Source organism: Entelurus aequoreus, linkage group LG07, assembly GCF_033978785.1.
Source record: "Entelurus aequoreus isolate RoL-2023_Sb linkage group LG07, RoL_Eaeq_v1.1, whole genome shotgun sequence".
Taxonomy (NCBI): Eukaryota; Metazoa; Chordata; class Actinopteri; order Syngnathiformes; family Syngnathidae; genus Entelurus; species Entelurus aequoreus.
The window spans coordinates 1-72,089 of record NC_084737.1 but is presented as its reverse complement, the minus strand read 5'-3'; the positions used below and the strand labels follow the sequence as shown (position 1 = coordinate 72,089).

At 36.0% G+C, this 72,089-nt stretch overlaps 2 protein-coding genes across 12 annotated transcripts in view; both read right to left on the bottom strand.

Moving 5' to 3' along the window:
- LOC133653261 (zinc finger protein 217-like) overlaps window positions 1-5,794 on the bottom strand; it is an 18,855-nt gene extending 13,061 nt beyond the window's left edge. The window contains exon 1 of the mRNA XM_062052342.1: window positions 5,486-5,794. The gene's annotated coding sequence lies outside the window, so the exon portion shown is untranslated. The remainder of the gene's footprint in view (window positions 1-5,485) is intronic.
- Window positions 5,795-24,955: 19,161 nt separating this feature from the next.
- On the bottom strand, window positions 24,956-64,447 carry LOC133652904 (uncharacterized). Of its 11 annotated transcripts, none has more exons than XM_062051839.1 (14): window positions 64,347-64,447; window positions 64,184-64,265; window positions 54,078-54,379; window positions 42,670-42,819; window positions 41,979-42,032; window positions 38,414-38,443; window positions 38,118-38,294; window positions 34,888-34,950; window positions 32,748-32,789; window positions 32,569-32,622; window positions 31,185-31,223; window positions 30,856-30,978; window positions 28,770-29,000; window positions 24,956-25,517 (listed from the first exon to the last, which is right to left on the bottom strand). In XM_062051839.1, exons 1-14 carry the CDS (start codon window positions 64,383-64,385, stop codon window positions 25,446-25,448), a joined length of 1,458 nt encoding a protein of 485 aa, XP_061907823.1. In that variant the 5' UTR covers window positions 64,386-64,447; the 3' UTR covers window positions 24,956-25,445. The 11 variants fall into 11 exon arrangements, with proteins under 11 accessions (XP_061907823.1, XP_061907824.1, XP_061907818.1 ...); XM_062051840.1 differs by having other exon boundaries at window positions 38,414-38,440; XM_062051834.1 differs by having other exon boundaries at window positions 38,414-38,440; window positions 41,979-42,068; window positions 64,347-64,440.
- Between the last annotated feature and the right edge of the window lie 7,642 nt (window positions 64,448-72,089).

Here is a 72,089-nt window from a genome sequence, read left to right as displayed (position 1 = left end):
TGACAGGAGCACTGTCTGTTTTTGAGAACCTACTGCATAGATCCTCTATGTCAGTGTCTCTAACCCTAGGGTGGGGGCCCATTGTTGGGCCACCCAGATGGCCGCCAAACTATCCGTTTCTCAGGTGTGGTCTGGCATGAGTCGCAGCAATACTCAGTTGTAATACGCCTGTCCTCCACTTGTGGCAGTAATGACAACTTCAAACAGAAGAAGTCTCTTTCTTGAGCGCAAAAATTATGACTAAGGTAGTGAAGCTATATTTTCCATTTGCAATTATTGAAAGTTTATCTAAGAAACATTATTATTACAGGGCTCGAATTTAACCACGGCAACTGCGGCAAAAGCCGCGACCGCCCAGTCATTTGTCGTAAAGCCCTAAAAATGTACCAACATCCGCGGCAAAAACATGCCGTGACCGCCCTTGACATTTTACTTGTTAACGGGGGAGGGATGTAACAGTAAACGGTATAATGATAATTTGCGATAAAATTCCCGTCAAATACGTCAAATTTTTTAATTACCAAAACCCCGTCATTAATTAATGCATTATAGACAACACAAAGTCTGGTTTTCTTTCGCCTTATGGCGTGCGTTTAAGAGCGCACTGCTGTGTTTAGATGGAGACAGGTGTGGACAATATTGGAGACACTTGTCCCCATGCTAAAAGTATACAGAGTAGGAGAAAACTATTTGATGTTGCTTTCATTTTCTCAATACAGCGTTCATCAGCTGCTGTGACAGAGTTAATTAGGTGAGGAAACATGCAGCAGGTGATGTGTCGTGAACATTGTCACAACTTGTTTTTAAATTCTTTAGTTTGTTGACTGGGATGACCACTCCTTTTACTGCAAACTGTTATCAGTGTTCAAATAGCATCAGTACTAGCTCAAATGTTTTGTCTTCTCGTCGAACTGAACGAAGGCTGTGAAGATTGTGTATTCGATGTGAGAGGTGTCACTCTATTTTTGTTGGCCAAACTGTTGTACTGAACCAACATAAGAACAAATCTTGTTTATTAGACTTCATCTTCATTAGCCAAACTGCTTTGTTTTATTTTGATAAAAAGTAAACAAGGTTGTTTTAAAATTACTTGTGTTTTTTAATGTTAAAAAAGGTATTACTTCGAAAAAACATTCATGTGACACAGCATCTTGTTAATGTGTTATTGTGTATAGTTAATTCCTATATGACATATTTCTGCTCAAACTCTTAATGGATACATTGTTATGTACATAACTTAAATAAAGTTTGCATTAATAATAAATAAAAAATAGTTATATACATACATACATATAATTAAACTTAAATTAATACAGTTTACATTAGCAATAAATAAAAAAAATACAGTTACATACATACATACATACATACAGTACATACATACATATAAATGAATTAAATAAGTTTATTTCGGTCATATAATCAACCATCAACCATTTTGTGTGACCAGTTTAACAGTACAGATTAGACATATTTAATCATACACATAAATGTACATAAATTAATAAATAAAGTTTACATTAATAATAAATACAAAAAACAGTTGCATACATACATATATATAAAAACTACTAGAATATAAATATAAAAATATAAAATATTTAAAAAAAACTAGAATATAAAACATGTTTTCAATTATTTCACCTTTTTTTGTTAAGTACATAACTCCACGTGTGTTCATTCATAGTTTTGATGCCTTCAGTGACAATCTACAATTTAAATAGTCATGAAAATAAAGAAAACGCATTGAATGTCGAGGATGTTGTTGTGGCTCGTGCAGCCCTTTGAGACACTTGTGATTAAGGGCTATATAAATAAACTTTGATTGATTGATTGAATGAGAAGGTGTGTCCAAACGTTTGGCCTGTACTGTATATTGCAACACCCCTGTCATAAAGATACATATCACAATATTTAGTTTAGAATATATGTCCAGTGTGTATCTTGCCTTCTGCCCAAGCTGGGATAGGCTCCAGCTTCACCCCCCACAACCCTGAAAAGGACATGCAGTAAAAAAAGGTTGGATGGATAAATAATAGAACCATTTCAAAACAGGTTACAAAAGCTCTGGATTTAGCTGTATCATTTCTGGTATTATTATTTTGTCAAAACTATTAATTATGTACTTGCTTATTAATTTATTCATATCTACACTTATGTTAACAAGGAATAGACACGTTTTCTTATGTTGTTTGGATACTTTACGTACACATTTTTTGGGGTAAACTCGATCCAACATCAAGTAGTTAAACTTCAAATTTTCAAGATCATTAAATGATTCCAATTTTGTTCACAATTATAAAATCAAACAGGGGTGTAACAATATCTGAATGATTGCTTACTATATTGTCTTTGATTTAAATCCTTTGATTTCTGCCCTTGAAGCCCTCCTGTGTGCGGGGGCTTATTTCCCAAATTTGTAAACGATAACAAAAATGACAAAAGATTTAGTGATAATATAATATATAGACCTTGGTATGAACTTGGTATTGTTACTGTCAATATTTGTATCGATCTGCCCACCTCTGTTTACATTCAAGAGCTGTAGCTTAGCGGTTAGCCTGCCCTATTGTATCCTGCTACGGTGTGTAGTGTAGCATGTTTAGCCAATCCTCGTCCTCCTGTGGTACTTGTAAGAAAAAGGGTTTTATTTTCCGCCATGGATGCCAGGATTGCGGACTTATGGTGCTCCTTTTACCCGAGTTGTGAGCGTTCCAGTTACGCGGTCAAAAATCAAGATGGCCCACATCTATAGCAGCCTTGTTCGAATATAAACAACTTATGGAATAACTCACATCGAATAGGGCTGATTTAGTGCGACAAAAACTAATCAGAAGTGCTAATGCAGGAAATTATAGAAACGTAGATCATTGTTTATATCCAAAGCAGCCATCTTTGAAGCCAACTAGAACGCTCCGTCTTTCCGAGTGTTTTAGAACCTGTCACCAACTTGGGTCATCGCGATTTCACGACAAAAGCTCTATTGTCAACCAAATTGATATCATTGATAGTGTATATCACGGGTGTCAAACTCAAGGCCCGGGGACCAGATCTGGCCCACCAGTTCAATTTGCTGGGCAGAAATAATATGTCTTAATAAAGTACCTTATCCTTTCTTAGCAATTGTATTACAAAAATAAATGTACTGTGTCCAAGTACATATATTTACACTTTAATAATCTATAATAATCATCATACATTTCAAAACAACATGTTTTGTTCAAATAAAGATAAATACTTAAATATCTGCTTGACTTATGATTTCAATCCAACAAATTGTTCATGCCAACATTTTTAAAGTCACTTTTTTTTTTTTAACAGTAAAATACACTTTTGTACCATTATTCAATATAAAGTAATAATACACTATAAAAACACAACAACCGTAGATTTTACAGTATAAAAAACTAGCATGAATTTTCCGTTAAAAAAAAAATACTGGTACCGTTTTTCCATTACATTTATTTATTTATTTTATATGCTGTAAAAAAAACTGCAAATATTAGATTTTAACAGTACAATCTAAAGGTGTACAGCTCCACTAATGGACATTGGAGTGTTACTTTCAAAGGCAAAATTAAAGCATTGCTAGAAACATAATTTTATATGGGACTTTATTATATGTATAGTACATGTTCCAAAAAGAAAAAAGCATTAAACACCACCAGAATTAGAGATATTACAAGTCAAAGTGAGGAAGCTTAGTGTTACGCTCATGACTTAGTGTAACTAAACATTACCCTATAAGATGAAGGCAATTGCATTTTATTGATATTTGAAATGTATTCAATGTTTATAAATGAATATTTAAATATACTTTAAAATAAGATCATTAAATGAAATCTAGTTTGGTTACGCCATCATGAGCGCAACACAAGATTGTAAAAGTTTCAACTACAATTCTAAATAAGATTTCAAAAGCAAACTGAAATCAAATACACACAGCTTAAAGATTGATCAATACCTATTTAAATTTAGTAATACATAAATATGATGATTTATCAAAATATAAAAGAAATATACCTGAACAGAACGCTCATGATGGTTACACCAAAAAGTAACGCTATAAATCGCGTTTTTCCAAATTTTGGGGGCATTTTTATGCTATTTCCAAGCATCTCCTTTTCATTATCGTTGATTTTAAATGGTCAAACTAATGCATATTATATATGCATGCCCTAGTAAACAAAACAAAAAAGTCATTTATTTTGATTGTTACATTTTGAATTACATTTGTGCAGGTGGGTGCGAAAGTATGCATTACCAGAGCTGTACACAAAGATTTTGTTTTGTACAGCGTACATAAAAAAAGACAATCAAATACATAGACAACTATACACACGTTTTATATATACACATTTATATTCATACTGTATATTATTCACTGTTGAAAGCGGCCCTCTGAGGGCAACCATAACGGCGATGTGGCCCTCAATGAAAACGAGTTTGACGCCCCCTGGCGTATATCGTCTATATTGCGCAGTGGTACGCCAAATCTGTAAATATGTACTGTATACGGCGTGTCATTGTCGACGTCTTCTTGTCGATTGTAAATAATGTAAATAATTCAATGTATATACTCTGATTATCTTGTGTGATGACTGTATTATGATAATAGTATATATCTGTATCATGAATCAATTAAAGTGGACCCTGACTTAAACAAGTTGAAAAACGTATTCGGGTGTTACCATTTAGTGGTCAATTGTACGGAATATGTACTTCACTGTGCAACCTACTAATAAAAGTTTCAATCAATCAGTCTGTGCAGTGTGTGTAATGTTACAGTGGCCAAAAATATAAAATATACCTGTTATATAAAGCCTCTGCCATGTTTTTGATGAATACATGGGCCTACTATGCTACTGTTTTTTTTTGGGGGGGGGGTTCAATGTTTGAGAGCCAAGTTATTTTCCTGAGGTGGTGAAAACATTTGCGAATCACTAGTCTGGTGTATCTTTCATGATTGGAGCACCATATTTGTTGGCTACTTCCTGGGCAAACAACAATAAAGTGGCATGAAAGTCATCTATAAAGTGAAGTATTTTATTGAGTAATCCAGAGAACATGACAGTTAAACAAAAGCTAGAGGTTGGAGTACTAATACGTTTGCACTACTCGTGTAATAATACTATTAATACCACTAATAACTGCCCCTGTGATTATACTGCTGGTCAAATGTAGCTAGTTTGTTCAAAAATATCAGTATGTGACGTCACTAATTAAAGGCAAAACGTTGCGTTTATAAAAAACAGAAACTACTGTGCTCGTCCAGGTGTGCAGCAAGTGGTGTCAAAGTCTTTGTTGAAATCCAGGAAGCTGCTGGAAACAACCGTTGCAATGTTTTGTTCGGAGCAGTCCGAGCACCGCCGTTGCTTAACAAACGTCCTATTACGTCTCTATTATCACCGCAAATCAATCGTTTTGAGAGAGAAAAAAAAGCACATTCACACACACAGAAGTCAAACTTTTGAGGAGTACTCACTTCAAGGCGCCTCGGTGGTGCGTTCAGGGTCTAAACAACCACGACCTCACCGTCCACATTTTTTCTTTTTTTTTAAAGACAATACTTCCTTTTTTTGTTTGTTGGACGTGTCTGTGGTGTTGGCCTTAACGTTGACTTTGATGTCGTCCGTCCGCCATGTTAGTAGTAGAGCGAGGTCGGTTAGTTTAGTCGCTGTCCTGCCGGTGCAGCTGTTGAGTAAAGAAGAAGATGAGGCGCGTTCGCGACGACGACGACGACGACGCCGCCTCCCCCTTTCCGAGACCTCCCGTGCACGCGCGTAACTCCCTCCCCCTTGATTAAGGATGAAAGAAAATGCGAAATTTCGCTATTTTTGTGAGTTAAACGTCGGGGTGCTGAAGCGACGCCTTGTTTTTTTTTTGTTTCTGTTTTTTTTATTTTTGTTGTTGATATTAATAAACGCGTCGTTGCCACACGGTGACGTCACCATACTAATCAGCCGCACGTGTGTGCTCTTCATTGATTAACAGCCACTCAATTAAGAAGTCACACTTTGAAGCAATCATAATAAAAGCAACCTGTGTTTAAAGGTTACTTTCTTCTTCTTCTTCTTCTGGCGCCATGTGGAGGCGGGGGGAGGGGAGGACGACTACAACTTTTCACAGTTACATGAGGAGTTTTTTTTTTTTTTTTTCTTTTCAGAAGCAGGTTTGTTGAGTCAGCTTCCCCCTCCCATGTTTCAACTGGGGGGCGAATAGTCGACGTTTATGTAGATGGCGATGATGAAATGCATTGACAATGCACGGGCTTGTTTTAATGAGATAAAGAAGAGCTCCCGCCCCCCTCCCGCCGTCAGACTGCAGCCATTGATAGCATTAGTGCCGTGCATGCGTCACGTGATCAATGAGCGCATTCACTCTATCACAAGCAAAAAAAGAACAACGTGTTTATGTGGAAGCAGAGGCAAAGAACATTTTTTGGACAGTATCTGTTGCTGGAATCTTCCCATCCAGGGAGTGACTGTGAAGTTTGACAGGAAAAAAAGTCATAATAAAACATGATAAGAGAGATCAATGTAAGCTCAAATATTTCTTTTAATTTAAAAGAAATATTTGAGCTCACATTGATCTCTTTCATCATGTTTTATTATCAAATTGTGAAATAAATAACATAAAAACATATTTCAGACAATTTAGACAATAATTGCTAAATATTGCTTTTCCCTAGAGCAGGGGTCACCAACCTTTTTGAAACCAAGAGCTACTTCTTGGGTACTGATTAATGCGAAGGGCTACCAGTTTGATACACACTTAAATAAATTGCCAGAAATAGCCAATTTGCTCAATTTACCTTTAACTCTATGTTATTATTAATAATTAGTGATATTTACACTTAATTGAACGCTATAAAAGAGGAGAAAACCCGAAAAAAATGACAATTAAATTTTGAAACAGTTTATCTTCAATTTCGACTCTTTAAAATTCAACCGAAAAAAAGAAGAGAAAAACTTTAAAAAATAATTTATAGAACATCATTAGTAATTTTTCCTGATTAAGATTAATTTTAGAATTTTGATGACATGTTTTAAATAGGTTAAAATCCAATCTACACTTTGTTAGAATATATAACAAATTGGACCAAGCTATATTTCTGACAAAGACAAATCATAATTTTTTCTAAATTTTCCAGAACAAAAATTTTAAAAGAAATTCAAAAGACTTTGAAATAAGATTTAAATTTGATTGTACAGATTTTCTAGATTTTCCAGAATATTTTTTTTTAAATTTTAAGCATAAGAAGTTTGAAGAAATATTTCACAAATATTCTTTGTCGAAAAAACAGAAGCTAAAATTAAATTAAAATTTATTTATTATTCTTTACAATAAAAAAAATAAATTTACTTGAACATTGATTTAAATTGTCAGGAAAGAAGAGGAAGGAATTTAAAAGGTAAAAAGTTATATATGTGTTTAAAAATCCTAAAATCATTTTTAAGGTTGTATTTTTTCTCTAAAATTGTCTTTCTGTAAGAAGCAACGTAAAAAAAATTAATGAATTTATTTAAACAAGTGAAGACCAAGTCTTTAAAATATTTTCTTGGATTTTCAAATTCTATTTGAGTTTTGTCTCTCTTAGAATTAAAAATGTCAGGCAAAGCGAGACCAGCTTGCTAGTAAATAAATAAAATGTAAAAAATGGAGGCAGCTCACTGGTAAGTGCTGCTATTTGAGCTATTTTTAGAACAGGCCGGCGGGCTACTCATCTGGTCCTTACGGGCTACCTGGTGCCCGCGGGCACCGCGTTGGTGACCCCTGCCCTAGAGAATAAAATGACAGTAGTATATATACTCATATTATTATACACTGTTTAAACAAAAAAAACTTTAAAAAACTAAAAAAAATATATATATATATGAAAAATGAAAAACTAATTTAAATGAAATCAAATCTTTTAGAGCAATTAAACAAAAAAATCACTAACTTATTATATTAAACACAACTCCATATACATAAACAAAAATATTATCAAATAAAAATAACTCCACGTACGATTATCATTTTAAAGATAATGATTTAAAAATAAAAAGGACAAAAATGTTATATATATATCCAAAAAATTAAAAACTAATTTTAATTAAATAAAATATTTTAGAGCAATTAAATAAAAAATAATTTTCCTCGGCACTAAATTATAATACTACACAAGTCCACATATAATGTACATAAAACAAAAATGTTATCAAATTAAATGTAGACAAACTCGAACTAAACTTATGATAAAAAGAACTCCACTTATTATTATAATCATTTTAAAGATAATGATTTAAAAAAAAAAAAAAAATCAAAGCGAGTTAAAAGTTTTAACTTGCTTTGATTTTTTGATTTTTTTTATTTTTAAACTTATGATAAAAAAGAAATCCACTTATTATTATAATCATTTTAAATATAATGATTTAAAAAAAAAAAAAAAATCAAAGCAAGTTAAAAGTTTTAACTTGCTTTGATTTGTATTTTATTTTTTCCTGGAGGTTCTGCTTCGGAGGCTGCGGAACCTCTTCCTAGAGTCCAGCAGTGATAAAAGTGGATTGCATTTAATGAAAGCTTTGAAATGATTTCAATCAAAAACTTACTTTATTTTTTCTTTCATATTGTTTCCATTTTGACTGAAAAAAAAAAAAAAAATACATGTATTGAATATCTTTTAAACTGTAATATTATCTAATAATGCAACCAATGTAAATCTATCATACACTTCAAACTTTTAAAATCAATAATAATAAATTGAATTATGATTTTTAAAGCAAATTGTACACTGTAGAAATGAAAATAGATTTTGCAAAAAAAAAAAAAAATTACTGTAAAAAGCAATAGTAACATTTTTTAATTACAGTAATATGGCTGTAAAAAACAACCTACATTTTATGGTCAAATTGTGGTGATGAAGCTGCCAGTGTCTCACTGCAAAATCGAAAAATATATTTGTTAACAGTGTATGTAAAAATATATAATAATCCACATGTGTCAAACTCAAGGCCCGGGGGGCCAGATGTGGCCCGCCACTTCATTGTATTTGACCCCCAAAAGCCTGGAAATAATATGTATCAATAAAGTACTGTACCTTTTTTTACTAAATGTATTCTTTCTTTCTATTTTGGGAGAAAAAAAAAAAGTACTGTATGTAATCGCAAATTATGTTAACTTAAATATTGTCTAATTATGCTAAAATATATTATCAAACATTCAAACCATTTTTAAATGAAAAAATAATGATTTTAATGCAAATTATCCATCAAATTGTGCAATGTAAAAGTAACAATGGATTTCATGGTAAAATTGTAAAATGTATTTTTCTCTAAATGAAAAAAACTGTCCTTTTGTTTACTGTAATAAACTGTGGTGCTGTTTTGGCATTTACAGTAATAAATCGAAAAATCTACAGTTGTTGGTTTGCGGTAAAAAAAAATTTAAAAAATAAAACTGGCAGCTCAGATTCCAACATTTTACTGTAAAATTGCAGTTTTTTAATTTATTTACAGTAATCAGAATCAGAATCAGAAGAGTTTTTATTGCCATTGTTTGAGAACGGGTTCACAAACTAGGAATTTTACTTGGTGCAATCAATCAATCAATCAATGTTTACTTATATAGCCCTAAATCACAAGTGTCTCAAAGGGCTGCACAAGCCACAACGACATCCTTGGTTCAGAGCCCACATCAGGGCAAGGAAAAACTCAACCCAGTTGGATGACAATGAGAAACTTAGGAGAGGACCGCAGATGTGGGTACCCCCCGGGGGCCTTCCGCGTGTGAGCAGAGCTTTGATGAGCTGAAGGCCGTTCGTTACGACAGTAATGTGTGTTGAAGCCCTGAGCGAGAGTCCGGTCATTCAGGGCCTGGGGGGCTTTGGGCTTATAGTTCGTAAGGGCCCTTAGTCTGCAGAGTCATTAGAGCTGAACTGTTCCTGTAGACGGTTAGAGTACACATATTTAGCTTTCTCCACTTCCCTGTTGAAGTGGTACTTTGCTTCTCTATAGGTACTCCGGTCCCTGCTTCTCCACGCAGTCTCCTTCTTCTTGCGCAACTGTCGGGAGCTCGGGTGTGAACCAGGGCTTGTCGTTGTTGTAACAAGCCCTGGTGTTCATAGTAATAAGCGGCCCTTTAACTGCGATGTGAAAAGGAGTTGTAAATGTCCTAAAATATTTATTTTGATTTAATTTTATTTGAATAAAAAAGCCCCCAAAAATTTAAAACATTATTTATTTATTTAATTTTATTTTTTGTAGGTAAAAAAAACAGCAACCAGCAGAAGTTTCACAACAAAAAGGAATACTTATACCTACATAAAATATTTCTTATTTGACTTTTTTATGTTTTGCGGGTGCATAGTAATATAAATACATAATATCATGTGGAGCTCTTTTTACTATTATAACTTTATTTGATAAGGAAATGCAATATTTTGCAACACTTGTCTAAATTGTCTTGAATATTTTGATTTAATTCCAATTTTTTCACATTTTATTCACAAATTTTGCTTTAATTGCTTCTTTATCAATTCATTTTTTGTTTTGTTTTAAAATGTCTGCAAATATAAATATATGGTAGTATTTGGGGTTATTTATACTAATATACTTTTAGTCCCTTGAAAAATGCAATATTTGTGTTTGTCTACATTTAATTGATTTGAATTAATTTTATTTTTATTTTATTTTAAGTTTAAATCATACGACTACGGTGTGTAGTTCTTTTTGATATTTCAGAGGGCTTTTTGTACGTCTACATGTTGTAAAATGTGTAATTTTCTTTACTTTAATTTGAATTCGATAAAAAACACCAACGACCATATGTTTTGGGACAAAAACTAATAACACCATATAATATTTCTTACATTGCTTGCTTATTTATTATTATTTTTTTCGCTTTTAGTTAGCTTTTTTGTAGTTTTTATTGGTTGTTCTATTTTTAAAGTGAAGCTCTTTTTACTATTTGATTTTTAGTCATTAAGGAAATGCATTATTTTTGCAATGCTTATCTAAAATTTCTGAAATATTCAAATGTAATTATTTCATCTACAGATGTTGCATACATTGTTGGTGTAATTTTTTTGGTTACTTTTTGTTGTTTGGGTTGTACAAAAACAGGATACATAAGTGATTTAGTATTTCACTGTGTCGTTTTTTTTAAATTATTTGTTATTTATTTTTAATATAATGTACAGACAGTATATTTTACGTGACACCCCAAATCTTACTTTGGCTTAGGAAATTAATTTAAAAAAAAAAGAAGGTATGGTCCCCTTGTTTTCCATCACCCCAAGTTCAACAGTACTCTGCTATCTTACATACTGTCGGGATAAACAAACAAAAATACTCCTTATATGTTTTCACGGATTAACTTACTTGACACTTTTGACGTTAAAAAGTTATGACTGAAGCATCTTCCCAAAAATCAAAAACATCTTATATTATCCTCCACGAAACAGGAAGTGGTCTTCTAGTTTACAGTACATACTGTAAAAACTAACAAGAGAGAACAGAGTTCGCCATTTCTATGTTATTAATGAGATGCATATATAATATATGATACACATATATATATTTATAATATAACACACCGGTACCAGTTCCAAAATGTATATCGATACTTTTTTAAACCTTTCGATACTTTTCTAAATAAAGGGGACCACAAGAGCGAGAATCTTGGTAAATAAAAACAGGAAGTAGCTTGCTAGTTTAAATATTGTAGGGACAAACAAACACAAATATGATACTCCATTATTGTTGACAAGGTTTTAGGACTTTTTGGTAAGATTACCAACAAATAATTATTAATATTGTTTGTGTTACAAGTAAGAATTTCTGTAAATAAAACAGGAAGTAGCTTGCTATCTTAAATATTGCATTGCGAACAAACAAAAATATGATACTCCATTATTGTTGACAAGGTTTTAGGATTTTTTTGGTGAGATTACCAACAAATTTTTATCAATATTGTTTAAGAATATCCGTAAATAAAAACAGGAAGTACCTTGCTATCTTAAATATTGTTGGGAGAAACAAACAAAAATATGATACTCCATTATTGTTGACAAGGTTTTAGGATTTTTTTGGTGAGATTACCAACAAATATTTATATTGTTTGTGGTAAAAGTAAGACTCTCTGTAAACAAAAACAGGAAGTAGCTTGCTATCTTAAATATTGCATTACGAACAAAACAAAAAAATGATACTCCATTATTGTTGACAAGGTTTTAGGATTTTTTGGTGAGATTACCAACAAATATTTATTAATATTGCGTGCATTTCAAGTAAGAATCTCTGTAAATAAAAACAGGAAGTAGCTTGCTCGCTTAAATATTGTAGGGACAAACAAACAAAAATAGGATACTCCATTATTGTTGACAAGGTTTCAGGATATTTTTGGTGAGATAACCAACATTTTTTTAATAATATTGTTTGTGTTACAAGTAAGAATATCTGTAAATAAAATACAGGAAGTAGCTCGCTATCTTAAATATTGCATTACGAACAAACAAAAATATGATACGCCATTATTGTTGACAAGGTTTTAGGATTTTTTTGGTGAGATTACCAACAAATATTTATTAATATTGTTTAAGAATCTCTGTAAATAAAAACAGGAAGTAGCTTGCTATCTTAAATATTGCATTACGAACAAACAAATATAGGATACTCCATTATTGTTGACAAGGTTTTAGGATTTTTTGGTGAGATTACCAACAAATATTTATTAATATTGTTTGCATTACAAGTAAGAATCTCTGTAAATAATAACAGGAAGTAGCTTGCTATCTTAAATATTGTAGGGACAAACAAACAAAAATATGATACTCCATTATTGTTGACAAGGTTTTAGGATTTTTTGGTGAGATTACCAACAAATATTTATTAAAATTGTTTGCATTTGAAGTAAGAATCTCTGTAAATCAAAACAGAAAGTAGCTTACTATCTTCAATATTGCATTACGAACAAACAAAAATATGATACTCCATTATTGTTGACAAGGTTTTGGGATTTTTTTGGTGAGATTACCAACAAATATTTATTGACATTGTTTGTGTTACAAGTAAGAATATATGTAAATAAAAACAGAAAGTAGCGTGCTATCTTAAATATTGTAGGGACAAACAAACAAAAATATGATACTCCATTATTGTTGACAAGGTTTTAGGATTTTTTTTGGTGGGATTACCAACAAATATTTATTAATATTGTTTGTGGTAAAAGTAAAAATCTCTGTAAACAAAAACAGGAAGTAGCTTGCTATCTTAAATATTGCATTACGAACAAAACAAAAAAATGATATTCCATTATTGTTGGAAAAGTTTTAGGATTTTTTTGGTGAGATTACCAACAAATATTTTTTAATATTGTTTAAGAATCTCTGTAAATAAAAACAGGAAGTAGCTTGCTATCTTAAATATTGCATTACGAACAAACACAAATATGATACTCCATTATTGTTGACAAGGTTTTAGGATTTTTTTGGTGAGATTACCAACAAATATTTATTAATATTGTTTAAGAATCTCTGTAAATAAAAACAGGAAGTAGCTTGCTATCTTAAATATTGCATTGCGAACAAACAAAAATATGATACTCCATTATTGTTGACAAGGTTTTAGGATTATTTTGGTGAGATTACCAACAAATATTTATTAATATTGTTTGCATTTCAAGTAAGAATATATGTAAATAAAACAGGAAGTAGCTTGCAGGGACAAACAAACAAAAATATGATACTCCATTATTGTTGACAAGGTTTTAGGATTTTTTTGGTGAGATTACGAACAAATATTTATTATTATTGTTAAAGAATCTATGTAAATAAAAACAGGAAGTAGCTTGCTATCTTAAATATTGCATTACAAACAAACGAAAATAGGATACTCCATTATTGTTGACAAGGTTTTAGGATTTTTTGGTGGGATTACCAACAAATATTTATTAATATTGTTTGCGTTACAAGTAAGAATCTCTGTAAATAAAAACAGGAAGTAGATTGCTATCTTAAATTTTGTAGGGACAAACAAACACAAATATGATACTCCATTATTGTTGACAAGGTTTTAGTTTTTTTTTTGCTGAGATTACCAACAAATAATTATTAATATTGTTTGTGGTAAAAGTAAGAATTTATGTAAATAAAAACAGGAAGTAGCTTGCTTTCCTAAATTTTGTAGGGACAAACAAACAAAAATATGATACTCCATCATTTTTTTGACAAGGTTTTAGGATTTTTTTGGTGAGATTACCAACAAATATTTATTAATATTGTTTGCATTTCAAGTAAGAATATATGTAAATAAAACAGGAAGTAGCTTGCAGGGACAAACAAAGAAAAATATGATACTCCATTATTGTTGACAAGGTTTTAGGATTTTTTGGTGAGATTACCAACAAATATTTATTATTATTGTTTAAGAATCTCTGTAAATAAAAACAGGAAGTAACTTGCTATCTTCAATATTGCATTACAAACAAACAAAAATAGGATACTCCATTATTGTTGACAAGGTTTTAGGATTTTTTGGTGAGATTACCAACAAATATTTATTAATATTGTTTGTGATACAAGTAAGAATCTCTGTAAATACAAACAGGAAGTAGCTTGCTATCTTAAATATTGCATTGCGAACAAACAAAAATATGATACTCCATTATAGTTGACAAGGTTTTAGGATTATTTTGGTGAGATTACCAACAAATATTTATTAATATTGTTTACATTTCAAGTAAGAATATATGTAAATAAAACAGGAAGTAGCGTGCAGGGACAAACAAACAAAAATATGATACTCCATTATTGTTGACAAGGTTTTAGGATTTTTTTGGTGAGATTACCAACAAATATTTATTAATATTGTTTACATTTCAAGTAAGAATATATGTAAATAAAACAGGAAGTAGCTTGCAGGGACAAACAAACAAAAATATGATACTCCATTATTGTTGACAAGGTTTTAGGATTTTTTTGGTGAGATTACGAACAAATATTTATTATTATTGTTAAAGAATCTATGTAAATAAAAACAGGAAGTAGCTTGCTATCTTAAATATTGCATTACAAACAAACAAAAATAGGATACTCCATTATTGTTGACAAGGTTTTAGGATTTTTTGGTGAGATTACCAACAAATATTTATTAATATTGTTTGCGTTACAAGTAAGAATCTCTGTAAATAAAAACAGGAAGTAGATTGCTATCTTAAATTTTGTAGGGACAAACAAACACAAATATGATACTCCATTATTGTTGACAAGGTTTTAGTTTTTTTTTTGCTGAGATTACCAACAAATAATTATTAATATTGTTTGTGGTAAAAGTAAGAATTTCTGTAAATAAAAACAGGAAGTAGCTTGCTTTCTTAAATTTTGTAGGACAAACAAACAAAAATATGATACTCCATTATTGTTGACAAGGTTTTAGGATTTTTTTGGTGTGATTACCAACAAATATTTATTAATATTGTTTGCATTTCAAGTAAGAATATATGTAAATAAAACAGGAAGTAGCGTGCAGGGACAAACAAACAAAAATATGATACTCCATTATTGTTGACAAGGTTTTAGGATTTTTTTGGTGAGATGACCAACAAATATTTATTATTATTGTTTAAGAATCTCTGTAAATAAAAATAGGAAGTAGCTTGCTATCTTAAATATTGCATTACAAACAAACAAAAATATGATACTCCATTATTGTTGACAAGGTTTTGGGATTTTTTTGGTGAGATTACCAACAAATATTTATTAATATTGTTTGCTTTACAAGTAAGAATCTCTGTAAATAAAAACAGGAAGTAGCTTGCTAGCTTAAATTTTGTAGGGACAAACAAACACAAATATGACACTCCATTATTGTTGACAAGGTTTTAGTTGTTTTTTTCTGAGATTACCAACAAATAATTATTAATATTGTTTGTGGTAAAAGTAAGAATTTCTGTAAATAAAAACAGGAAGTAGCTTGCTATCTTAAATATTGCAGAGACAAACAAACAAAAATATGATACTCCATTATTGTTGACAAGGTTTTAGGGCTTTTTGGTGAGATTACCAACAAATATTTATTAATATTGTTTGCATTTCAAGTAAGAATATATGTAAATAAAACAGGAAGTAGCGTGCGGGGACAAACAAACAAAAATATGATACTCCATTATTGTTGACAAGGTTTTAGGATTTTTTTGGTGAGATTACCAACAAATATTTATTATTATTGTTTAAGAATCTCTGTAAATAAAAATAGGAAGTAGCTTGCTATCTTAAATATTGCATTACAAACAAACGAAAATAGGATACTCCATTATTGTTGACAAGGTTTTAGGATTTTTTGGTGAGATTACCAACAAATACTTATTAATATTGTTTCCATTATAAGTAAGAATCTCTGTAAATAAAGTTGTTTTTTACATGGATTCAAGGCAAGGCCCCATGTTGTTTTTTGTTGACGTTAGGCGACGGCGTTTGTGTCAACAAAGCCAAGATAGTCAAATGAGCTCGTCTGCAGTTGGTCGTTAGCATTCACTTCCTACCATGCTAACGTGTTTACTTAGAGACGATGTGATTAGTTTGATGTTCAAGCACAGAAAGACAATGTGATTAGTTTGATGTTCAAGCACAGAAAGAACACAACATGCTGGCTAAAAGAAGAAGAAGAAGAAGAAGATGGCTGCAAGAGGGCGAGACCCTTTTTGTCAGGAGCAGCTGACACTGTAGTCCTCCTCCAGTTTCACCGCCAACGTCCCCCTTCTTCTTCTTCTTCTTCTTCTTCTTCTCCCCTCACCTCACAGCCTCCATTGTGCTGCTCAGCAAAGCAGCTGTTGAGTTGAGTCCGCCATCACTTTGGCACACACGTGTGACATAGTTGTTGCTGAGGGGGGAAGACAAAGAAAGACAACTCCATCTTGTCTTTTCAACAATGCTGCCTTTTCACTTCCATATTTCACAATAAGAGCGCACAGCGGAGGCTTTTCGCCGCGCAATTAGAGCGACAAAGCTTGCGACAGTACTTGACTAATCGAGATAGTTGACTTATCGAGCTGGTTAACTTATTGCGCCAGTTTACTAATCTAGCTAGTTGACTTATTGAGCTATTTGACTTTATCAAGCTTGTTGACTTATCAAGCTAGTTATTTTATCGAGCTAGTTTACTTATTGAGCTAGTTTACATATATATCTAGTTGACTTATTGAGCTATTTGACTTTATCTAGCTCGTTGACTTATTGAGCTAGTTGACTTTATTTAGCTAGTTGACTTATCAACCTACTTAACTTATCGAGCTAGTTGACTTATCGAGCTTGTTAAATGTTTTAGCTAGCTTACTTGTCCAGCTAGTTTACTTGTGCAGCTAGTTGACTTATTAAGCTAGTTGACTTTATCAAGCTTGTTGACTTATCAAAATAGTTATCTTGTCGAGCTAGTTGACTTATGGAGTGTGTTAACTTATTGAGCTAGTTGACTTATCTAGCTAGTTGACTTATTGAGCTAGGTGACTTTATCAAGCTAGTTGACTTATCTAGCTAGTTGAATTATTGAGGTAGTTAACTTTATCTAGCTAGTTGACTTATTGAGCTAGTTTACTTATGTATCTAGTTGACTTATTGAGCTAGTTCACTTATATATATATAGTTGACTTATAGAGCAAGTTGACTTTATCTAGCTAGTTAACTTATTAAGTTAGTTAAATTATCGTGCTAATTGACTTATCTAGCTAGTTTACTTTTTGACATAGTTTACTTAACTATCTAGTTTACTTATTGAGCTAGTGGAATTGATCTAGTTAGTCAACGTATCGAACTAGTTGACTTATCTAGCTAGTTGACTTATTAGGCTAGTTTACTTATCTAACTAGTTTACTTATCTAGCTAGTTGAATTATTGAGCTAGTTTAATTTATTTAGCTAGTTGACCCATTGATCTAGTTAACATACCTAGCTAGTTGACTTATCTAGCTAGTTGACTTATTTAGCTAGTTTACTTATCTAGCTCGTTCACTTATTGAGCTTGTTGACTTATCAAGCTAGTTATCTTGTCAAGCTACTTGACTTATCTAACTAGTAGACTTATTGAGCTAGTTTACTTATCTATCTAGTTGACTTATTGAGGTAGTTGACTTTATCTAATTAGTTGACTTACAAAACGAATTAACTTATCAAGCTAGTTGACTTATCTAGCTGGTTGACTTATTGAGATAGTTGACTTATTGAGCTACTTTACTTATCTGGCTAGTTGACTTATCAAGCTAGTTATCGAGCTAGTTGACTTATCGAGCTTGTTAACTTATTGAGCTAGTTTACTTGTCCAGCTTGTTGACTTATTGAGTTAGTTGACTTTATCTAGCCAGTTGACTTATCAAACTAGTTACCTTATCAACTAGTTGACTTATCTAGCTAGTGGAATTATTGAGCTAGTTGACTTTATTTAGCCCATTGACTTATCAAGCTAGTTAATTTATCGACTTAGTTAACTTCATGCATTTAGCGCTAACTTGCATGTTGAACTCAATCATCTCCATTGCAAAGGAAATTATAGACCTCATAATTAGTTATTACTTAAAAATATAGTTCGAGTTTATCATTTTTTAATGAGGAATATTTTTCCAAATTGTAATTATTCAACACAATTCTAATTCATTTTAAACTCTTTACTTGTTCATTAAATATTTTTTTCTATTTTGAATGACATTATATACATTTCAATTATTTAACTATATATTTTAAATTTCAAGTGTCATTATTTAAATAAGGTATTTTTTATTTTAATCCTAATTTATTTGACATATTTCTGTTCTTCAATTATATTTTTTATTTTGATTGACTCTAATTAATATGACATATTTTGATCATGTGTTTTTATTTTATTTTAAGTCTAATTAAATGTATTAATTTAAATAATGTATGTTTTATTTAAATTACAAATAGTTTTAAACATTTCCATTATTTAATTATATTCTTTGTTTTAAGTCTTATCAATATTAGACATTTTTATTGTAGAATAAGTTTGTTTTAATTGTCATCTACTTTACTTATTTCCACTATTTTATTTTCATTTTTAATTTTAATTAATTTAACATATTTTATTAATGTGTTTTAATTCTAAAATAATTGTACACGCTCAATGTTGTTTCATTTATGATTAAATTGTACATCTTAATAAAGAATATATTTTTTAAATTATAATAGAAAAATCTTCATTATTGAAGAATATATATTTTTGACTCACATTTTTAATTTTTGTGCAATCTATGACTTGTTTTAAAGTGGAAGCCTTGATGATTTCATTGAAAATAAAGATGAGTTGTAAAAAAACCAAAACAGTACAACATTGTTGAAAGATGACTTGTCATGTTTGGAGAACATGTCAGTGTTTTGAGTGACGCCAGAAGAGCTTGCAGAAGACTTGTGAAGGTGTCAACTTCGCTTGTCTTTTGTTGTCACGTTGAAAGAACATCTACATGACAAAAACCTCCCAAAAGTCAGCCTGCAGGCCGTGCTGCTGCTCATCATCCCGCTCTTCTGTAGGCATCTCCCGTCTTCATTGTTCCCCAGGAACCACGTCTGCACCAGCAGGCTGCTTTTATCAGCGCCCTGATGCACAGTCATGGCGACGGGAAGCCTCCAGCCGGGCCTCCCTGTCCATTCAGCCTGGATGAACCTAGTCAGCGGGGTGGTCCGTGCGGTAGAGCCGATAGTTTGTATGACGAATTAATTCCACACACACGAACATTCATGGAGAGCTTGACTGAGAGAGGATAGCTGATTGATATTAATTTATTAATTGTTATTAATTGTTATTAATATTATGGTCCCTACCATATATATCAATACAGTCTGCGAGGGATACAGTCCGTGAAGCACACACGATTGCGTGCGCTGCTGGTCCACTAATAGCACTAACCTTTAACAGTAAATTTTACTCATTTTCAAAGGACCATGTTTTATGTCGCACACGCACCCCGCGCTTTTTCTAGATGAGTCTTTTCATGACGTCATGAAGTGGAAAAACTTCCTCGGGGACATGGTACCACCTCTGACCAGGCACTAACTAAATGAGCATAACTACTTTTTTAAAAAATAAAAAAAATAAAGTAGGCTTCGCTACACGTCTTTTTTTTTCTTTTCTTTTTTTAAATTTTTTTTTTTTTTTTTTAAATTTTTTTAAAAAATACTTATTGTATGAAACTTGGCCAAGATTTGCATCTATTTATAATTTTGTAAATAAAAAAGTTTCCCCTCTTACAATGTACAGTACATACAGTATTATATAACATTTGCATTTATGACCTTGGGATCAATGCGTATTTGACTCCTACAGAAGGCAAATATTTTTGTTTAAACCGCAATCCTGATATATTATAATGTTTTACTAGTGAATTACTAATAGTCATAAACATACTATGGCCATCACTTGACATAGGGCAGCTTTTGAAAAAAAAAGAAAATAAAAAACAAAGTAGGCTTCACTACACATCGTGAATTTTTTATTTATTTATTTATTTTTGCTTATTGTATGAAAATTGGCCAAGATTTGCATCTATTTATAATTTTGTAAGTAATAAGGTTCCCGCTCTTACAATGTACAGTATATACAGTATTATATAACATTTGCATTTATAACCATACTTTACCTCGGAATCAATGTGTATTTGACTCCTATAGAAGGCAAATATTTTAGTTTAAACCGTAATCCTGATATATTATAATGCTTTACTGGTGAATTCCTAATAGTCATAAACATACTATGGCCATCACTTGACACAGGGCAGCTTTTGCAAAAAAAAGGAGAAAAAAAAGTAGGCTTCGCAACACATCTTGAATTTTATTTATTTATTTATTTTTTAATGCTTTTTGTATGAAAATTGGCCAAGATTTGCATCTATTTATAATTTTGTAAATAAAAAAGTTTCCCCTCTTACAATGTACAGTACATACAGTATTATATAACATTTGCATTTATGACCATACATTACCTCGGGATCAATGCGTATTTGACTCCTATAGAAGGCAAATATTTTTGTTTAAACCGCAATCCTGATATATTATAATGTTTTACTAGTGAATTACTAATAGTCATAAACATACTATGGCCATCACTTGACATAGGGCAGCTTTTGAAAAAAAATAAAATAAAAAACAAAGTAGGCTTCACTACACATCTTGAATTTTTAATTTTTTTTAATTTTTTTATGCTTATTGTATGAAAATTGGCCAAGATTTGCATCTATTTATAATTTTGTAAGTAATAAGGTTCCCGCTCTTACAATGTACAGTATATACAGTATTATATAACATTTGCATTTATAACCATACTTTACCTCGGAATCAATGTGTATTTGACTCCTATGGAAGGCAAATATTTTAGTTTAAACCGTAATCCTGATATATTATAATGCTTTACTGGTGAATTCCTAATAGTCATAAACATACTATGGCCATCACTTGACACAGGGCAGCTTTTGCAAAAAAAAGGAGAAAAAAAAGTAGGCTTCGCAACACATCTTGAATTTTATTTATTTATTTTTTAATGCTTTTTGTATGAAAATTGGCCAAGATTTGCATCTATTTATAATTTTGTAAATAAAAAAGTTTCCCCTCTTACAATGTACAGTACATACAGTATTATATAACATTTGCATTTATGACCATACATTACCTCGGGATCAATGCGTATTTGACTCCTATAGAAGGCAAATATTTTTGTTTAAACCGCAATCCTGATATATTATAATGTTTTACTAGTGAATTACTAATAGTCATAAACATACTATGGCCATCACTTGACATAGGGCAGCTTTTGAAAAAAAAGAAAAGAAAAAACAAAGTAGGCTTCACTACACATCTTGAATTTTTTTTATTTATTTTTTTTTATTTTTATTATGCTTATTGTATGAAAATTGGCCAAGATTTGCATCTATTTATAATTTTGTAAGTAATAAGGTTCCCGCTCTTACAATGTACAGTATATACAGTATTATATTATATAGCATTTGCATTTATAACCATACTTTACCTCGGAATCAATGTGTATTTGACTCCTATAGAAGGCAAATATTTTAGTTTAAACCGTAATCCTGATATATTATAATGCTTTACTAGTGAATTACTAATAGTCATAAACATACTATGGCCATCACTTGACACAGGGCAGCTTTTGAAAAAAAAGGAGAAAAAAAGTAGGTTTCGCAACACATCTTGAATTTTATTTATTTATTTATTTATTTTTTAATGCTTTTTGTATGAAACTTGGCCAAGATTTGCATCTATTTATAATTTTGTAAATAAAAAAGTTTCCCCTCTTACAATGTACAGTACATACAGTATTATATAACATTTGCATTTATGACCATACATTACCTCGGGATCAATGCGTATTTGACTCCTATAGAAGGCAAATATTTTTGTTTAAACCGCAATCCTGATATATTATAATGTTTTACTAGTGAATTACTAATAGTCATAAACATACTATGGCCATCACTTGACATAGGGCAGCTTTTGAAAAAAAAGAAAATAAAAAACAAAGTAGGCTTCACTACACATCTTGAATTTTTTTTTATTTTTATTTTTTATTTTTATTATGCTTATTGTATGAAAATTGGCCAAGATTTGCATCTATTTATAATTTTGTAAGTAATAAGGTTCCTGCTCTTACAATGTACAGTATATACAGTATTATATTATATAACATTTGCATTTATAACCATACTTTACCTCGGAATCAATGTGTATTTGACTCCTATAGAAGGCAAATATTTTAGTTTAAACCGTAATCCTGATATATTATAATGCTTTACTGGTGAATTCCTAATAGTCATAAACATACTATGGCCATCACTTGACACAGGGCAGCTTTTGCAAAAAAAAAGGAGAAAAAAAAAAGTAGGCTTCGCAACACATCTTGAATTTTATTTATTTATTTATTTATTTTTTTAAATGCTTTTTGTATGAAAATTGGCCAAAATTTGCATCTATTTATAATTTTGTAAATAAAAAGGTTTCCCCTCTTACAATGTACAGTACATACAGTATTATATAACATTTGCATTTATGAACATACTTTACCTTGGGATCATTGCGTATTTGACTCCTATAGAAGGCACATATTTTTGTTTAAACCGTAATCCTGATATATTATAATGTTTTATTGGTGAATTACTAATAGTCATAAACATACTATGGCCATCACTTGACACAGGGCAGCTTTTGAAAAAATAAAAAATAAAATAAATAAATAAAAAAGTAGGCTTTTTGCTACACATCTTGAATTTTTTTTGTTATTATTATTATTATTATTATTTTTTTTTTTAATGCTTATTTTATGAAACTTGGCCAATATTTGCATCTATTTATAATTTTGTAAATAAAAAGATACCCCCTCTTACAATGTACAGTATAGTATATAACATTTGCATTTATAACCATACTTTACCTCGGAATCAATGCGTATTTGACTCCTATAGAAGGCACATATTTTTGTTTAAACCGTAATCCTGATATATTATAATGCTTTACTATTGAATTACTAATAGTCATAAACCTACTATGGCCATCACTTGACACAGGGCAGCTTTTGAAAAAAAAAAAAAAAAGGGAAAAAATAAAATAAAAAGTAGGCTTCGCTACACATCTTGATTTTTTTTTTTTTTAATGCTTATTGTATGAAAATTGGCCAATATTTGCATCTATTTATAATTGTGTAAATAAAAAGGTTCCCTCTCTTACAATGTACAGTATATATTGTATAACATTTGCATTTATGACCATACTTTACCTCGGGATTAATGTGTATTTGACTCCTATAGAAGGCAAATATTTTTGTTTAAACCCTAATCCTGATATATTATAATGTTTTAATAGTAAATTACTAATAGTCATAAACACACTATGGCCATCAATTGACAGCTTTTGCACACAAAAAAAAAAAGAAAGAAAAAAAAAAAGTAGGCTTCGCTACATATCTTGAATTTTTTTTAATTTTAATTTTATTTTTTATTTTTTTTATGCTTATTGTATGAAAATTGGCCAATAATTATGAATGTTACTACATTACATACCTACTTACAGCATGTATATATTACTTCTTATTATAAATGTTACTACATTACATATATACTCACATCATGTATATATTACATGTTATTATAAATGTTACTACATTACATATATACTTACATCATGTATACATTACAAGTTATTGTACATGTTACTACATTACATATATACTCACATCATGTATATATTACATGTTATTATAAATGTTACTACATTACATATATACTTACATCATGTATAAATTACATGTTATTATGAATGTTACTACATTACATATACACTTACATCATGTATATATTACATGTTATTATGCATGCTACTACATAAAATATATCCTTCATCATGTATATATTACATGTTATTATGAATGTTACTACATTACATATATACTAACATGCATTTATAGGTAATTTCTATGGAATTGGGTAACGTTTTCGACATAGGGATGTAGTGAAAACTACTCAAATTGGGTAGTTTTCAACCCAGCAGTGTAAATTAAGCATTTTCAACCTTAATGGAGGTGTTTGGATGTTTTTTTAAGGCTTTATAGGCAGAATAGAGTGACTTTCTATCTCTCTTATTTAATATTTAGAATGCAAACAATAAATAAATAACATCCATCGTAATGATTGTGAACCAGAGGCCTGACGAACATGGCAGGCAGAAATAGCAACCAGGTGTGCCATGCTGCCAATCAAGGACAGGCGAGGGAAACAAAAATTAGAGCGCTGACAGGAAATAAACACAACCAGAAGCGAAGTGACAGACCGTCACACTTTCTGTGATTAAAACTGCGTTTGACGGAATAATTAGTGGTGATGAAACAATAGAATGACTAATTAGCGCCAACACTTTCTCACAAGTGTACGACTCGGCCAAACCCAATGACTCGTGTGAGAAGTTACAAGATTCGCCCAAGAGCCAGGAACAAGTTTATTGTCTTCAGGACAGTTACATAGAAACACATACAGGCGACGAGTGGACAAGGTTTGTTATTCGTTGCGTGAAAAGACGCCACAGGACGACACGCAAAAGAGGCGACATGACGTTAAATACATTTTTATTCCCGCGTGGATTTGTTATTGAAGCTTCCCGACAGAGCAGATTTGTGATTTAGCTTTCAAAGTCTAAAAAGGTGAAGTGCCATCCTTTCTTTTTAAGCGCAACAAGTCAAGCTGAGCGTTTTGTTAGTGCAAACATCAAAAGTTCTCCTACTCCTCCTTCCGCACCAAGTCCTCCACATTGTCACCCACCAGTAAAAATCACAGACTTGCATTTTCCATTTTCCACTTTCCTTTTTCCACTCCGACGTACACAAAACTGTTATTATTGTTACCATGGTTTCTGAGAGAAGAAGAGCGATAGAGGCGAGGCTGTACAGGAGGACTTCACGCCGGCTTCCGCTCTCATTTGGACTTCTCGGCCACGACCACCGGCTCGGTCTGGACCCCGGCGTCCGTCGAGTGACGTTTCTGACCCTTTAAGAAGAACATCAGACTTTTAAAAACACTTCCATGTGGTCTACATGAGTATTTTGCAACCTTTTTTGGAGCCAAGGCACATTTTTTGGCGTTGAAAAAATGCGGAGGCACACCACCAGCAGAAATCATTAAAAAACGAAACTCAGTTGACAGTAAAAGGACGTTGTCGCAATTGTTGGATATGACTTTAAACCATAACCACACTGTAAAAAAAATCCTATTTTTATGGTTAATTTACTCTAAATTTCTACTGTAATTTTTCTTTTTTTAAAAAAATATTTTATAAAACTGTAGAATTGAAGACATTATCTGTAAATAAACAATCCCCCTGTTATTTTAAGTAATATGCTAGTAATGTCAAACTATGTATATTTCTATTTCTTTTACAGAAAAACACCAAATTAATTATACATATACTACCGTTCAAAAGTTTAAGGTCACCCAAACAATTTTGTGGAATAGCCTTCATTTCTAAGAACAAGAATAGACTGTCGAGTTTCAGATGAAAGTTCTCTTTTTCTGGCCATTTGGAGCGTTTAATTGACCCCACAAATGTGATGCTCCAGAAACTCAATCTGCTCAAAGGAAGGTCAGTTTTGTAGCTTCTGTAACGAGCTAAACTGCTTTCAGATGTGTGAACATGATTGCACAAGGGTTTTCTAATAATCAATTAGCCTTCTGAGCCAATGAGCAAACACATTGTACCATTAGAACACTGGAGTGATAGTTGCTGGAAATGGGCCTCTATACACCTATGTAGATATTGCACCAAAAACCAGACATTTGCAGCCAGAATAGTCATTTACCACATTAGCAATGTATAGAGTGTATTTCTTTAAAGTTAAGACTAGTTTAAAGTTATCTTCATTGAAAAGTACAGTGCTTTTCCTTCAAAAATAAGGACATTTCAATGTGACCCCAAACTTTTGAACGGAAGTGTAGCATTTTCTGTTTTCTTAAATTACTTTCAAATTCATGTAAAATTACAGTAATTATCTTTCATTAAATATGTAGCTTGTTATACAAAAGTCTATGTCCATACTAACAATCTGTAGAATAAAGGTATTTTTCTGCATAACTGTTTGCATCGTCACTTTATTAAAGGTGGTTGATCTTAACAATTCAGAAAAAATCTGTAAAATTACGATATTTTTCCGTAAAACGTTTCATGAACATTTCTGTAAATATAATGTTTTTGATCATTATTTGGTTTACAATGTTTTACTTTAATTTTATGGTTTTCGCTTGGCAGCCGTAGCTGCCAGTAGAGGAACGTTTTTTTACAGAATTTTTTTTTACAGTGCAAGCATGCATCACTATAGCTCTACTGTTTTAGTTCTTGTCTTGCGCTTCTATTTTGGTGGCTTTTTCTTTTATGGGGGGTATTTTCCTGTAGCAGTTTCATGTCTTCCTTTGAGCGATATTCTTTGCTTTAGCAATCAAGAATATTTCAGTTGTTTTTATCCTTCTTTCTGGCGACATTGTTGATTGTCATGTCATGTTGGGGTGTACATTGTGGACGCCGTCTTTGCTCCGCAGTAAGTCTTTGCTGTCGTCCAGCATTTTGTTTTTGTTTACTTTGTAGCCAGTTCAGTTTTAGTCTCGTTCTGCACAGCCCATACTTGCCAACCCTCCCGATTTTCCCGGGAGACTCCCAAATTTCAGTGCCCCTCCCGAAAATCTCCCGGGGCAACCATTCTCCTGAATTTCTCCCGATTTCCACCCGGACAACAATATTCGGGGCGTGCCTTAAAGGCACTGCCTTTAGCGTCCTCTCTCAACTGAAAAGGAGACTATTATATATTATCCATAGGTTTATCTATAACCCATAAAGTGGGCAGGCACGGAGCTATTTGATTTCAAAATTGCAGGTCCCAAATACACGATAACAGGTACCAACAGGTAAGAAAAGTTGGTGACATGTTTTTTCATTTTTTGGTCCTAAATTAAGCATTTTCAAACATAAAAATGGCTAAATAACCTACAAAGATTAGTACTTCTTTGGTATAGTCTGGGTATGCTGGGTTATTTTTTCTACCCAAATGCTGGGTTGAGCCTGTTGGGTCATATTTATGGGTTATTTCTAATGAGTTGGGTAATTTTTGTGACATAGGTATAAAGTGAAAACTACTCAAATTGGGTAGTTTTGAACCCAGCAGTGTGAACTTAGCATTTTCAAACATAAAAATGGCTAAATAACCTACAAATATTAACACTACTTTGGTAAAGTCCACTACACACTACAAAATGCTGGGTTATTTTTTCTACCCAGAATCTGGGTTGAGCCTGTTGGGTCATATTTATGGGTTATTTCCAAGGAATTGGGTAATTTTTGTGACGTAGGGACGTAGCGAAAACTACTCAAATGGGGTAGTTTTCACCCCAGCAGTGTAAATTGAGCATTTTCAAACATAAAAATGGCTAAATAACCTACAAATATTAGTACTACTTTGGTATGGTCCACTACACACTAAAAAAAATGCTGTGTTATTTTTTCTACCCAGGTTCTGGGTTGAGCCTGTTGGGTCACATTTATGGGTTATTTCTAAGGAATTGGGTAATTTTTGCAACGTAGGGATGTAGTGAAAACTACTCAAATTGGATAGTTTTCAACCCAGCAGTGTAAATTAAGCATTTTCAAACATAAAAATGGCTAAATAACCTACAAATATCAGTACTACTTTGGTATAGTCCACTACACACTAAAAATGCTGGGTGATTTTATCTAAGTCATTACATAGCATGATTAAAACATAAATAGGAAGTTATACCAACATTTTGATGTGAGTAAATACATTTTCTTGTCAAATTTACATTCCTGCCAAATCTGAATCAGATCCAGATGCAACTCGGTTTGATAATATAACTTTTGTAATGTCGCTTACACAAAACACATTTCCTTTAAATATGTTAATTACAGTCAATTATAAACCATAAATCAAAACTGTGTACACATTCTCTCATTGGAAAGCATTAGAAAGAGTCTCCAAACTTTTGTATGTTCATACCTTGGATTATTAATGATTGTCTAAGGAAAAAAAGGGAAAAAAATGAGGTTATACTTTTGGAAAAGAGAATAGTTCCACCAAACCCGAGCTCGTTGTGGAGGTAACTAACTGAGCGGACAGATGATCCGCTGCTGCCATCTGGTGGACATTTTGCTAACAACATATTGCAAAGTGCACGGCCTTTCAAAATAAAAGGCGTGTAAGTCAACACGATTTAGGCGTCTTTTCGTGTGTTTCTCACCAGATGTTTCAAAAACAGATGGATGGAGTTCCTCTTCTCCGTCTTGCGGGCCGAGTTGGCGGCACCGTCTCCAGCTTTGGAGGTCGCAGAGGCCGCCTTGTCGTCCACGGTCACTTCCGGCGACTTGGCGGCGGCCCTGGGCTCCTCTTTGCTCTTTACTGTGGGCGGGGCTGCTGCAGCGGGGGCGGGGCTTGCCTTTTTGGGGTCACCTGACTGGAAGCAGTAGAGTGTCTAAAGTGTGGCCCGGTGGGCCATTTGCGGAATTAGAATTATTTAATAATTGATGAATGAACCCGAGAAGGACAAGCGATAGGAAATGGATAGATGGATAGATGAATAGATGGACAATGAATGAATGGATTAATAAATATCAATCAATCATTCATTTAAAGTTTACTTATATAGCCCTGCATCTCAAAGTCTAAAAGTAAACAAAAGAATGAATAAAAAAATCTGAATGAATGAATGAACGAATGACTGAATGAATTAGTTAATTAATTAGTGATTGAATGACTCAATCAATAAATAAATAATGAACAAATGAATAAAAAAATAAATGAATTAATGATTGATTTACTGATTGAATGAATTAGTTCATTAATTAGTGATTGAATGACTCAATCAATAAATAAATAATGAACAAATGAATACAAAATTAATTAATGAATTCATGATTGATTGACTGAATGACTGAATTAGTTAATTAATTAGTGATTGAATGACTCAATCAGTAAATAAATAATGAACAAATTAATAAAAAATGAATGAATTAATTAACGATTGACTGACTGAATCAATGAATTAGTTAATTAACGATTGAATCAATAAATCAATCAATCAATTAATCAATCAATAAAAAAATGAGTGAAAGAATGGATAGATGAATAAACGGATGGATGGATGAATAAATTAAATAATACATGACTGAATTAATTGATTATAAAAGGAATGAATGAATGAATTAATTAATCAATGCATGCGTGGAAAAAATGACTGAATGAATGAATGTAAATAATTAACAAAATAATAAATTCATGGAAAAAAAATAAAAAAATAAAGAAAGAATAAATGAATGCATGGATGGATGAATGAATGAATGGATTAATACATGTATGACTACATTGACAAATAAAAGAATAAACAAATAAATGAATACACAATATTGAATTAATTAATGACTGATTGAGTGAATAAATACAAAAATGAAGGAATTAATGAATTATTTAACAATTGAATAAATGAACCTGAGAAGGACAAACGGTAGAAAATGGATGGACGGATAGATGAATGGATTAATTAAAGTGTACTTATATAGCCCTGCATCACAAAGTCTTAAAGTAAACAAATGAATGAATAAAAAAATTATGAATGAATAACTGAATTAGTTAATTAATTAGTGATTGAATGACTCAATCCATAAATAAATAATGAAGAAATGAATACAAAATTAATGAATTAATCACTGATTGAATGACTGACATACTAGTACTAGCTATTTGGCTGTTCTATTTTTTTTATTTTTATTTTTTAAATTATCTTTTTATTTTTATTTTTTTAATGCACTGTAGCACTTTGAGGTTGTTTACTCAATGTAAAGTGCTTTTTACAGATAAAATATATTATTATTATTATGAATTAATGAATTAGTTAATTAATTAGTGATTGAATGACTCAACCAATAAATAAATAATGAATGAATGAATAAAAAATGAATGAATGATTGAATGATTGAATGACTGAATCAATGAATTAGTTAATTGATGACTGAATCAATCAATCAATCAATCAATTAATTAATCAATAAAAAAAAGACTGAATGAATGGATAGATGAATGAACAAATGGATGGATGGATGAATAAATGAATGACTCAATCAATCGACCAATCAATTATTCAATAAAAAAATAACCCAAATAATGGATGAACAAATGGATGGATGAAAAATGAATGAATGAATGAATGAATGAATGAATGGTAGTGTGTGTGAATGTGTCATGATATGGACAGTATTGACAGACTGTCCCCCTCAGCTGGGGTAGGCCCCTGCTCCCATTGAAATGTGTGGTGTTCTGTAGTGGGTTCTTACTTTGGCCTTGAAGAAAGAGAAGAAGGAAGACTTTGCTGCACTTTTCTTGTCCTGGTGAACCGGAGCTGCTGCTTCCGGCTTGGCGGTGGCCTCCAGGGTGCCAGCTTTGGACGGATCCGCCTTCTTTTTGGGGAAGAGAAAAGAAAGCATCAGGAGCTTTTATTTTACAGAGCGAGGGCGGTGGCCAGGAAAGCCATGAAATGAGGGTAAGCGTGCACACCTGGAAGTCAAAGACAGGTAAAGATGTGTTGGATATTCCAACCAAAATCCCAGAAAGAATGAGAGAAAAGCCCTCAATGTGATGCCCTCACAATAATCCTCAAATGTACCTCAGCTTCTACCTCGGCCTGTGGCGGCTCCATCGCCGTCTGCAGGAAGGAAACGTTTTTGTTCTCTCGTCAGTAATGCTAAATTCAAACATTCTACATCAAACTCCAGTTGATAGTAACAATAATTATAATCATAATAATTATGATAACATGCAGTGGAACCTCTACAGTCAAACTCCGTCATCACAAAGTGTGTTTGCCTGCGATTTTGTTAAAAATAGAAATAGTCTGTTCCAAAGTCAAACTGTCATAAAAGTTGCATGTTTTCAGGCAATATTTTAATTCACTTTTTTTTTTTGTGTAAAATTTTAACTGTTATATATATATATATATATATATATATATATATATATATATATATATATATATATATATATATATATATATATATATATATATATATATATATATATATATATATATATATATATATATATATATATATATATATATATATATATATACACACACATACAGTATATATAACTAAATAGTTTATTAAATAGGCATTGAAAGGGTCAAATTAATAAAATAAAAAATCTATATTTTGTATGTGTATTTTGTGTATATATATATATATATGTGTATATATATATATATATATATATATATATATATATATATATATATATATATATACATATATACATGTATGTGTGTGTGTGTGTATGTATATATGTATATACCTGTGTATATATATATATATATATATATATATATATATATATATATATATATATATATATATATATATATATATATATATATATATATACATATATACATGTGTGTGTGTGTGTATGTATATATGTATATATATATACACATATATACATACATACATGCACACACATATATATCTATATGTATGTATATATATATATATATATATATATATATACATACATACATACTGTAGATACATACACACACACATATATATATATACATACATACATATATACATACACACACAATATATATATATGAAAAAAATATATACATATATACATACATATACATGCACACATATATATAAAACATATAGTATTATTTGAATGTATGTATATATGTGTGTTTATATATATGCATATATATATATATATATATATATATATATATATATATATATATATATATACATATATACATATATATATGTATATATATATATATATATATATATATATATATATATATATATATATATATATATATATATATATATATATATATATATATATATATATATATATATATATATATATATATATATATATATATGCTAAAGTCCCCAAATAAATGTGTTCCAATTGAGAATAGTGGGACTTTAGGGGTTCCATTGTTATTCAAATATTTCCCAGCACTTCCTGTCCGCTGTTACCTTCTCCTCTACAAGCGCCTGTATCGCCTCTTCTGCTGTCTGCTGAACGTCAGGCTTATTGGGAACATACAAATCAATCGCACCATTTGAATATCAAAAACAAGCTTTTTTTTTTAAAAAAAAAAGAGACTATACAAAGTGAAGTGTGAAGCTGAAGAAAACTCTACAAGGGTTTTTACCTCCACCTCTACAAGTTCTTGTGTGGCCTCCACTGCTGCTTCCTGCAGGATGAAACTCCTTTTTATTCCACAATGGATGCAAAACTCTGGCTTTAATCAAGTTCACTAAAGGTCCCCTTTCGTGTGAAAGTGACTTTTGTAACAATAATGTGTGTTTATGGTGAAAATGTATGATCTCCATCACTTGTTTGCTCCACTTTTGAGAGGACAGGAACTCAAACGCTCGCATTTGAAGTTTTATAAAAAATAAAAAACAGGCTTTGCTGCACATCTTAACAAAGTTTTAATGGCCCTGTCACGCCAATTTTCTTCCCATCACAAAAACCTTCCTAACCCCCATTTACTTCCGGGGTCATTTCCGCTTACGTCAGTTCCTCTCACGTCATTGCCAGCGATCGATAAATCCAAATCTCCTGAAAATGGTGGTGTCACTGGATGATATTCGTCTTTATCTGTCCCAGGGGACTTATGTCAAACACCAGCAGGCTTCGCAACATTTCAAGCGGAGTGTTAGGGCCGCTGCTGCGAACTTCTGTCTTCGTGGTAACGTGCAAAAAATATGAATTAATATATAATACTGTTAAATGTCTGTACTACTTTAAATCAACATTATTGTTGAAACCATTTCACTAATATTAATTAATATATAATACTGTTAAATGTCTGTACTTTAAATCAACATTATTGTTGATAATTCAGACGTTTTGTTAACGCTGTATTATAAAAAAGAGTCAAACGAAGTGCTATCGATCGCTGTCAATGACGTAAGAGGAACTGACGTAAGCGGAAATGACCCCGGAAGTAAATGGGGGTTAGGAAGGTTTTTGTGATGGGAAGAAAATTGGCGTGACAGCCCCCACATCTTAAAAAGCATCTCAAAGCTCTGCCATCTATCCATACGTCAGTTACAGTCGTGGTAGTGGTAGTCGTTAAATAAGTACATTTTTATTAAGTGAGTATGCTGACCTAGTATTATGTTAAAATGTAATGTTAGCATGTAGCTCACAAATATGTACTAGTGTTGCTGACCTAGCAATATAATTAAATAAAACGTTAGCATGTAGCTCATATAACTATGCTAGTGTTGCTAACCTAGTATTATAATAAAATAGAATGTTAGCATGTAGGTCATATAACTATGCTAGTGTTGCTAACCTAGCATGATGTTAAAATGTAATGTTAGCATGTAGCTCACATAGCTATGCTAGTGTTGCTAACCTAGCATGATGTTAAAATGTAATGTTAGCATGTAGTTCACATAGCCATGCTAGTGTTGCTAACTTAGCATGACGTTAAAATGTAAAATTAGCATGTAGATCACATAGCTATGCTTGTATGGCTAACCCAGCTTGATGTTAAAATGTAATTTTAGCATGTAGTTCACATAGCTATGCTAGTGTTGCTAACCTAGAATGGTGTTAAAATGTAATGTTAGCATGTAGCTCACATAGCTATGCTTGTGTTGTTAACCTAGAATGGTGTTAAAATGTAATGTTAGCATGTAGCTAACAAAGCTATGCTTGTGTTGTTAACCTAGAATGGTGTTAAAATGTAATGTTAGCATGTAGCTCACATAGCTATGCTAGTGTTGCTAACTTAGCATGACGTTAAAATGTAATGTCAGCATGTAGCTCACATAGCTATTCTTGTGTTGTTAACCTAGAATGGTGTTAAAATGTAATGTTAGCATGTAGCTAACATAGCTATGATAGTGTTGTTAACCTAGAATGGTGTTAAAATGTAATGTTAGCATGTAGCTAACATAGCTATGATAGTGTTGTTAGCCTAGAATGGTGTTAAAATGTAATGTTAGCATGTAGCTAACATAGCTATGCTTGTGTTGTTAACCTATAATGTGTTAAAATGTAATGTTAGCATGTAACTAACATAGCTATGCTTATGTTGTTAACCTAGAATGGTGTTAAAATGTAATGTCAGCATGTAGCTCACATAGCTATGCTAGTGTTGCTCACGTTTGTATCCTACTGTTCCATTTCACAAAAGTGTTTCTTTGGAGACAAACACAGTTCATCAGCATTGAAGCTACACACACAGTAGTGTTTACTAGACTAACACACTTCTAATACTCCATGCTGGGACAAAAGTGTTGACAGATACTATAATATGTATGTACACATACATTTACCTGTACTTCTACAACTGTGTCTACTTCCACTTCTTGCCCTGGTGTCTCCTTGTTAGTCTGCAGCACATTGAAGCAGTTGTTACTGGGAGTTACAAGCCAACATGAGATTAATAACAACAAAGAACAGCTGCTCATGCTGTAGTAGGCATGCCAGGCCACTAGTTGGCAGTGTGACTGGAACGCTGGTCAATGAACAAAAGCCTTCTTATGACATAATAGAGTGTAGATGGATGATGAAGTGAGAGCACAGTGGAAATGCAGTGGAGGAAATACAATTTAATATCAGAATATATATATATATATATATATATATATATATATATATATATATATATATATATATATATATATATATATATATATATATATATATATATATATATATATATATATATATATATATATATATATATATATATATATATATATATATATATATATATATATATATATATATATATGTCTTAATTAGATTATCCAAAAAAAAACAAAAACATATTTTGTTTTTGCAGGCATGATTGTCGTCACGTTGTGACATTGCTTGTTTTACGAGCAGAGGAGCATGTTCGGCAGTGCACATGCATAGAGTACTTACAAGCAGACACAGAGTGTAGACAGAAAAGGGAGAACGGACGCATTTTGCCTTAAAAAACTGACGATAAAGGTGAAGTTATAACACTGAAACACACTCAGGAAGAGGTGCTTTAAGACTAGCTGGCTAGCGGCTAACGTCCATCCGCAGTTGGCAGTGTCTTAGCTACTTATTTTTTTCTTCCTTTTTTAGCTACTTTTTAGCTACTTTTGTTTTTAAGCTACTTTTTAAGCTACTTTTGTTTTATCTGCTACTTTTTCTTTTTAGCTACTTTAGTTTTAGCTACTTTTTTTTTTAGCTACTTTTGTTTTAGTTACTGCTTCTTCTTTTTTTTATAGCTACTTTTGTTTTAGCTACTTTTTTAGCTACTTTTGTTTTAGCTACTTTTACATCACTAATCCTCGCCTCCATGGCGACAAATAAAGTAAGTTTCTTACAAGTAGCATTATCACTGGAGGACGAGGAATAGTTAAAAATGCTTCACGACACATACAATCATAGAGTACTTACAAGCAGACACAGTGTGTAGACAGAAAAGGGAGAACGGACGCATTTTGGCTTAAAAAGTAAAGATAAAGGTGAAGTTATAACACTGAAACGCCCTCAGGAAGAGGTGCTTTACGACATGGCTAGCTGGCTAACGGCTAACGTCCATCCGCAGTTGGCAGTGTCTTAGCCACTTCTTCTTTTTTTTAGCTACTTTTTTAGCTACTTTTGTTTTAGCTACTACTTTTTTTTTAGCTACTTTTGTTTTAGCTACTTTTTTTTAGCTACTTTTGTTTTAGGTACTACTTTTTTTAGATACTTTTGTTTTAGCTACTACTTTTCTTTTTTTTAGCTACTTTTGTTTTAGCTACTACTTTTTTTTAGCTACTTTTGTTTTAGCTACTTCTAAATCACTAATCCTTGCCTCCATGGCGACAAATAAAGTAAGTTTCTTACTGTACCATTATCACTGGAGGACGATTTTTTATACCTACTTTTTTAGCTACTTTTGTTTTAGCTACTACATTTTTTTAAGCTACTTTTGTTTTAGCTACTCCTTTTTTTGGCTACTTTTGTTTTAGTTACTACTTTTTTTTAGCTACTTTTGTTTTAGCTACTTTTTTTTAGCCACCTTTGTTTTAGCTACTACTTTTTTTTTTAAAGCTACTTTTGTTTTAGCTACTTCTAAATCACTAATCCTTGCCTCCATGGCGACAAATAAAGTAAGTTTCTTACTGGACCATTATCACTGGAGGACGATTTTTTATACCTACTTTTTTAGCTACTTTTGTTTTAGCTACTACATTTTTTTAAGCTACTTTTGTTTTAGCTACTTTTTTAGCTACTTTTGTTTTAGCTACTCCTTTTTTTAGCTACTTTTGTTTTAGCTACTCCTTTTTTTTGGCTACTTTTGTTTTAGTTACTACTTTTTTTTAAAGCTACTTTTGTTTTAGCTTCTTTTTTTTAGCCACTTTTGTTTTAGCTACTACTTTTTTTTTAGCTACTTCTAAATCACTAATCCTTGCCTCCATGGCGACAAATAAAGTAAGTTTCTTACTGTACCATTATCACTGGAGGACGATTTTGTATACCTACTTTTTTAGCTACTTTTGTTTTAGCTACTACTTTTTTTTAAAGCTACTTTTGTTTTAGCTACTTTTTTTAGCTACTTTTGTTTTAGCTACTCCTTTTTTTAGCTACTTTTGTTTTAGCTACTACTTTTTTTTAAGCTACTTTTGTTTTAGCTACCTTTTTTTTAGCCACTTTTGTTTTAGCTACTACTTTTTTTTTTATAGCTACTTTTGTTTTAGCTACTTCTAAATCACTAATCCTCGCCTCCATGGCGACGAATAAAGTAAGTTTCTTGCATGTAACATTATCACTGGAGGACGATGAATAGCTAAACATGCTTCACTACACATACAATAGCTCACCGGCGTCACAATGTAAACAAACGCCATGAGTGGATCTAAACTTGACAGCCACTGTAATGATACCAAGTACAATAGCGTATCTAGTCGGTACTACTATGATTACATTGATATTTTTTATCGTCACAAAATCTGTTTTCCTTTTTTAAAATTCATATTATGTTTATAAACTCGGGAAATATGTCCCTGGACACATGAGGACTTTGAATATGACCATTGTATGATCCTGTAAATACCTAAATTTGTGGTATCATCCAAAACTAATGTAAAGTATCAAAGAAGAGAAGAATAAGTGATTATTACATTTTAACAGAAGTGTAGATAGAGCATGTTGAAAGAGAAAATAAGCAGATATTAACAGTAAATGAACGAGTAGATTAATAATCCATTTTTTACAGTTTGTCCTTTATAATGTTGACTAAATAATAACATGATAAATGATACAATATGTTACTGCATACGTCAGCAGACTAATTAGGAGCCTTTGTTTGTTTACTTACTACTAAAAGACAAGTTGTCTAGTATGTTCACTATTTTATTTGAGGACTAAATTGCAATAATAAACATATGTTTCATGTACCCTAAGATTTGTTGTTAAAATAAAACCAATAATGCCATTTTTTGTGGTCCCCTTTATTTAAAAACGTATCAAAATACATTTTGGTACCAGTCCCGATATTGGGACAACCCTAATGTAGTGATATTAGAGTATTTACCTTGGTACGAAAGAACTTGCTCAGGACATCTTTGGGCTTTTCTCTGGAGGCGCTGGCTTTCACAGGTTTGCCACTCAGCTCCACTTTCACTTCCAGTTTGGGAGGCTCTGGGGGGGGAGGAGGCGGGGGGACCGACATCCCCTTGGGGGCCGGCGGCGGGTCGGACACCTGGGCCACCTGGTGGGAGACACAGAGTTGGCGTGTGGGAGGCGGGCGAGTGGATGCGAGATAAAAGAAGCTTTCTCCAGGAAGTAGCCCGATCCCAGTTATGTGCAAGGGAAAGACAATGTGCTCACGGTGGTGCCTGGTCCTGGCTGGGGGTCCTTCTGGAAGTGAAACACACAACTGTAATAATCAGCTCAATGATCTCACCTCACTGGACTGTCCAGTTTGCTCATCTGAGCAGGCTTCATCCGTTACCTTGGACCTCTGGCTGTCCTATCTAGTCTTTGGGATAAAACAACTCTATCTCTGACTTCCCTATATTGTATTTGATATAGTACAGCCCTAATGTTACTCTACTCTACTTTAACAGCTGTCCTCTGTAGTCTTTAAGATTGGACAGCTCTAGCGCCGGCTGTCCTATCTAGTCTTTGGGATAAAACAACTCTATCTCTGTCTTCCCTATCTTGTATTTGATATGGTACAGCCCTTATTCTACTTTGGTATAAAACAACTCTATCTCTGACTTCCCTATCTTGTATTTGGTATAGTACAGCCCTAATTCTACTCTACAGCTGTCCTCTGTAGTCTTTAAGATTGGACAGATCTATCTCTGGCTGTCCTAACTAGTCTTTGGGATAAAACAACTCTATATCTGTCTTCCCTATCTTGTATTTGATATAGTACAACCCTAATAATACTCTACAGCTGTCCTCTGTAGTCTTTAAGATTGGACAGATCTATCTCTGGCTGTCCTATCTAGTATTTGGGATAAAACAACTCTATCTCTGACTTCCCTATCTTGTATTTGATATAGTACAGCCCTAATTCTACTCTACAGCTGTCCCCTGTAGTCTTTAAGATTGGGCAGCTCTAGCTCTGGCTGTCCTATCTAGTATTTGTGATAAAACAACTCTATCCCCGAATTCCCTATCTTGTATTTGATATAGTACAGCCCTAATTCTACTCTACAGCTGTCCTCTGTAGTCTTTAAGATTGGACAGAACTATCTCTGGCTGTCCTATCTAGTATTTGGGATAAAACAACTCTATCTCTGACTTCCCTATCTTGTAATTGATATAGTACCGCCCTAATTATACTCTACAGCTGTCCTCTGTAGTCTTTAAGATTGGATAGCGCTAGCTCTAGCTGTCCTATCTCGTCTTTGGGATAAAACAACTCAATCTCTGACTTCCCTATCTTGTATTTGATATAGTACAGCCCTAATTCTACCCTACAGCTGTCCTCTGTAGTCTTTAAAATTGGATAGCGCTAGCCCTGGCTGTTCTATCTAGTCTGTGAGATAAAACAACTCTATCTCTGACTTCCCTATCTTGTATTTGATATAGTACAGCTCTAATTCTACTCTACAGCTGTCCTCTGTAGTCTTTAAGATTGGACAGCCCTAGCTCTGGGTGGCCTATCTAGTCTTTGGGATAAAACAACTCTATCTCTGACTTCCCTATCTTGTATTTGATATAGTACAGCCCTAATTCTACTCTACAGCTGTCCTATGTAGTCTTTAAAATTGGATAGCGCTAGCCCTGGCTGTTCTATCTAGTCTGTGAGATAAAACAACTCTATCTCTGACTTCCCTATCTTGTATTTGATATAGTACAGCTCTAATTCTACTCTACAGCTGTCCTCTGAAGTCTTTAAGATTGGACAGCTCTAGCTCTGGGTGGCCTATCTAGTCTTTGGGATAAAACAACTCTATCTCTGACTTCCCTATCTTGTATTTGATATAGTACAGCCCTAATTCTACTCTACAGCTGTCCTCTGTAGTCTTTACAATTGGATAGCGCTAGCCCTGGCTGTCCTATCTAGTCTGTGGGATAAAACAACTCTATCTCTGTCTTCCCTATCTTGTATATGATATGGTACAGCCCTTATTCTACTTTGGTATAAAACAACTCTATCTCTGACTTCCCTATCTTGTATTTGGTATAGTACAGCCCTAATTCTACTCTACAGATGTCCTCTGTAGTCTTTAAGATTGGACAGATCTATCTCTGGCTGTCCTATCTAGTCTTTGGGAAAAAACAACTCTATATCTGTCTTCCCTATCTTGTATTTGATATAGTACAGCCATAAATCTACTCTACAGCTGTCCTCTGTAGTCTTTAATATTGGACCACTCTAGCACTGGCTGTCCTACCTAGTCTATGGGATAAAACAACTCTATCTCTGTCTTCCCTACCTTGTATTTGATATAGTACAGCCCTAATTATACTCTACAGTTGTCCTCTGTAGTCTTTAAGATTGGACAGCTCTAGCTCTGGCTGTCCTAGCTAGTCTTTGGGATAAAACAACTCTATCCCTGAATTCCCTGTCTTGTATTTGATATAGTACAGCCCTGATTCTACTCTACAGCTGTCCTCTGTAGTCTTGAAGATTGGACAGCTCTAGCTCTGGCTGTCCTACCTGTACATTACGAAAACATGTACTGTTACACCCTAAATAAACAATGTGTAGTATATACAAAACCCAAAACAAGTGAAGTTGTCACGTTGTGTAATTCGTAAATAAAAACAGAATACAATGATTTGCAAATCCTTTTCAACTTATATTCAATTGAACAGACTGCAAAGACAAGATATTTAATGTTCCAACTGAGAAACAAATAATCATTAACTTAGACACGACATCCACAGTTTCCAAAAACAATTTGAAATGTGGACTCGTCAGACCACAGAACACCTTTCCACTTTGCGTCAGTCCAAGTTGGATGAGCTCATGCCCAGCGAAGCTGGCCGTGTTTCTGGGTGTTGTTGATAAATAGCTTTCGCTTTGCATAGTAGAGTTTTATCTTGCACTTACAGATGTAGCGACCAACTGTAGTTACTGACAGTGGTTTTCTGAAGTGTTCCTGAGCCCATGTGGTGATATCCTTTACACACTGATGTCGCTTTTTGATGCAGTACCGCCTGAGGGATCGAAGGTCTGTAATATCATCGCTTACGTGCAGTGATTTCTCCAGATTCTCTGAACCTTTTGATGATATTACGGACTGTAGATGGTGGAAATCCCTAAATTCCTTGCAATAGCTGGTTGAGAAATGTTGTTCTTTAACTGTTGGACGATTTGCTCACGCATTTGTTGACAAAGTGGTGACCCTCGCCCCATCCTTGTTTGTGAATGACTGAGCATTTCAAGCTGTTTTTTTTATACCCAATCATGGTTCCCAATTAGCCTGTTCACCTGTGGGAGGTTCCAAATAAGTGTTTGATGAGCATTCCTCAACTTTACCAGTCTTCTTTTGCCACTAGAGCCAGCTTTTTTTAATAATGTTGCAGGCATCAAATTCCAAATGAGCTCATATTTGCCAAAAATTACAACATTTTCCAGTTCGAACGTTAAGTATCTGGTCTTTGCAGTTTATTCTATTGAATATAGGTTGAAAAGGATTTGCAAATCATTGTATTCTGTTTTTATTTGCCATTTACACAACGTGACAACTTCACTGGTTTTGGGTTTTGGAGTATAGTAGTATTGTAGTATATGTAGTATATACAGTATGTCATTACACATTTCCATATATCCATGGAAACCATCCATTCGGTTCATGGTGGTGAGTTTGTTTTTTTAAATGTATCAATTTATCGTTTGCCAAAGTACTTAAAATGTCACCATAGGCCCAAAACACTACCTGATTGCCAACTAGACCTTGCATTTGTACTTTCAATACGTCATGTTCACCTGTTCCTTTGGGACGCCATCGCTTTCCTTTTTGGACGTTTTAGTGGGAGTCATCTGCCGGACAAGGGAAGGCACAGTCACCGTTAAATTCTGCCGCAAAGAAAAAACAAAAACACAAAAACGGAATAACAACTTGCCAAAGCCTCACGTCATTAAACACCACCGTTATTCGAGATGCTGAATATGTCAAAGGCACAAAGAAAGCAGCAAAGCAAGCCTTTCACCAGCGCAGACACAGGCCTTTAGAATAAACCAACAGAGTGCCCACGGCCTGCGGAGCTCGTACAGTGCGTGCGCTGTCAGACTGGCAGCCATTGTGCGGCGGAGATGGCGTAGGCCTGCCCTCGCTCTATCTTCGCCAATCTCCACTTCCAGGCGCACAGGCCTCCCTTGTGACGGCCCCCAACAATGGGGCCGCCACATCCCCGCATGTTCCAAGGCTGGATCAGCGCGGCGCCGGGGCACTGTGACTCTTTAAAAAACGCCAGGCGGGATGAAGCCGAGGCACAATGACTGTGTTGTGCGTCAGGGACATCGTTTGTTATGGATACCTTTAGCACTGAAGTCATTTATGATAAATATATTTAAACAGAAAATGTGTTTTATCTGAGGGATGCCCAACTCTTTGAAACAATTCTAAAAAGGAAGCAAGAAAAACTCCTTCCAAACCACGTCTGTGGTGTCTACTTACTAAATTTTTGAAGAAGTTCATGACCGGACTCTCTTCTGGGTTAGTCTCCTCGATTGGCGCTGCTGGGACGTTGGCGTCGTCAGGTTGCTCCGTGGCCACTTCTGGAGCCTGCGGTCCCGTCAGCGTCTCTGGCTTGAGGTTAGCTGGGTCCTAAGCAGCATCACACGCAGAGAGTTAGCCTTCTGAGGGTTACGCAGCGGCAGAGCGGGGAGTGCGGCGTGGTGCTGGGCAGCGTCTTAATCGCAGCATTGAGACGGCAGCACAATTCCAACCATGCCTCTGCCTACTACTACTGCGCGTTGTAAACAATAACCCTTTTATGAACGTGAACCTCCCCTCACTCATTGATATTCAACTATGCTGGACTGTGTCATGTCTCTGGATTTCTCAGAAAATCTGAATACCTTGTGGGGTGGCAGTGGTGAGGGTCTTTGGAGTAGCTAACGTACCTGTTTTTGTAAACATTAAAGTCAGGACTCACCTAACTCAAGCCCACTGTACCAAATTGGGATGGCTTAGAGTTGAGGAAAGAGTACAGAATACCTTGTGGGGTGGCAATGGTGAGGGTCTTTGGAGTAGCTAACGTACCTGTTTTTGTAAACATTAAAGTCAGGACTCACCTAACTCAAGCCCACTGTACCAAATTGGGATGGCTTAGTGTTGAGGAAAGAGTACAGAATACCTTGTGGGGTCGCAATGGTGAGGGTCTTTGGAGTAGCTAACGTACCTGTTTTTGTAAACATTAAAGGCCTACTGAAATTAATTTTTTTTATTTAAACGGGGATAGCAGATCCATTCTATGTGTCATACTTGATCATTTCGCGATATTGCCATATTTTTGCTGAAAGGATTTAGTAGAGAACATCGACGATAAAGTTCGCAACTTTTGATAAAAAAAGCCTTGCCTGTACCGGGAAGTAGCGTGACGTCACAGGTGAAGGGCTCCTCACATTTCCCCATTGTTTACACCAGCAGCGAGAGCGATTTGGACCAAGAAAGCGACGATTACCCCATTAATTTGAGCGAGGATGAAAGATTTGTGGATGAGGAACGTGAGAGTAAAGGACTAGCGTGCAGTGCAGGAAGTATCTTTTTTCGCTCTGACCGTAACTTAGGTAAAAGGGCTCATTGGATTCCACACTTTCTCCTTTTTCTATTGTGGATCAGGGATTTGTATTTTAAACCACCTCGGATACTATATCCTCTTGAAAATGAGAGTCGAGAAGGCGAAATGGACATTCACAGTGACTTTTATCTCCACGACAATACATCGGTGAAGCACTTTAGCTACGGAGCTAACGTGATAGCATCGTGCTTAAATGCAGATAGAAACAAAATAAATAAGCCCCTGACTGGAAGGATAGACAGAAGATCGACAATACTACTATCAGGAGACACCGAACCAAACACTGGACCTGTAACCACACGGTTAATGCTGTGCCGCCTGTCGAAGCCTAGCAATGCTGTTGCTAATGACGCCATTGAAGCTAACTTAGCTACGGGACCTCGCCAGAGCTATGATAAAAACATTAGCGCTCCACCTACGCCAGCCCTCATCAGCTCATCAACACCCGTGCTCACCTGCGTTTCAGCGATCGACGGCGCGACGAAGGACTTCACCCGATCATCGATGCGGTCGGCGGCTAGCGTCGGATAGCGCGTCTGCTATCCAACTCAAAGTCCTCCTGGTTGTGTTGCTGCAGCCAGCCGCTAATACACCGATCCCACCTACAACTTTCTTCTTTGCAGTCTCCATTGTTCATTAAACAAATTGCAAAAGATTCACCAACACAGATGTCCAGAATACTGTGGAATTTTGCGATGAAAACAGAGCTGTTTGTATTGAGATACAATGTGTCGGAATACTTCCGCTTCAACCATTGACGTCACGCGCAAACGTCATCATACATAGACGTTTTCAACCGGAAGTTTCCCGGGAAATTTTAAATTGCACTTTATAAGTTAACCCGGCCGTATTGGCATGTGTTGCAATGTTAAGATTTCATCATTGATATATAAACTATCAGACTGCGTGGTCGGTAGTAGTGGCTTTCAGTAGGCCTTTAAAGTCAGGACTCACCTAACTCAAGCCCACTGTACCAAATTGGGATGGCTTAGAGTTGAGGAAAGAGTACAGAATACCTTGTGGGGTCACAATGGTGAGGGTCTTTGGAGTAGCTAACGTACCTGTTTTTGTAAACATTAAAGTCAGGACTCACGTAACTCAAGCCCACTGTACCAAATTGGGATGGCTTAGTGTTGAGGAAAGAGTACAGAATACCTTGTGGGGTCGCAATGGTGAGGGTCTTTGGAGTAGCTAACGTACATGTTATTGTAAACATTAAAGTCAGGACTCACCTAACTCAAGCCCACTTTACCAAATTGGGATGGCTTAGAGTTGAGGAAAGAGTACAGAATACCTTGTGGGGTCGCAATGGGGAGGGTCTTTGGAGTAGCTAACGTACCTGTTTTTGTAAACATTAAAGTCAGGACTCAACTAACTCAAGCCCACTGTACCAAATTGGGATGGCTTAGAGTTGAGGAAAGAGTACAGAATACCTTGTGGGGTCGCAATGGGGAGGGTCTTTGGAGTAGCTAACGTACCTGTTTTTGTAAACATTAAAGTCAGGACGCACCTAACTCAAGCCCACTGTACCAAATTGGGATGGCTTAGAGTTGAGGAAAGAGTACAGAATACCTTGTGGGGTCGCAATGGGGAGGGTCTTTGGAGTAGCTAACGTACCTGTTTTTGTAAACATTAAAGTCAGGACTCACCTAACTCAAGACCACTGTACCAAATTGGGATGGCTTAGAGTTGAGGAAAGAGTACACCAAATCGCAATGTGCCTGGTATTCAAAATACTCAGAGAAACTGTCCCCAAGTACCTGTCAAAACTATTTCACCAGAGTAAGTGATGCTCACAGGTACTACACGAGTGGGAGTTCCTCAGACATCGTCCCCCCCAAATTCAAGACTCTCATGGGAAAAAATGCATTCTACTATTTTGCCACCACACAGTGGAATGTACTACCAACAGACCTTTCAATTCCAACTTCCCTACTAAATTTTAAAACTGCCATAAAATCCTGGCTCAGCTCAACCTCTACCTGATCTGAACCAACATTGATACCCAGCAACTTTCCGAAGCATCAAACAGGTTTATATGTGGTTATAGTGTATATATATTTATATGTGGTTATAGTGTATAAATATATTTTCTCATTCTGTTTTGCACACTCTTGGAGTCAACATGTGCATAGTCATGTGTATAGTGTCATGTACATAGTGTACATGACGTCTTTGAAAGATACCGGTATTTATTTTTTTTCATCCGCATGCTGCCGTACCGTGGTAACATTGCTGAGCCAAAACAGCGTGGAGAGGAAAAATGGCAAATAAAGGCAGTTCTAATGGTCAATAAAGAGGGTGCATGAAGCGCAATATGGATGTATTTGGGCTTCAAGCCTCGCTAAAGGTGGCATGATTAAAGTATTAGTACTACTTTTAAAACTAGACTGAAGACTTTTATGTTCACCTTAGCTTTCAGCTAAATCTTTTAATCTTTTAACTTTTAACGTCTGCACTGTTTTTATTTTTATTGTCTGCATTTTAATTTTGCTTTTATTTTCTTTCATTTCACTTTGTTGTCTGTGAAGCACTTTGAGTCTGCCTTGTGTATGAAAAGCGCTATACAAATAAAGTTGCCTTGCCTTGCCTTGCCTTGCCTATTAGAATCGTTGCTTCAAACTTAGGTAAACATTTTAATAATGATCATTGAGACCTGCACAATGAGTTTCAAGGTTGTGTAGTTAACTATCTCAACTACTTTGTATATATCGCAGCTGCACAAATATTACCAGAGTCTAAACCGCCCACGTAGCGCAAACTAATGCAAGTGAAATGACTGAATTTTGTTACAAATTGCTACAATTTGTGTTAAATCTTTGACAATGTGTGTTTTACCTGCGACATGTCTTATATGTATACTTTTAGCCATAATATTGTTTTTAGTGTTCAGTACTGATGATTGTATTTGTCTTAAAGCATAGACTAAGAGTGGCAACCATAAATCACGAAGCATTTAATACAATGTCAGTAAAGCTTTTTATTCTATTCTAACCTAATCCTAGATTGTTAGAATAATTATGTATACGTTATCACACAACTCTTATGCTAAAAGGCCGTTGCTATAGTTATTATCAATTGTGCTGAAGTTGTACTTTCTATCTGTGCAAAGGCACAACATGTGGTCTTGCTTTGCGAGTTGTCTCGTGTCAGCAGTTTGGTTCCAGACCCTGCCTGCTGACAACCAAGGACGGCCATCGAGTACCTCGGTGCGGACAGGACAGAGACAGGGCGAGATCACGAGTGTCAGCACATTTCCATTCTGAATAATCATGTGATAAAATGGCAACCAAGGTAATCAAAAAGGTTAACCAACGAACGAGATTTCTCTACAGAATCTCCTCTCTGGTCAACAAAAGCACCTTGAGGATTCTGGCGGGAACTCTCGTTCAACCCTTTTTCGATTACGCATGCACCTCCTGGTACCCTAGCACCTCCAAAACCCTCAAATCTAAACTCCAAACATCTCAGAACAAGCTAGTCAGGTTACTTCTAGACCTCCACCCCAGATCCCACCTCACTCCTACCCACTTCTCTAAAGTGGGCTGGCTCAAGGTGGAGGACAGAGTTAAACAACTTTCACTGAGCCTAGTCTATAAAATCCGCTACACCTCCCTGATACCGAAGTACATGTCAAACTACTTCCTTAACGTAAATGACCGCCATAACCACAACACCAGGGGGAGCTCCACTAACCACGTTAAACCCAGATTCCTAACTAACAAAGGTCTTAACTCATTCTCTTTCTATGCCACATTAATGTGGAATGTGCTCCCAACAGGTATAAAAGAAAGGGCATCTCTATCCTCCTTCAAAACCGCAATAAAAGTTCACCTCCAGGCAGCTACAACCCTAAACTAACACCCTCCCCGGATTGCTAATAATCAAATGTAAACAATCAAATGCAGATACTTTTTCTTATGCCTTCTGATCTCTCTCTCTCTCTCTCTCTCTCTCTCTCTCTCTCTCTCTCTCTCTCTCTCTCTCTCTCTCTCTCTCTCTCTCTCTCTCTCTCTCTCTGTCTCTCTATGTCCACTACTTGATGTCCATATCCTACACCCCCCCCTCCACACCCCTAAATGTAAATAATGTAAATAATTCAATGTGATTATCTTGTGTGATGACTGTATTATGATGATAGTATATATGATAGTATATATCTGTATCATGAATCAATTTAAGTGGACCCCGACTTAAACAAGTTGAAAAACTTATTCGGAGGTTACCATTTAGTGGTCAATTGTACGGAATATGTACTTCACTGTGCAACCTACTAATAAAAGTCTCAATCAATCAATCAATCAATGTATTGTGTCTACTGGGGCTGCTTGCAGCCTCAGTGATGTTAACTGGGGACCTCCCGAATAAATAGAGGAGCATGTGGGGCTGTACCTTAGAGTGTAGGGGGAAACTGTGAGTGTACAGCCCAATACGTCTCTCCTCATGAGTAAAATTCAACTCTGTCTCTGCTCGATTCCTTCTTCTTGTCTTGTGTAATAGATAGTTCGGTGTTTGAAGCTGACAAGATTATGGCAGACTTTTTGTAATATATACAATTGTAAATTGTTATTTGACTGCAACAAGAAAAGCCCAATATGTTTAATGCCTTTATTTTTTTTTGTATTCTAAAATTGTTCTTTGAGTGCAATAAAAAACACATGTTTAATGTATCATAAGATTTTTTTGTGAAAATGAAGCCAAAAATGAATACATTTTCATGATCCACTTTATTTTCAAAAGTATTGAAATACATTTTGGTACTGGTACCAAAATACTGGTATCGGGACAACCCTAGTCTCCACTAACCTAACTACATATTTTTGTAAACTTTGCAGACTATTAGTATTATATGTACCGTTTTTAGTAAACACGAGAGAACATTTTACCATATGTGTAATGTATCATAAGATTTTTTGTGAAAATGAACACAAAAATAAATAAAAAATTCATGATCCACTTTATTTTGAAAAGTATTGTAATACATTTTGGTACCGGTACCAAAATACTGGTATCGGGACAACCCTAGTCTCCACAAACCTAACTACATGTTTTTGTAAACTTTGCAGACTATTAGTATTATATGTATCGTTTTTAGTTAACATTTTTTGCCAAAATTCCTTGTTAGATGTACTGTACAGTACTGTTTTTTGTTCAAACTGCAGAAAATGTATTCTTCAATAGACCTAGCGTACGTACTTGAAGTTAACACTGAAAAAATGTTGCACATACGTTTGTAAAAATAGCCAAAGTCTTCTGTGGAAAATCTCCTATTAACTGATTGTACTGTCTGTAAGTGTTTCTTAAATATCATCGATAATTAAGTCTTCCACAAACCCAATTAACGTGTTTTTGTAAATGTCGTAGACGATTTAGTCTTTTATGTACCGAACATACGAATTTAACGCTACATGGGCTGTGTTTGTAACGATCACAATTCTAAGTCTTTGTTGAAACTGTAGTATTGTTTTTTGTAAACATCGCAGACAATTTAGTGTTTTTCCTACCTGTCATACGTCTTTATTTCTAAACACTGAAGTAAATTTTGCATACATATTTTTTGTCCAGATGGCAGTTTCTGTAAACATCACAATCTTTTATTCTGTTTTTATATGTTTTTTCAGAAACTGAAGACAGTCGTCCATGAAGTTAACGTACATGTTTTCGTAAACATTGAAGAGAGTTGGAAATTTTCTACAAACTATTGTAGACAATTTAATCTTCTATGTACCTACCATAGCTTTTGTTAACCCGAAAGAAAATTCAGCGTTACATACACTTTTTTTTTTGTAAACATTGCAATGTAAATTCTTCATTTAACCTATATGTGTTTTGTAGACTTTGCAGGCAATTCAATCTTATATCAACCTTTTTATATGTTTTTTTTTTTAACATAGATCAAGGCGGGCTCACATTACACCAGTTTTAAAATCTCTGCATTGGCTCCCTGTGTGTTTCAGGATCAATTGTAAGGTTCTTCTTATGGTTTATAAATGTTTTTAATGGTATTGGGCCTTCTTATCTTTCAGATTTGCTTTTACCCTATGAGCTTTCCCGGGCCCTGAGATCCTCCGGCACCCATCTCCTAATTATTCCAAAAGTTAGGACACAAAGTCACGGGATGACATCTTTCCACCATTATGGCCGGAGGACCTGAGTGCTGCGGAGAACGTTCATGTTTTTAAGAACAGGATTAAGACACACCTTTTTGATTTGGCTTTTTCCTGATATTGTCTTAACTTGTATTTTATTCTTTATCTCTACTAATGGTTCTTACTATTTTACAAGTTTTATTATTTTTATTTTCCAACTGCCTCAGAGGTTATCGATCATGCTTGTGGAGGCGCTTTTGTGTCAGCGTCCTGGTGGCCATGGACTGATGAACTCCTGGTGCAGATGGCTCCTGTGATAGTGTTTACTCACATGACTCCTCTGTACTCAGCCATGCAATCATTTGTCCATATAGTTGCATATGTGTGTATGTTGTGTGTGTGTGTGTTTGAGTTTGGTATCTGTGTCCGTGCATATGTATGTAATGATGGGTCATCGGGGGTATTGTTTTTAACTTTGTAAAGCACTTTGCGTTGCATTTTTTTTTAATGTATGAAAAGCGCTTTAACAATAAAGTTTGATTGATTGATTGAAATACAATTTTGACACCAATTTCAATCTTCCGACAACAACAGTATGTGTTAAAGTGAACATGACAAATTAATAAATACGATATTTCAATTGTCTATACGACTAGCGCGCATGTTTTTGTAAACACTGAAGAAAATGTCCTCCACAAATCTAACAAACGTGATCTTGGAAACATTAGACGGTGAGAGTATGTTTGTACATTCATACCCAAATGGGACACTTGATGCCATAATAAAAATTCCTGGAGGGAATCTTGTAAAAACTATTTTTATTACATCGTAAAACATCAGTACATGACAATGTGAATTCGTCGTAACGCATCAGTACATGACAAGGATGATTATTTGTAAATCATCAGTACTTACCATGGTGAACTTGATGATATTTATAAACACAGCTGCATTATGAAAGATGCTTCAATCCACATTGACATACTGTGTGAAAACTTTATATAGAGATGAACACCCTTGTCATAGAAAAACAATATTCATCTTTTACTGCCGCCCTTCTAATGGAGACACTTGGATGACAACAGTAATCTTGCAACCCAGTGACGATATCTCAAAATTGTCAAGTTTGTAGGATGATTCTCCAATAACTGATGTACATGAAGATTGCAACCCCACAAGTAGAGCTTCCATGTGCTCTTTACTTTGGTCTGAGAAACCTTCAGTAGGCCTCATCTCACTTGATTCAGCCTCTGTGGTGTTGTCTGTTGTGTTTTTTCCCAACACTCCCTCAATGACAATCCTGAGGCACTCTGAAGCAGCTAAACAATTATCACATTTGTTTGGTTCTTCTAGAACTGTATTTGTCTTGAGGACTGTGGATTGTGGCGCAAGAGGACTGCCCAAAAATTGAGCCTCCTCACTTTGGTTAATGTTCGCTTCCGCTGGATTGTCCTGGACGAAGCTTTCGGAACTCAGATCCTCTTCCGTTGGTGGTTCTGCTGGCACTCCACAATACTCTTTAGTCATGCTTTCACAAACTGCAAGATTCTCCGAGAGAGTTTCAACAATAGTCTCAATTGGATCCACGACTTTATCATCACTAGGCCTCACCTTTTCCTCTTCGGGTTTTTCGGATGTTGCAGGGTTGTCTTCAGAAATCTGAGCCTTACATGATTCAGAGACTTCCCCAACAGTAGAATTTTCACCAGGAGATTCTGAAACTGACACTTGGATAGTGGTATTTGATTTATTCTGTGTACAATCCTTATAGTGGGTGTCATCTCCAACTGGAATGACAATCTCTTCCACAGGTGGTTCTAGGACTGTTAAATTCCCATTGACTGGTCCGTAACATTCAGCTTCTTCCACAATACCTTCTGATATTTCTGTTAATTCACGTTCTGCAGATAATTCTTGGTTAGGTGTATCTTCATCCACACTTCCTAAGACTTCCTTCTGCTTATATTCCTCATGTTTTGCAGGGATGATGGTCTCCTCGGCAGGGATTGCAGGGTATCTGTGACGTGATTCAGAACATGGAACATCTACCAGAGCTTCAACAGGCGCTTTGATGACTTCACATTCGGAAGACGATTCTTGAACAGGTATATCTTCAGCACTGCTTTTTTTAGAGTGGATAACTTCCAGGTGACTATGAGTGCTGGATTCTGGACATTCAGGGTTCTGAGGAAAGGCACCAATTTTTTCCACTTGTATCTCCTCTGTAGTTCTATTTCCGCCTACAGGACAGTCATCTGTGCTATTAATTTCAGACAATACTTCATCAAAATGATCCTCAGGAATTTCATCAATTGTTGACAGCTCTTCTTCACAAGTATCGCATATTTCCAAAGGTTCTTCAAGCACGATATCGCTTTGAGCAATTATGATAGCCTCCTCATTGACTGTTGGCTCTGCTGGCTCTAGGATGCCTTGTTCCTCCTCTTCTGAGATAGTCTCCATCACTGAGATGTCACATCCATTCCTGATGTCACGCATGACAACATCATGCTCCATCTCAGTCAGCTGCGTATCATCTGATGATTCTCCCTCTTCAAAACCTTCCACTTTGACCTCCTCAGCTATGTCTGTGATGGATTTTGAAAGCATACATTTTGTTGTAACTTCTGGATCAGTTTTCTCAGGATTCTGGGCTTCAACATCATCCATCACCACCTGCTTCTTGGCTCTGAACTCAATGTTCTCATTAGAAATGTTCTCCACTCTGATTTTTTTGGTCAGGAGCCCTGGCACCTGGTTGTCCAACAATTGCTCCTGAATGCCCTCTTCAACCGCCTCCTCTGCAATGATGATATCGTGGTCACTCGGTTCTTTGCTTGGGTCTGTCGCATCTACCAAGTCAGTAGTCAATGTTGGTTTCCCTTCATCTCCTGTTGGCGTCCAATCATCCGCTCCGTTTATTCCGTCCGTTTGAGTTGATGATTCCGCTTTGTGATGAGGACAGTCCGACTCCTCTATCGGCTCAAATATGGCATCAGCTTTTTCTCCGCTCAAATTGGATTCCTTTATCATGAAAACCAAGATTGACATTTAGATTCATGCTTGGGTGTTTGGTTCTGGGACAAACAAACATGTGAAAGAACATGCCACAGTGTGTTTTTATAGGGAGATTGTAAAAAACATGTGTTACAGTCATAGCATGGAAAGCTCTGTTGGGGTCCTGGGTGAACTCTGAACTGACCCTAAGGCGGTAGGAAAAACAGAGAAGTGTGTGGCATTGGATAATTAGTGTGTGTGCAGAAAGTAGTTGCTGTAAAAGTTGCAAGTGCATGAAATTGCCGTGTATTCGACCAAACAAAAATAAAGGCTATGCAAAGTTTTATCAACTCTTTCATTTATCAAGTCCGTGAACTCCCAGAGTTAGTTACCGACTCACCAAGCAAGATAAGACACAACTAATCCCGGACGAGCGCCCAGTGTTATATTTTTTTGCTCGGCAGTGTCTTCCGACCTGAACAGTAGTTTGGGAAGAACTCATTGCTTTTGTTGGATTGGTGAGTCGGTAACCAACTCAGCGAGTCCACGGACTTGATTCGTGGAAGAGGCGACAAAACTTTGCCTATCAGGACGTAAACTTTATTTTCGCTTGGTCGAATACAGGATAGTTTCAGGCACTTGCAACTTTTAGAGCAATTATTTTCCTTCTCCCTGCTACACACACACACACACACACACACACACTACTTCCCGAACCCCATGCCCGTCCTCTCTTTTGCCTCCAGTCTCTGGGTAAGGTCACCCAGAGTTCACCCAGGACTTCAACATAGCTGTGCTAGGCTATGCCTGTAAATTACATGTAAGAAAGACACCAGACTAACTTCTAAGTTTAAAATTACTTCTATAGATTCCTTTAGTCACTAAGCTCTTGTGCTAGGCTCACGTTTACCAGGTTCATTGTTGTACTTTAGCATTTAGCATGTCGTTGTTGAGGAAAAGTCACATCAGGTGAAATTTGGTCTCTGTGTTACTCGCTAATCTAAGACGACAATGTGCTAATGGACTGATTCTTAGGTTTGATTGGTCGCATGTTCCCCCACTATGGAACTAGTCAGTGATTATTCGTTTATTCCTGGAAACCTGACCTTTCAACAAAGACTAACCCGACGTCTGAATCCCAACCATAACACAACGTTTAAGAATGCTGCATTGTATAAAAGTTAAAAAATACTCACCAGCTGTGTATTGGCGTCAGGAAGACTTAGATCAGTCTCATCGTTCTTTGTTTTTTCTTCTTCATGAACAATATCGGCGTCAAACTTTGCTTCCAGGTCTGCTTTCTTTTTGAATAGTTTATCGAAAAGATGCACTTTTTTGTCCTGGGGTTGCTCATCCTCTTCCCTCGGTCGTTCAGGAGCAACTTCGACAGGTTCTTCGGCCGATGCGATCACCGCAAATTCAGGCTCCTGCGGGGATTCCACGGCAGGATCTATTGCCGCAGGTTTGCCGTTTGGTTGGGTTGGAGTCTCACTGTTAACTACAAAGAAGAACAGTCAGTAAAATGGACGACAATCACAGTTCACCCATGGGGTTTTGATCTAAGACAATTTAATCTTCAATAATATTTTAGTACATTGACAATGATTTCCTTTGTTTTTATGGGATTTGGAGTCTTTAACAAACCTAAAGGAGGTCTTTTTTGTAAACCGTACATGCATTTTAGTCTTTAATTAACTTATGGAATGTGTATTTCGTCATCACCGAGCCAAACATACTAGGTTTTTACACAATGAAGATAATGTCGGCATCAATAAAGGAGCTGTTTGTAACATTTACACAGATGCCTTGAGGGCGCAAACTTTCCAATACATTTTTAAGCATTATATTCCACCCTCTAACGGCTTCTACTGCGTAATGACGTAACCATGGCCGTAACTCGGAGTTGATATACCGAGGTCAAAAATTGGTGGTCCAGGAGGAGCTTTGAAAGGTTGAAATTATGTGTATCCTAGAACCATATATCAGGGGTGTCAAACTCATTTTAGCTCAGGGGCCGCATTGAGGAAAATCTGTGCACATGCGGGCCGGACTATTAAAATCATGGCATTAAAGCTAAAAAATCAACACAACTTCAGATTGTTTTCTTTGTCTTACTTTGGCCAAAAATAGAACAAACAGATTCTGAAATTATTACGATAAAAATATAGATAAAAATACCAGCAGCGGTAAAGTTTAGATCCATGAAGGAAAGAAGAAAGTGAATGAATGTTTATAATTGAAGACATTTACATATGCATAGAAATGTGTTTTTTTTAATGAATTAAAGGCCTACTGAAATGATTTTTTAAAATTTAAACGGGGATAGCAGATCCATTCTATGTGTCATACTTGATCATTTCGCGATATTGCCATATTTTTGCTGAAAGGATTTAGTATAGAACAACGACGATAAAGTTCGCAACTTTTGGTCGCTGATAAAAAAAAGCCTTGCCTATACCGGAAGTAGCGTGACGTCACAGGAGGTAGGATTCCTCACAATTCCCCGTTGTTTACAATGGAGCGAGAAAGATTCGGACCGAGAAAGCGACGATTACCCCATTAATTTGAGCGAGGATGAAAGATTTGTGGATGAGGAACGTTAGAGTGAAGAACTAGAGAGGCAGTGCAGGGTGTATCTTTTTTCGCTCTGACCGTAACTTAGGTACAAGGTCTCATTGGATTCCACACACTCTCCTTTTTCTATTGTGGATCACGGATTTGTCTTTTAAACCACCTCGGATACTATATCCTCTTGAAAATGAGAGTCGAGAACGCGAAATGGACATTCACAGTGACTTTTATCTCCACGACAATACATCAGCGAAGCTCTTTAGCTACTGAGCTAACGTGATAGCATCTGGCTCCAATGCAGATAGAAACAAAATAAATAAATCCCTGACTGGAAGGATAGACAGAAGATCAACAATACTATTAAACCATGGACATGTAACTACACGGTTAATAATTCTCAGCCTGGCAAAGCTTAACAATGCTGTTGCTAACGACGCTGAAGCTAACTTAGCAACTTAGCAACCGGACCTCACAGAGCTATGATAAAAACATTAGCGCTCCACCTACGCCAGCCAGCCCCCATCTGCTCATCAACACCCGTGCTCACCTGCGTTCCAGCGATCGACGGCGCGACGAAGGACTTCACCCGATCACAGAGGCGGTTGGCGGCTAGCATCGGCTAGCGCGTCTGCTATCCAAGTAAATACTCCTTGTTGTGTTGCTACAGCCAGCCGCTAATACACCGATCCCACCTAACAACTTTCTTCTTTGCAATCTCCATTGTTCATTAAACAAATTGCAAAAGATTCACCAACACAGATGTCCAGAATACTGTGGAATTGTTCGATGAAAACAGAGCAGTTTGTATGGTGACACATTGGGTACGAATACTTCCGTTGCCGTCGTGACGTCACGCGCATACGTCATCATACATAGACGTTTCCAACCGGAAGTTTAGCGGGAAATTTAAAATTGCACTTTATAAGTTAACCCGGCCGTATTGGCATGTGTTGCAATGTTAAGATTTCATCATTGATATATAAACTATCAGACTGCGTGGTCGGTAGTAGTGGCTTTCAGTAGGCCTTTAAGTAATGTTTTTGACAACCTTTTTCCAAAACACAATATAGAATGTGAGATATAACAGGATAATGCTTTCATTCATCATTTGTTTTCAAAGTCCCCAAAAAATTTACCGTGGGACCCCATTTTCATGACTTGATGGGGTTCCTGGGACCCAATTTTGAAAATTCCTTGCGCCAACACTGATGGAGTATTGGTGCGCGCAAAACAGCGGCAGGCGGCTGTGGCCTGCGGGCCGGTTCTAATACTAATCGAATATCATCCCGGGGGCCATAAATCATTCATCCGTGGGCCCGGATCTTTCACACGTGGGATATAAATAATATTACCTTGAGCAACACAATGAACTTCCAGAATAACAAAACTTTTATTGAGGTAGAACTATCCCGTGTTATATTATCTAACATCTTTAACAATCAGCATGATTTTGTAACAGATCACTTAAGTTGTACTAATATGCTGAAGTTTAACGTATTAAACAATTTTAACAATAATAAAACATAAGTTAAAAATCGCACTGCCAGCGGTAATTCGGACACGTTTCCAGTAAGGTTTGGACTCCGCCAAGGCTGCCCTTTGTCACCGATTCTGTTCATAACTTTTATGGACAGAATTTCTAGGCGCAGTCAGGGCGTTGAGGGGATCCAGTTTGGTGGCTGCAGGATCTGGGGCCGTACTTATCAAGCTTCTTAGAATTACTCCTAAGAAGTCTGCTAAGAGTTGACTTAAGAGTAAATAAATTCTTGGCTGAAAGCTGCACTTAAAAGTTAGTTATCAAGCGTCTTACTCACACTTTCAGCGAAGTGTAGGACTGAATCTTAAGTGTCACACTCAGGGCTGAATTACGACATTACTATGTGCCGTAAACGGAATTTTAGGTGACGTCATTTCTGTGTCCATAGAAATGACCAATCACGGAAGGGAATCCCTTGTCTAAGAATAAAGAAATATCTTGGAAATATTTAAGTGGACAATGGGAGTGTATATTTGGACAATAAACTACAAAATAATACAAAACAAACTAGTCCCCGCCGGCACTCACGCTACCGCTCCCTCTCTTTTGTCGCCCACACACTCACTGACGTCACTCACCTCACACATACGCTACTCTCATAACATTTTCTTTCCAATTCATTAATTAGGCAACTAATTTGAAAGTGGTGTGGGTGGCTCTATATATACTAGCCCACTGCAGCCACATGCAGAAATCAACATGGAATCGAAAAGTATTAAATCTGTGACAAAAATATTACCCGCTCTGTCTAAACGATACCGTTTGATCAGCTGCTCGTCATCAAACAAATCCAGAACATCGTTCCGCTCCCTGAATGTTCGCGCACGTCTCTCTCGCCTCAGTGCCATCCCCTGCTGGCAACTCCTAACCACTTAAGACACCTCTGAAGGTCTCTTAAATATCGTGGAGAGTAGGAGTGATTCTTAGACTTAAGAACGTTGATAAAAAGCTTTTATTCTTAAGTTTGAGAGTAGGACTAAATTTCGCAAATTCTCAGGACTTAAGTGTAAAATGGCACTCTAAGAAGCTTGATAAGTATGGCCCCAGGTCTCTGCTTTTTGCAGATGATGTGGTCCTGATGGCTTCATCTGGCCAGGATCTTCAGCTCTCACTGGGTCGGTTCACAGCCGAGTGTGAAGCGACTGGGATGGGAATCAGAACCTCCAAGTCCGAGTCCATGGTTCTCGCCCGGAAAAGGGTGGAGTGCCATCTCCAGGTTGGGGAGGAGTATCATTGGTACTTTATTTATACTTTAACTGAGCTACCTTTTTTTTTTTAACCGAAAAATTATTTTTTTTATGGTACAATTTGATGGATAAGTTGCTTCAAAATCACAAGTCAAGCAGATATTTAAGTACTTATTTTGATGTTTTGGAATGTGTGATAATATCATATTTGTTGCAATATTAGATTAAGTTTAAAATATGCGGAAAAAATAAATAAATATGTATTTCACTGCATTCTAGTCCGTCACTCTAACGTTCCTCATCCACAAATCTTTCATCCTCGCTCAAATTAATGGGGTAATCGTCGCTTTCTCGGTCCTAATAGCTCTAGCTGCGTTGAAAACAATAGGAAAATATGAGGGAGTGAACAACTGACAACGTCACGCTACTTCCGATAGGGGCAAGGCTTTTTTCTATCAGAGACCAAAAGTTGCGAACTTTATCGACGTTGTTCTATACTAAATCCTTTCAGCAAAAATATGGCAATATCACAAAATGATCAAGTATGACACATAGAATGGATCTGCTATACCCGTTTAAATAAAAAAAAAGTCATTTCAGTAGGCCTTTAATCCCTATGCCGACGAACCTGTTATTTACCATTCCAATTCGGATATGTCAAACATCGAGTATATGTGATGTTTGTGTTTTGTTTTAGTTTGAGACTCTCTTGGTTCTGTTTCAGCACCCTTGGGTTTGTGTTTCTTGGTTGCCATGGGTGCTGATTATTTTCACCTGCCTCTGAATAGTGTTCGTGATGTTTATTGTGATAAGGTAAACATCTGTTCAGTATTTTAACATAAAAGTGTTTGATTGTGAGGCATTAAAAGCCACAAAATGCAACGGGTCCATCAGACCCACAAACGCTGGCTGAGTAACAACAATATGAACATTACACAATTAATCCTGACTTAAAAATGTTTTTAAAAAATCAGCACAATTTGTTTTATTCATTTTTGTTTTGTAGGTTAAAGTGTTTTAAATATTGTGCTCTTGAGTTACTGTTCATGATAAATTTGAAATTATTATTACTAGGGATGTCCGATAATATCGGACTGCCAATATTATCGGACTGCCGATATTATCGGCCCATAAATGCTTTAAAATGTAATATCGGAAATTATCGGTATCGGTTTCATACTTATCGGTATCAGTTTCAAAAAGTAAAATGTATGACTTTTTAAAACGCCGCTGTGTACACGGACGTAGGGAGAAGTACAGAGCGTCAATAAACCTTGAAGGCACTGCCTTTGCGTGCCGGCCCAATCACATGATATCTGCTGCTATTGACACACTCACAAGTGAATGCAAAGCATACTTGATCAACAGACATACAGGTCGCACTGAGGGTGGCAGTATAAACAACTTTAACACTGTTACAAATATGCGCCACACTGTGAACCCACACCAAACAAGAATGACAAACACATTTCGGGAGAACATCCGCACCGTAACACAACATAAACACAACAGAACAAATACCCAGAACCCCTTGCAGCACTAACTCTTCCGGGACGCTACAATATACAACCCCGCTACCCCCTACCAAAACCCCGCCCCCCAACCCCACCCACCTCAACCTCCTCATGCTCTCTCAGGGAGAGCATGTCCCAAATTCCAAGCTGCTGGTTTGAGGCATGTTAAAAAAAAGAATGCACTTTGTGACTTCAATAATAAATATGGCAGTGCCATGTTGGCATTTTTTTCCCATAACTTGAGTTGATTTATTTTGGAAAACCTTGTTACATTGTTTAATGCAGGGGTCTCAAACTCAATTTACCTGGGGGCCACTGGATGCAGAAACTGGGTGAGGCTGGGCCGCAAGAAAAGATTTCTTTAAAAAAATCTAACATGCACTTTTTAATGAATTCACCTTCTTTGAATGGCTTTCCCGCCCTAGCAACCATCTCACTCACCATGTAGCTAGCTTTGACTGCTGCATCGCTCCTTTCGCTTGCTTTCTTGACGAAATCTTGTTGCCTCAGTAGACTGGTTTTAAAATTTGCAACCCGGTTCACTCTCTCATCTCCCTGGTATTTTGCATACTCCTCAGCATGTCTAGTTGTATAATGACGTTTCAAATTGTATTGCTTGTGCACTGCAACTTTCTCTGTATCAACTACAGAAAAGAGCTATAAGGATTATTCATAAAGTAGATTACTTAGGACACACTAACATATTTTTTATTAATTCCGGTTTATTGAAATTACAGGAGCTAGTAAAGTTACAGACATTATGTGTCATGTTTAAGGCTAAAAGTAAAACATTACCAGCAAATTTACAAAAAATGTTTGTCATCACTTCTGAGAATACAGAACATAGAAGAAAAGGTCATTTCCAACATCAGTATTCAAGGACAACTTTAAAACAAATGTGGTGGGGGTTAAACTATGGAATTCTCTTTACAATGAGATAGAAGATTGTAAAAATATATTCCAAATGAAAAAATATATAAAGACAGAACAATAAAATCATATGGACAGCCATAAGTGTTTACATTTTGCTTTATATTTATTATTTTACTTATTTTTTGCCTGGTTTTGTATTTGTTTTGTATCATCCCTTGAGGTGTATATTACTTCTTTTGTTCGGTTTGTACATCATGAAGTTCTGCACATCTTGTGTTTTTTTGTTTGTTTTCGTTATATTTGAATGTAATTGTTGGTTTATATGATATCATTAAGTAAGACTACGTATTACGTTGAAGGGGGCAGAAAAATATCAGATTTTTCTTCATCCTGCTCCTTCTCAGGCATTGGTGTGTAAATGTATAATTGAATAATTGAGGTATAATTGTCTATCGATCAAAGATGCACATCAATGAAGGAGATAAATAAAAATGAAATGAAATAAGACACGTCGGGGTGCCCCTTGTGCTCAACAAAGAAATATTGCATCAAAAATCGTCTCTGTCTGGAGCCAACAGGAGGGGGAGGGGGGAGGGATAGGAGGGGGCTGGGCGGGGCGGCTCGCCGTGGAGTTTACAGTTACGGTAGCACAATTAGCCCTGAACGGGCTAACATCACCACTAACGTGTTACACGTCTGATTCGCCCAGCGCTGGGGTCCAGTGCACCACACTTTTGTATTGTCGCTCGCTCCTTCGGCGGAGTGCTTTGGAATATCTGATAGTATATATCTGTATCATGAATCAATCAAACCAAACCAAAAGTGGACCCCGACTTAAACAAGTTGAAAAACTTATTTGGGTGTTACCATTTAGTGGTCAATTGTACGGAATATGTACTTCATTGTGCAACCTACTACTACTAATAAAAGTCTCAATCAAAGCGCTCATCTTCCCCGCCCGGACTGTTTACAGCGGGGGCGGGAGCGAGCAGGCGGGTGAGCGAGGGAGGCAGGGAGGGAGGGAAGAAGAGCGTGTGCGGGTGTCGTGGAAAAGCGGCAAAATGTTTCTCTGCTTGCATCACGCAAGTGACGTCAATGCCTACTTGCCAACCTTGAGACCTCCGAATTCGGTAGATGGGGGGGAGGTTGAGGTGTGTGTTTTTGTAGCCCGGAAAAGTTAGGGCTGCAAAGGGTTCTGGGTATTTGTTCTGTTGTGTTTATGTTGTGTTTAGGTGCGGATGTTCTCCCGAAATGTGTTTGTCATTCTTGTTTGGTGTGGGTTCACAGTGTGGCGCATATTTATAACAGTGTTAAAAAATAAATAAAATAAAATATGACCACCCTCAGTGTGACATGTGTGGCTGTTCCTCAAGTATGTATGCAATAACTTGCACGTGTCTGCAGAAGCCTCATACAACATGTGTCTGAGCAAGCACGCTGTTAGTATGGAGAAAAAGGTCCTCTTGACGGTTTATAGAGGATACTAAAGGCAGTGCCATCATGGCACGCCCTCAATATTGTCTGGAGTCTTATACCACACTGTGATTGGTAGATTCCATCAGCTCCGCACACAGCGCTGTTAAGCGCCATTCATTCAAAACTTGCGGGCCGCACTAACATTAAACTGTCATATTAAGGCGGGGGCCGCACAATAACGTCTTGCGGGCCGCAATTGGCCCGCGGGCCGCATGTTTGAGACTTTAATGCATCCAGCGGGGGCATCACAACAAAATTAGGCATAATAATGTGTTAATTCCACAACTGTATATATCGGTATCGGTTGATATCAGTATCGGTAATTAAGAGTTGGACAATATCGGAATATCGGATATCGGTATAAAAGCCACATCTCTAATTATTACGCATTGAGTTTATTTAATTGTATTTTTCAGTATCAAATGGTTCAAGTTTGAATAAGGATTTTATTTGATAATTTCCCAGGCCCGCCCTAGACAGTACTTTAAAACAAAGGACAGTACTTTCCCCTCGAAAGATACTCCAAGAAGTAAACACGGGCATGGTCATGTGATGCAGTTTGATGGCCTGTGTGTCAACATCCCCCGCTAGCTGCACCGTGACAGATTAAACAGTACCTTTTCGGAGACTACGCCTATGGTTGACATTGCGGTCGTGTTTGCAGAGTCTTAGCGAGTCCGAAGGAGCAGTCCACCACGGACATGGGAAGATGACTTTTTAAATGACGGGTCATCTCTTTTTATCTTTATCGACAAAACGTAGACAGTACTTCGCTTACTTTTACACTTGTATTGCTATGACAACGCTTTTACGCAAAGATCTTCTGTATGACATGTTTTGAAGGACCCAATGGAAATCAATCAATCAATCAATCAATCAATCAAAGTTGACTTATATAGCCCTAAATCACGAGCGTCTCAAAGGGCTGCACAAGCCACAACGACATCCTCAGGTCAGGTCCCACATCAGGGCAAGGAAAAAACTCAACCCAATGGGATGACAATGAGAAACCTTCTTTTTACACTTGTAAAAAAATAAATACTGCGCACTTTGACTCCGGAACAGACTTTTCAAATTGACATTTCGGATAGAATGATGTTCGTCCTTCTACTGCAGGGGTGTCCAAAGTGCGGCACGGGGGCCATTTTGGGCCCACAGCTAATTGCTCACCGGCCCGCCACACATTCCGGGAATTGCAAAAAATTTTAGAAAACATTTTCAAAAAATGGAATGGGGTGAAATCTAACGAGAAAAAGTGGCAATGTTGACACAAAGCTGCCATGCAGGCTGTTTTTTTCTTTTCCTTTGTCTTTATTCATTTTTCTTTTTTTGCCATTGCTCAAAAAAAAAAAAAAAAGACAAAAAAATCAATGTTCTAATGAATTATTTTCGAGGCTCCGATGACTTCAAAAATTTCACTTTGAAATGTTTTATGTGGAAAAAATATCGCATATATTGTGTGGTTGCCATATAAAAACAAAGTTTTGTTTGACAAAAGAGCATAACACAAAATAATAGTTCAACCGTAAAAATGGACAAATATATCTGAAGTTGATCTCGTAACTTAAGTGTTGAAAGTTAAAAAAAACAAAAAAAAACTAATAAAAATGTATCACTTTATGAGTGGGGTACCTTTTTGATCCCAAATATATTTAATGGGATTTTATTTATCTTTACACTTCAAAATTATTTATTATTTATCTTTACACTTCAAAATTAATAATGAATTAAAATCAATGGTGTCCTGCATTATTGATCTTTTATGGCTCTAATTACTAAAAAACTGCATACCGGTATTTCAGTTTTACTATAAAAAACAAGTTGTCTTTGACAAAAGAGGCATAAAACCTTTTTATTTGTATTTTTTTTTCACTTCATATCAACCTGAAGTTGATATACAGATTTACTGTAAGCGTTAAAATAAAAAATTATAATTTGACTTATTTTTAACATTTTAATGACTGAGAGCCTTTATAGTCCCCAGGAGCCCTAAAGGTAAAAAAACCCCACCAAAATCCATGTATTTTGTTATGGTTTGAAAATTAAAAATATCAAAATGGCCCCCGCTTGCTTTAATTTTTCCATGTGCCGCCCTCAGTGGAAAAAGTTTGGACACCCCTGTTCTACTGCATTAAAAAACTCACCATCAATGTCCACTCCACTGGACGTGATGTTCACCGCCAGGCCGTGGACTCCTCCGTTTTCACTATGAGGATGAGTTTGCTCCTTCCGAAAGTGGAAACAATTCAGAGAAATACTTAAAAAGTCACTAAAAAAAAACAATCATTTAGCTGGCATCTGTGTTACCTTACTCGGCTCCTTCTTCTTAGAGTGCTCGTTCCCCATACTCGACACCTAGAGACGTTCTGGAAAGTACGTAGAGATCCTCCTCAAGGTGTGTCCTCACCCTGACAAAAGAGGGTGCGCTCGATGCTCCGGCCCGACTGTGCTGAAGACGACTGCTGTGAAGCAAGTTATATGTGCACTCGCAGGTGGGTGGGACTGTTTCTACGTGATCAATAGGATTTCCTCCCAGGTAAAAAAGGACTTGATTAGCTCAAGATAATCTCTTTGTGTGTGTAGTGAGTGAGGCCCCTGCCTCTTCATCATCATGACGAGGCCAATATGGTGTGTACTGAGGATGTTTACGTGATAGCACACAGCAAAAAAAACAAAAAACATCTTCACTGTGGCTTCAGTCTGATACTTCTGTATTATTACTACTGTCCAGTACTAGAACGTGTTGGTGAGGGTGCTAGCTGAGTCACGTAATAAAGTACATCACCGACTGACGTGAAACTTTGGGGCGAGGCCAATGAAGCGCTAATCCAGGGATGTCAAACTCGTTTTCATCGGGGGCCCGTCGCAAATTACGGCTGCCCTCCGAGGGCCACTTGTAACAGTGAACAATATATACATTTTAAATGGCTTCATTACACAATCATTTATTGTTCTTTTTTCATTTATTTATTTATTTCAGGCAATGACATAAAGAAGTACACGTTGACAAAACATAATTAATATAAATTAATATAGTGCATGATTGTCCAGTTTTGCCTGAAAGGGAGTGGGAAGAAGATAATTTATTTAATCCCACCCCCAGTTCTCCATTCAGTGATTATTCCCATGAGTTTCACTCTTACTTTGTTCAAAGGATTATAATACAGATGTTGTATCATAGTGGCATTACCACAGGTAACAATAATTATTACACTGTAACAATCATTTGTATCAACAATGTAGGAATAATGAACACACCAACAATGGTAATAGACATCATCCATCCATCCATCCATTTTCTACCGCTTGTCCCTTTTTGGGGTGGCGGGGGGTCGCTGGAGCCTATCTCAGCTGCATTCGGGCGGTAAGCGGGGTACATCCCGGACAAGTCGCCACCTCATCGCAGGGCCAACACAGATAGACAGACAACATTCACACTCACATTCACACACTAGGGCCAATTTAGTGTTGCCAATTAGCCTGTCCCCAGGTGCATGTCTTTGGAGGTGGGAGGAAGCCGGAGTACCCACAGGGAACCCACGCAGTCACGGGGAGAACATGCAAACTCCACAGAGAAAGATCCAGAGCGCAGGATCGAACCCCAGACCTTCGTATTGTGAGGCAGATGCACTAACCCCTCTTCCACCCTGCTGCCCTAGACAACATACCAACAATGGTAATAGACAACATAGCAATAATGGTAATAGACAACATAGCAACAATGATAATAGACAACATAGCAATAATGGTAAGGAAACATTGAGCACATGTTAACACTTTGAGACAGAGTACAACAGCAGGTCAATTTAAAGACCCTCATCTCTATATTTGAACCAGACCCCATGTTTGTATAATAGTTTAAATGGATTAATAGTTTGGCATTGCTTGTGTTGTAAGTCCAGTTTGTTCCATAGTTTTACTCCGCATACAGACACACAAAAACGTTTACGAGTGGTTTGAGCTCTCTGCAATAAGAAATATCCAAAGCCTCTCAAGTTATGAGCCTGCACTCGTCTTATAAAAAAACGTTGTAGATTGGGCGGCAATAAATTGTTAAATGCTTTATATAAGATTATTAATGTATTATATTTAACAAGGTCATCAAATTTGAGCAACTTTGATTGCATAGACAGATTATGAGTATGTTCTAAATAACCAACGTTGTGAATGATCTTTTCTGTAATATGATCAGAGGATGAATTGTGTTGTGGTAAGTATTCCCCCATACTTCAACACAGTATGTAAGGTATGGCAGTACCAAGGTGCAGTATAGAGTACGGAGTGCATTTTCATTGAGGTATAGTTTTGCTTTTGTTTATAATTGAGAGGCTTTTGGAGATTTTTGTTTTAATGTGTCTGACATGAGGTTTCCATGATAGTTTATTATCAATTATTACTCCCAAAAATGTATTCTCATTTACGATTTCAATTTGGGTACCATCAATACTTATTTTCTGTTCAGACGTTACGTTGCGATTTCCAAACATCACTATCTTAGTTTTATTTATATTCAAAGCTAATTTATTTGTGTCCATCCATTTTTTTTACTATGTTTAGTTCTGTGTTTACTGTATTTATGAGATCATTATAGTCATCACTACTGTAGAATATATTTGTGTCGTCTGCAAATAGTATACATTTCAGTATTTTGGATGTATTAAACATATCATTAATATATACATTAAACAGTTTTGGCCCCAACACGGACCCTTGGGGGACACCACAAGCAATTCCAAGAGTATCAGATAAAAATTTACCCATTTTAACAAACTGTACCCTCCCTGTTAAATAACTTTTTAACCAGTCACCAGCCAGCCCCCTAATTCCATTTCTTCCCATTGTATCTAGTAGAATTGAATGATTAATTGAATTGTTAAATTTTTATATTTTTTTGTACACATGCATAACAATGGGACCACCCAACCGTAACAGTATCATTTGCAAGACGATTTCAATAGTGTACAACATGCTTGTTCTTAAAGGGAAAAATGCACTTCTTTTTGGAATTTTGCCTATTCTTCACAATCATTTTGAGAGACAAGAACGCATTTGTCTTTTTTGGGGGGGAGGATTTTAAAGATAATAACAAATAGGAGTCACCGTTGTAGTCTTTGAAGTCCTCTAAAACAATTTCAAAACCCTCCATCAACGTTTTATATACACACTGCAAGTATATATACAATGTAGTAACAGACACCTTCATAACAATATGTAATATGTACAATATTTACCGTATTTTGATCATTTTAAGCATTGCCGGAACTAATTCCACGGCGCATTTATTTCTGTTTCCATAGCAGCGCACTTCTGACTTCCGGAAACAACCGTGTGTGTCTTCGAATTATGACATGTTCTATCTACACTTCTGTTCAAATGTAATAATCACTTATTCTTCTGTTGTTTGATACGTTACATTAGTTTGGGATGATACCACACATTTGGGTATCAATCCGATACCAAGTAGTTACAGGATCATACATTGGTCATATTCAAAGTCCTCATGTGTCCAAGGGCGTATTTTCTGAGTTTATAAACATAATATGAATTTCAAAGATTTTGTGACGATAAACAATATCGATGTAATCATAGTCGTATCGACTAGATACGCTATTGTACTTGATATCATTATAGTGGTTGTCAGGTGTAGATCCACCCATGGCATTTGTTTACATTGTGACGCCGGTGAGCTATTGTATCCTCCTACGGTGTGTAGTGAAGCATGTTTAGCTATTCCTCGTCCTCCAGTGATAATGCTACTTGTAATAAACATACTTTATTTGTCGCCATGGAGGCGAGGATTAGTGATTTAGAAGTAGCTAAAACACTGCCGACTGCGGATGGATGTTAGCTGCTAGCTAGCTAGCCATGTCTTAAAGCGCCTCTTCCTGAGGGTGTTTCAGTGTTATAACTTCACCTTTACCTTTACTTTTTAGGCCAAAATGAGTCCATTTTCCCTTTTCTGTCTACACACTGTGTCTGCTTGTAAGTACGCCGTGTGTGTGCGCGCTGCCGAACATGCTCCTCTGCTGGTAAAACCAGCAATGTCACCAAGTGACGACACACCATCATGCCCGGGAACTGGTACTTTTCAAAATGGCGTTTGCAGCTTTTGCTATCTGCCTTTTTTGATCAGGACTAATCAAAAGAGACAGAGAGCCGAGTGTAACGACATCATGCGTCACATTGTCCCGCTTAGGAAGCCTCTCTGCATCAATACATCAATGCAATCGACTCCTTTCCTTCTTTATTCGTCTCCACTCTGCAGTACCGCCTGAGGGATCGAGCAAATACTGCAGAAGAAAATAAATATTTTTACCCAAAGGAGCTGAAAATGAGCAGCATTAATGGCGAGTCTTTGGAATGCTTGAGCACAATGTTGCGATTGTGACCCTGTGGCGTGGACACGAAGGTGGGCGATGGATTCCCCTCTGCTTGCATCGTGGACCACCTCATATCACAACATATTCCTTTTGTTGGCACGTTGCGTAAATGGCAAATAAAACCAGAATACAATGATTTGCAAATCATGTTAAACTTATATTCAATAGAATAGACTGCAAAGACAAGATATTTAACATTCAAACTGGCAAACGTTGTTATTTTTTTGCAAAAATTAGCTCATTTGGAATTTGATGCCTGCAACATGTTTCAAAAAAGCTGGCACAAGTGGCAAAAAAGACTGAGCAAGTTGAGGAATGCCCATCAAACGCTTACTTGGAACGTCCCACAGGTGAACAGGCTAATTGGGAACAGGTGGGTGCCATGATTGGGTATAAAAGCAGCTTCCATGAAATGCTCAGTCATTCACAAACAAGGACGGGGCGAGGGTCACCACTTTGTCAACAAATGCGTGAGCAAATTGTCCAACAGTTTAAGAACAACATTTCTCAACGAGCGATTGCAAGGAATTTAGGGATTTCACCATCTACGGTCCGTAATATCATTAAAAAGTTTCAGAAAATCTGGAGAAATCACTGCATTGCACTGCACTACCCGTGACCTTCGATCCCCCAGGCGGTACTGCATCAAAAAGCGACGTCAGTGTGTAAAGGATATCACCACATGGGAATACTTTTAAAAAAAAACACTGTCAGTAACTACAGTTTGTCGCTACATCTGTAAGGGCAAATTAAAACTCTACTATGCAAAGCGAAAACCATTTATCAACAACACCCAGAAACGCCGCCGGCTTCGCTGGGCCCGAGCTCATCTAAGATGGACTGATGCAAAGTATAAAAGTGTTCTGTGGTCTGACGAGTCCACATTTCAAATTGTTTTTGGAAAGTGTGGACGTCGTGTCTTCCGGACCAAAGAGGAAAAGAAAAATCTGGATTGTTATAGGCGCAAAGTGTAAAAGCCAGCATGTGTGATGGTATGGGGGTGTATTAGTGCCCAAGACATGGGTAACTTACACATCTGTGAAGGCGCCATTAATGCTGAAAGGTAAATGCAGGTTTTGGAGCAACATATGTTGCCATCCAAGCAACGTTACCATGGACGCCCCTGCTTATTTTAGTAAGACAATGCCAAGCCACGTGTTACAACAGCGTGGCTTCATAGTAAAAGAGTGCGGGTACTAGACTGGCCTGCCTGTAGTCCAGACCTGTCTCCCATTAAAAATGTGTGGCGCATTATGAGGCCTAAAATACCACAACGGAGACCCTGGACTGTTGAACAACTTAAGCTGTACATCAAGCAAGAACGGGAAGGAATTCCACTTCAAAAATGTGTCTCCTCAGTTTACTGAGTGTTGTTAAAAGGAAAGGCCATGTAACACACTGGTAAAAAAGCCCCTGTGGCAACATTTTTGAAATGTGTTGCTGCCATTAAATTCTAAGTTCATGATTATTTGCAAAAAAAATGTGTTTGTCGGTTCGAACATTAAATATCTTGCCTTTGCAGTCTATTCAATTGAATATAAGTTGAAAAGGATTTGCAAATCATTGTATTCTGTTTTTATTTACCATTTTACACAACGTGCCAACTTCACTGGTTTTGGGTTTTGTATTAGTTAATAATATTGGAAGCTAGTCCACAATGTGTCTTCATGCTGTATCCAGGCTGTGTATTGACAACATGTGTAACAGAGGTAATTTTTGAGATCATAAATTACCTCTGTTACACATGCACACAATGTAATGTGGATCAATTCTTTTCAGACGTATTTTGTAAATATTTGCGCTTGGGTGCAGTACTGTTTGCTGGGGAAATATTGACAGAGCGCTCATTCGCTAACACCTCTGACATCTTCACACATGTTACGTTCAACCCCCTAAATAAAGCAGCTTGAATGTTAATATATGTAATGTGAATTTCATAAAATGTAGAACGCTTTCTTTTTAAACTGTTTACTATTAGTAAAAAAAATTAAAAAAAAGAATTGTGCTGGTCCTCCAGGCCGCGAGGGGCACTGTTAGCGCGACTGTGACGTCACTTCCTGTCTTGTCGTCGAGGGAGAAAAGATGGCTGCCACAATGAAGGGACCTGTCGTGAGTAAATTTAAACAAATAATTCTTCATTGTTCTGTGTAAAGCGAGTCCATTGTCACGGTCATGATGCGATTTTTGTATATTTTTTTTTATCATTCAGAACATGAGTGTGTTTTATGTTTGTCTCAAAACGCGGACACACCCTGATGCCAGTCACGGTAGCTAGCTAACATGTGCTAACTGTTTGCTAGTTGTGTTCATGATATAAGTTTATTATTCCTTTTAATTGCTCTGTGGCTTATTAAACTATTTTCTTTTCGTTCGTAAAGATGCACCAGTGGACAGTAAGGCAGTGTTTGCCACGCCGTATCGCTTGCATACAAGTCGTTAATTCTCTCTTTTAAAGATGATTATTCTGAGCGCATTTTTACTTTCATTTTGAGGATTTTGTTGACTGTAAATCTACCTGGTGCGTTTTAAAATAATGTCATTTGTGCGTATCAATTTATTTATTTCGCAGTACAACGTCTTTTATATCCATCCATCTTCCTCCGCTTATCCGAGGTCAGGTCGCGGGGGCAGCAGCCTAAGCAGAGAAGCCCAGACTTCCCTCTCCCCAGCCACTTCGTCCAGCTCCTCCCGGGGGATCCCGTGGCGTTCCCAGGCCAGCCGGGAGACATAGTCTTCCCAACGTGTCCTGGGTCTTCCCCGTGGCCTCCTACCGGTCGGACGTGCCTGAAACACCTCCCTAAGGAGGCGTTCGGGTGGCATCCTGACCAGATGCCCGAACCACCTCATCTGGCTCCTCTCCATGTGGAGGAGCAGCGGCTTTACTTTGAGCTCCTCCCAGATAGCAGACCTTCTCACCGTATCTCTAAGGGAGAGCCCTGCCACCCGGCGGAGGAAACTCATTTCTGCCGCTTGTACCCATGATCTTGTCCTTTTGGTCATAACCCAAAGCTCATGGCCATAGGTGAGGATGGGAACGTAGATCGACCGGTAAATTGAGAGCTTTGCCTTCCGGCTCAGCTCCTTCTTCACCACAACGAATCGATACAGTGTCCGCATTACTGAAGACGCCGCACCGATCCGCCTGTCGATCTCACCATCCACTCTTCCCCCATTCGTGAACAAGACTCTGAGGTACTTGAACTCCTCCACTTGGGGCAGGGTCTCCTCCCCAACCCGGAGATGGCACTCCACCCTTTTCCGGGCGAGAACCATGGCCTCGGACTTGGAGGTGCTGATTCCCATCCCAGTCGCTTCACACTCGGCTGCGAACCGATTCAGTGAGAGCTGAAGATCCTGGCCAGATGAAGCCATCAGAGCCACATCATCTGCAAAAAGCAGAGACCTAATCCTGCAGCCACCAAACTGGATCCCCTCAACGCCCTGACTGCGCCTAGAAATTCTGTCCATAAAAGTTCTGAACAGAATCTGTGACAAAGGGCAGCCTTGGCGGAGTCCAACCCTCACTGGAAACGTGTCCGACTTACTGCCGGCAATGCGGACCAAGCTCTGACACTGATTATACAGGGAGCGGACCGCCACAATCAGACAGTCCGTTACCCCGTACTCTCTGAGCACTCCCCACAGGACTTCCCGGGGTACACAATCGAAT

Bases quoted from the DNA above. Each gene is read 5' to 3' on its own strand.
- LOC133652904 (XM_062051833.1), bottom strand. From the start codon at position 64,385: ATGGGGAACGAGCACTCTAAGAAGAAGGAGCCGAGTAAG. The intron at 34,951-38,117 runs GTAAATACTCTA...AATGTGCTGCAG, and splicing joins GCAAGTTCTTTCGTACCAAG to ACTAACAAGGAGACACCAGG. The intron at 30,979-31,184 runs GTACATTTGAGG...TTCCCCAAAAAG, and splicing joins AGGCCGAGGTAGAAGCTGAG to AAGGCGGATCCGTCCAAAGC.